The following is a 72,089-nucleotide window of genomic DNA, read 5'->3' as shown; positions in this document are numbered from 1 at the left end:
TTAAAACTGAATTGTGCTTAAAACCCAAACATTCTCTGTATGATTTTGATATCCACAAACACTTAGAGACAAGCATCTGATACCTGTTGTTATGTAAACAAATAACTTCACAGTTTGATAGCTTAAAGCAGAACCCGTTCTATGTGCCGCGCTGTGTGGGGGTCAGACATACTGGCATGTCTTGCCTAGTGCTCAGCTTTCAAATCATTCAAAAGGCTGCAACCAAGCTGTTAGCTAGGATGGTGGTCTACTTTTAAGTCTAGACTGGAGAAAGGTCTGTTTCCAAGCTCCCGGGCACAGTTGCGGGTAGGGGAGGGATCATCCTTCATAGGCTGTTGAACCAAGGGTCTCGGTTTCTTTCTTTCTTTTTTTTGTTTTTTTTGTTTTTTGAGACAGGGTTTCTCTGTGTAGCTTTGTGCCTTTCCTGGGACTCACTTGGTAGCCCAGGCTGGCCTCGAACTCACAGAGATCTGCCTGCCTCTGCCTCCCGAGTGCTGGGATTAAAGGCATGTGCCACCACCGCCTGGCTGGGTCTCAGTTTCTTAATAGCTTCTTACTGGAGGCCATCCTCAGTTCCTCACTCTGTGAACCTTTCTACTGTGGCACTGGATTCAATGAAGCTTGCTTCCCAGAAAACAATAGCAAGAGAATACCCACAAGATAGAAGCCCCAGTGCACGGTAGCCTCACCATGGACGTGACTTCCCATAGCTTTGCCAAATTCTATTCAATAGAAACAAAACACTAAGTCTAGCTGATACCCAAGAGGAAGGTCATGACTGGTGTGACTGACAGGAGAGGGCATCATTAGGAGCCACATCAGGTTGCTTGCTATAGAAACCAGAGGTTTAATTGAATAAAAAATTCACCTTCAATCTTTCTTACATTAGAATTGCTTGTGGTACTTTTCCTCACGTATGAGTTTGCTTGGCTTCATAAATCAATTCAAAATTTAATGATGTTAAAAAATAATTAATTGTGCAATTATTGTTCACGAGTGAGTAGTTGACTGGGAGTTGTGCAGGCAGCTGGGTAGCTTGACTGGTCTATGGTCACAGATCTGGTACTTGGCAAGCTGGTTGTTTTATGGGGCACCTATGGTGATATTTTGTTGTACTCTAATAAAATTTGCCTGAAGACCAGAGGACAGAACAAGCCTCCAGATTAAACATAGAGGCCAGGCAGTGGTGTCACACACCTTTAATCCTAGCACTCAGGAGGCAGAGATCTGTCTGGATGTCTGTGAGTTTAAGGCCACACTGGGGCTACATGAGATTGATCCAGTCTAGGAGAAAAACAGAGCCAGGCAGTGCTGGCACATGCCTTTAACCCCAGTATTTGGGAAGCACACATACATTAATCCCAGCACTAGGAAGGTTGAGATAGGAAGTGAAATGGCTGGGCGGAGAAAGGCATATAAGGTGTGAGGAGACAGGAACTAGGGAGCCTTTTGGCTGAGGACTCAGGGGCACTCAGTCAGAGGATTTATGGAGTTGGTGAGGTAAGAGGTGGCCGTGGCTTGTTCCTTTGTCTCCCTGATCTTTCAGCATTTATCCCAATATCTGGCGCTCGGTTTTCATTATAAGACTATTTAGGATTCATGCAGCAGGCACCAACTAGGACAACTGTTTACTTAATGTGGTCTTCCATCTCCCAGTCAGCTAGCCTCAGCTCCTGCACATGGCATCTGGGTACAACAAGAAGGGGAATTTCATTGGTCAAAGTACACCATGTGACTACAGTCTATATTGTCTTGATTTTAATTCGTGATCAATGTGGGAAATAACCATGGAAAGAAACCTGTTTTCTTTTAGTAAAATCAAATGGAGGATGCTACTGAGGATATTTTTTAATGTCTTCCACATAAGCTGTTAAGTGATAAATTCCTTCTAGAAATGACTATCAGGAAAATTCTTGTCTTACTTGATAAAAGGTAACCTGTCTTCCTATTTGAGGGGTGGAGAGGAGTTGGATGCCAGAAACAACAAAGTAAAATTTAATTTGTTGTTACAGTAATTCTTCTTTTTTTCTTTGAGGCAGGTTTTCTCTATGTCAGCGGTTCTTAACCTTCCCAATGCTGCGACCCTTTGACACAGTTCCTCATGCTGTGGTGACCCCAACCATAAAATTATTTTCATGGCTACTTCATAACTGTAATGTTGCTACTGTTATAAATCATAATGTAAATACTGGATATTTCCGATTGGTCTTAGGCAATCCCTGTGAAAAAGTCTCAAAGGGGTCACGACCTACAGGTTGAGAGTCATTTCTCTACATAGTCCTGTCTCTCCTGGAGTTCAATATGTAGATCAGGCTGGTCTTGAAATTTACAGAGATCCTCCTGCCTCTACCTCCCAAGTGCCAGGATTAAAGGCATGTGCCCCTGCCACCACCACCCACCACCACCCCAGCAATTGTTACAGGAATTCTTAAACATGTTCTAGCTCACGTTCTCTCCCCATCTCCCTCTCCTGAATGATTTTATTTCTTTTTTCTGTTTATGTGATCTTAAAGTTTGGCAAGTGTTAGGGGGTTGAAATGATAAGAATACAGACACACACTGCTTGCAATTCTGCTGTGTGTGAGCAGTTTGCTCCCACATTCCCTGCATGGCTGATTGGCGGAGGTAGTCTTCTCTGTGATTGTTGTTTTGATTCAGGTCTCGGCTGGCTGGCTTTGAACTCATCATGCAGCTTATAGGTCGATCTTGAACTTGGGCTGGTAATCTGCTTTTGTCTCCTGAGGGCTTGGATTCCAGGCACACCCCTGGCTTTGTCCAGCAATCTTTAAATCCCTTGCTTGGTGCCTCTCACCTCTTCCTCTCTCACTAGCCCATTTTCTACTTTCTGAGTTGTTCCAGCTAATTTGATGTCTGAATGGTTTAGTATAGAAAGAGCTAAGTTCAGATTTGATTCAATGTGGATGAAGATTTTTTTTCAATTGTGCTTGGCAAGAGTTTGTGTCATGTTTCTGAAGCCCAGGTATCTAGTGCTTCCAGAACCCAAAACATGTGCTTTTGATTCCTAGTGGTACTCCCTCGTGATGAGCATCTGATCACCCATGTGACACTCATGTGAAAGACAGACAGCCTTTGTGGGCTGATGTCTCAGAAGCTTTGGCTTGAGTTATTCTAAAGTGACTTAGATACTTAGAGTTACCATGGACTCTCAAGCATTCTTAACTTCAGCCAGACTCAGTGCTGATTGTGACCACAGCTTTTGGCTTTAGACATTGTGGCGGTCTGAATGAAAATAGTGCCCATAGGCTCATAGGGAGTGGCACTATTAGTAGGTGTGGCATTGTTGGAGGAAGTGTGCCACAGAGGAGGTGGGATTTGAGGTTTCAGAAGCTCAAGCCAGGCCCAGTGTGGCACTCTCTTCCTGCTGCCTTCAGATCTGGATGTAGGACTCTCAGCTACCTCTCAAGCACCATGTCGAGTCTGCCTGCATGCTGCCACACTTCCCGCCATGAGGATAATGGGCTAAACCTCTGCACTGTAAGCCAGTCCCAATTAAATATTTTCCTTTATAAGAGTTGCCATGGTCATGGTGTCTCTTCACCGCAATAAAACCCTAACTAAGATAGACACTATTTTGTTATCCTGTTGTTTAGATTGGCTGATTCATTGTAAAGAAAACTTTAAAAAGAGGACTTTGGGTGAGAATTGCATACGAAAACCTGATATAAAATGTAGACACCCTGAGGACTGATTGATTTCCATACATTTACTAATTGCTGCTGAAGAGAAGAAAGGTATCATTGCTGCTGTGTAAAGGGGTTGGGGTGGGTATCAAGCCCATCCCTGTCTCTGTCTCCTCCCGACCCCTTACTCCTCTAAGGCTTTGATCCTGTCAACATTTTAATAGATTGTTAATTAATTAATTAATTAATTAATTAATTAATTTTATTATTTAGTGCATGTGTGGAGGCCAGAGGGTGATTTGTAGGAGTCAGTTCTCTCCTGCTGTGTGGGTTACAGGAATTGAATTCAGATCATCAGGTTTGGTGATAGGTGCCTTTACTCACTGGTCTATCTTGCTGGGCACTTTGTTTTCTAATTATAATATATATTAATATATTCATATATAATAATGTATACAATATGTACCAACACATGCCTATTAATATATGTTAATAAGTAGAGCTACCTTGTAAAAGTGTAGTCAGGAAATGGGGAAAGCTGGTGTGTAGAGAACCTGGCCCTTGTTACACACTTAATAGCCACTAGCTATTGTGTGCTGCTGTTCATGCTAAACATAGGTCTCAGTCCCTCCATGCCTAGGTGTGTTGTCTTGACAGGTTTCCTTATGATTTTGAAACATTTTTTTAAAAATACATGTTGCTGGGGCTGCAGAGATGGCTCAATGGCTAAGAGCATTTGCTGCTTTTGCAGAGGACCCAGGTTCTGTTCCCAGCGGCCACAAGGTGGCTCACAACCACCTGTAACTCCAATTCCTAGGGATCCAATGCCCTCTTCTGGCCTCCAAGAACACAAGGGACACATATATGGTGCACAGACATACACGTAAGCAAAAATACTTTACACATAAAACAAAACATATAAATCTTAAAAATACAGTGTGAACTTTCCTGCCCACACAGCTGCCATAAAATTCCCAAGATTCCTGTGCAATGGAGAGGCAAGTGCTTAATAGCAAAGTGCATCCAAATGGCAGGTCCTGATGTGGAGCTTCCCGCAAAGGGATGCTGGGGATAAGCAGGATCTGTTCTGACTGTCATAATAACAGAGGGTCAATTTCAATCAACAGATGGAGGTGAGTGAGACAGGGATTCCCTTTATCTCATAGCACACACCCACAGTCTTACACATGGAAAGTTGTCTTGTACAGAATCTGACAGAATCCACACCTGGGAGTACAGAATTGGAAGGATGGGGAAGGGTCTCTGGTTTGGAGCCATGAGATTTAATTAAGGTGCAGGTGCTGATTCTACTTCCAAGAAACCGAGACTGCTGAGCTGTCTGATGATGAGACATCTTGTGGGTACCACCTTCTCCAAGACCATGGCATTTGTGTGGTTTTCTGCTTATACTGTCTGACAACAGTTGCTAGCCATCCCGCAAGCATATCCTCTTGTTCCTCCTTAATCATGCTGGCCATTCTCCCTCCTCAGGCCCTGTGCCCTGGCTATGACCTCTGCTAACTTTTCCTGGATAGCTCTTCTTCATTCCTTCACAACCTTTTGCATAGACATCTCTGTGATCACCTTTTGGAAAATTTCAACCATTCTTCAATGTTCCTGATTTCTACCAGACTCTCTTCTCTAGCTATACTACTTAATATTTTGTGAAATACTGTATTGGTGTTGTGTTTGAAGAATTAGTTTTCTCTTCCCCCACTAGGATGTGAGATCCACAAAGTATTTGTGAGAAAGGAAGAAAAGAGTGGAAAACAGAGAGGGGGAGGGGTAAGGAGGGAGATATATTAATTTATGGACATTAGATGTTTTATCAACTAGAGTTGTTGAGTGAGAGAATAAATAAATGGGTGATAAATGAACAAACACAAAAATAACTAGAAAATTAGTGGGAACCAGAGCTTCTAAGTATAACAGAAATAGAAAAAGATTTATGGGGCTGGAGAAATAGCTCAGTGTTTAAAGCACTGGGTGCTTTTGCAGAAGACCCAGGTTTGGTTCCTACAACCCACATGGCAGCTCCAGTTCCAGGGAATCCATTGCCTTCTTCTTGTCTCTGTGGGTACCAGGCAACCATGTTGTACACAGACACACATACAGATAAAACACCCAGACATGTAAAAACAATCTTTAAAAAGTTGTTTATTGTAGGAGGTCTTTCTCTGTACTGCTAGCTCCCAAATAACAACATGGATACTTATTATTAATTATGAAAGCTCAGTCTTGGCTTAGGCTTGTTTATAACTAGCTCTTACAACTTAAGTTAACCCATTTATGTTAATTTATGTACTGCCATGTGGCCCGTGGCTTTTACCTCTCCTCCTGTATGTCCTGCTTCCTCTCAATCTCCTCTGTCATCTCTCCTATGCCTAGATTCATCTCTTCCAATCTCTCTTTCTGCCCAGAAGTCCCACCTAACCACTTCCTGCCTAGCTATTGGCCATTCATCTCTTTATTAAATCAATCAGAAGGCACCTTGGCAAAGACACATCTTCACAGTGTACAAAAAGATCGTTTCACAACATTTTATTACATTAATTTGTGTAAACATGTTGTGGTGCATGTGTGGGGGTCAGAGGACAACATGTTCTTCCACCGTGTGGGATCCAGAGTTCAAACTCCGGGCATCAGCTTTGGTGGCAAGCATTCTCTCCCACTGAGCCATCTTGCTGGCTTCAACAAAGATTTTTTTTTAAAGGATGAACTTGAGAAATATATACAAGTGTTATAGACAGAGGGGTATGATAGAAGACCAGAGCAATTGAAGAAATATTTGGTGGTTCCTTAATTGGATACTGAATTAAAAAAAAAATCCACGGGTTGAGGGTGTAGTTTAGTGGTAGAGCACTTACCTAGCATGTGTGTAGTCTGGATTTGATTCGAAGCATTGAAAAAAGGTATTGACTTTCATAACATTTATATAAAAACTTTGTGTGTGTGTGTGTGTGTGTGTGTGTGTGTTTTGTATGCATGAATATACATGGGCATGTGCATGCAGAGGCCAGAGAACTTTGTGTTCCTTACTTTATCACTCTCTACTTTAACTTTTTGAGACAGGATCTCTCATGTGGGTGATGGGGATCTGAACTCAGGTCCTCTTGCTTTCAGCAAGCATTATTACTCACTGAGCCATCTTCCCAGCCACATATGACCTTTCTGGAACTTGGAAAAAGTGGCTCTCAAATTCTTTGAAGGAACAAGTGTGAGAAAATCCAAGGGATTGTAAGAAAGGAACAATGAGGAGGCTCATTCCAGTTTTAGTGAAACTAATTCTGAGGCTAAACTAATGAAAACAGTGTCCTTCTAGTGCCAGGGGAGCTGACAGAGCACTGGGATTTGGTACAAACTTCAGGTGAAGACACAGATATATAAAGGTCCGGAATGATGTAAAGCTAGTTGCTGGAGCTAGAGGAGAGATACAAAGAACTAACTGACTGAGCATCACCTGCTGGTCTGTGTGAAGGGTTTCCCACACATTGTTTTATTGTTTCTTGCAGTGTTACTGGGAATGCTGGAGCATCATGATGTTAGGACTGGTCTATTAGGACTGGTCTATTATAGACAAAGGAATGAGGCTGTGATGTGGACTCTAACCAGCCCAAAGCTACCCAGACAGTACAATGTAGCACCAGAATCTGAACCCAAACCAAGCACCAAAGCTCAGACTCACATCTTCCACACCATTTGAACAAAAGATGAACAGCTCCTGGGTGAATATTTTGAAACTATATTACATACTGATTTGAATGTGAAAGGCGAGGATGCAGCAAACGCTTTGATTCCCTCCAAGTCTTTTATAATAAAAAACAAAATGAAGGTCATTTTACATTTTTGAATGGCTATATGTCTATGTTTTAAAGTTAGACAAATCTACAAATTAGAGATCTAGGCATTGCTAAAATATAAGCTAGGTGAAACAGGATGTAGCGGTACATTTCTGTAATCCAAGTACCTGAGACATTGAGGCAGAAGGATTGAGAATTCGAGGCCAGCATGGCTACATAATGAGTTCCAGGCCAGTTTTGACTAAATAGTGAGACCTTGACCACACAAACAAACCCAGACAAGCTGAACTGGGTTGGGGATGTGGCTCAGTTGCAAGAGTGCATGCCCAGGATTTGTAAAGCCCTGAGTTTGCCCCCTAACCTCACGTAAACTAGGTGTGATGGTGAACATCATTAATCTCAACACCATGGAGGGAAAGGAAGAAGGATCAGAAATTCAAGGTCGTCTTCAGCTACATAGTGAATTCCAGGCCAGCCCGTGATGCATGAAACTGTCTCATAAAGCAAAACCAAACCAAACTAAACCAACCGCCCCCCGAATAAAACAAAAACACCTCCAAATAACAAACCACAATGCCTCAAATCTCACAAAATATGAAGTAGAATATTTAAATAATAAGCATTTATAGTGTGAGTGAAAAGAGTAGTTTGCAAAGCTTCACGTATAAGATGATATTGTTTCTATAAAATGTTTTTATATGCATCTAGAAGAGAAAAAGCCTGCCTTGTCTTAGATGCATACAAGAGCAGGTTCCCAATGATGCAGTCAGCTAGTGATGTTCACTCCTGTGGTGGTTCTTTGTATAGTTAGATGCCAAGGTCCCCTGGCCACAGTTACTGTTTAACCTGCCACTCCTCTCAGCCAGCCCAAATGACAGCCTGATTTGGTCCATGCCAAATTCCCACAGGACTCTGGATCTTCCTTGATGTGACTGGTCAAACCCTGAAAAAGAGACCAATCAAACTCTTTTTTGACTGCCTTGACTGAGAGTATGGGGGTGGGGTGGGGTGGAGGCTGGTTAATGATGTCTGTTTTTACAGCTATGCAAATGAGGACCTTATTTCTTATTTAGTTGTGGGGCTGGAGGGAAGCTATTCTCTCAGCTGTCTTCACTAGAGATAGAAGCAGTGGTCCACGAATGAGCTGTTTCCTGGGGCCTGGGGTCTCGGAAGACTAGGGGATGCTGGAGGGGAGGGATGCATCAGGGGGATGCTGCAGCAGGAGGGATGCTGAGGCTGAGCGGTTGCCAGAGTGTGGGGGATGCTGGCTGGCAGGCAATTCTGAAGGGTTAAGGGATGCTAGAAGGCCAGGGGTGCTGGAGAGTGAGGGCACCCAGATCCCAGCACATTAACCTTTCCTACCCCTGGACGAGCAGTACTTGGGCTTTGTGTTCTGATTATTTAATAGGAGTCAGCCTGCCCAGTTAAAATACATGAAGGGCACATCAAGGTTCCATCTCCGCATCCACAGCACTTTGTACTCAGCGTGGCTTTGGCGAAGGAGTCTTGAACTGGGGATTCCCCAGGTCTTCTTGGAATCTTCTGGGTAACTCTGGGCAAGGCCTTTAAGCTTTTTAAACTTACTTTCATCATCTATAAAAGGCGTCTAGTGAGGCTCAGCCAATGCGATAATTAATAAGACTAAGGACGTGACAGTGCTAGCCCAGAGCCTGGCCCACAGGAGCCTCTCACCTGCTGGGGACTGAGGATTTGACCTGGTGACTCCCTGGGTGGAGCTGAAGCCTCTTGATGGGTGGAGAGAATACTCCTGGCAGTAATCAAGATCTACCACTAGGGGGAGCGCAAGCTCCATGGTTAATTGTTTCCAAGTCCATTTTCCAAGCTTAATTCCACCCTTGAAGCATCTAATTTATTACTTGAAGAGTCAGTGCCTGGCCTGCCCCAGTGTTCTTTTCCCATCGAAAGGCATCGTCATTAATGTAAACACAGTGTAGCTGGCTTGTGAAAAGTCCACGCAGTTTTGTTTTCTGCATAGTTCCTTTCAGGGCATCTAAGTCCTGTTAGTTGGGCGCCTAAAACTTGGCTTTATGTCTGCACATGGCATACCCTTGACTGACAGCCAGTGTGCATCTTGGTCTGAAGGCTTCTGTCATTAGCTGAGAGGAAAGTGAAACAGACCTGGGTTCAGTAACTTTATGCAACCAAGGAGGACATTTGTGGCCCCAAGTGTGCGGGCACATTTTTCTTGTCTCGGAAGACACATTCTTGGTTCTTATCTTCTTTCCCGCTCCCTGCTGTTTCTGACATGTTCCATGAGCTGTGTTGATGTATTTCCAGTTCACAGGGCTGGCTTTGAACATCTTTGGTGCATCAGCCTCAGGGATGGTTAGGTTAAATCAGAAAGAGCTGCAAGGGAAGAGAGCGTCCCGTTTGCCACGAGGGAGAGGCTGCAGGTCTAAGCGGCGCTAAACTCTTGGGTCTCAGTATTTCCTCAGGGAAAACAAGAAAACCGGGCTGGGCATTTTCTAATACCTTTCTAAGTGCTGCCATTTTCCCGCTTTCGAACGGAAGGCCACCCCCACGAGCCTCGTTTTCTGGCTCACATATGTTGCACGAATTCCAGTTACGAAGAGGTGCGGTGGAAGAAGTGTCTCTGTGATTTATGAGTGTATGGCAATGTAGCCCTGGAAGCACACAGAGGCTTTCTCAGAGATGCTAAGCCTTGGAACAAACTGTTCTGCTGAGCAAGGCAGGGACTCATCAAAGGCTCTGGCACTCCTTGGCTCTGGGGTCTGTGGGTCTCCTGTGCGGTCCTGTGATGTGGGCATTTACTTCCATTTGCTAGGAGACGAGAGCACACTGTGAAAAAGGCAATGGCTGGGAGCATAGTCGTGGAAATCGGTGGCTCAGTCATGTTCCTAGTGTAAGGTCACGGGCTTCAGACATTTGACAGGCATTTGGTATTGACTGCAGCGAGAGGGCTCAGGAACGAGCCGGTGATGGGGACACAAACGTCCATAATAGTGCAGTGCATTTTAGACACTAATGGAAGCATCTGAAGGAAGAATTGGAACCCATGGGGCACATGTCTTCAAACACATTGCCTGTCTTTGGGAAGGATTGAGAACTGATGGATGAGAGCTTGAAAACACAGTTAACACTCAACGTGGATGAGTAATTCTAGTGGATGTTTTCATGGGGCCATCTCTGCTAATAAAAAAATGGCCCAATGCCAAAGAGCAATTTCAGTAGCATGGTAGCCCACCATGAGTTGGTAGGCTTGGCCCTGGCTTTTGGTTCCATTTATAAGCCCCTCCTCCGCAGTGGAACAAAAGGAATCTGTTCTAAAGATGCCAGCCCTCAGGTGAGCCACCCGGGCTCGGGCTGCCAACCTTGTAGACAGGGCATGATGATGCTCCAGGGAGTTGTACCCAGATGTACTTATGAAAAGCAGGGTTTCTCAGGTTTAGAGTTATACTTGGCATACAGTAGGAGCTCAATAATTGCTTCTTGGCACATTGTGACATGCTTAAGTGCTGTGGGATGGTCTGTATGTCAAGTGTGTTGCTCTGATTGGTTAAAAAATAAAACACTGATTGGCCAGTAGCCAGGCAGGAGGAAGTATAGGCGGGACAAGGAGGAGAAGAATTCTGGGAAGTGGAAGGCTGAGTCAGAGAGACACTGCCAGATGCCGCCATGACAAACAACATGTGAAGATGCCAGTAAGCCACGAGCCACGTGGCAAGGTATAGATTTATAGAAATGGGTTAATTTAAGATATAAGAACAGTTAGCAAGAAGCCTGCCACGGCCATACAGTTTGTAAGCAATATAAGTCTCTGTGTTTACTTGGTTGGGTCTGAGCAGCTGTGGGACTGGCGGGTGACAGAGATTTGTCCTGACTGTGGGCCAGGAAGGAAAACTCTAGCTACACTTAAGCTTAACTGGAATACTGGAGCTTGTGTGCTCAGCACCGCAAACAACCAGGAGTAGAGACAGGGTGAGCTACGCAGGAGGTTTGGGAAGACAGGGGTTAACACCCCCCAAACTTCTTGTGGTGTTTGTGGTGAGAGGGAACCAAGGCCGCCAATCATCCTGAGCTCAGTCTTGTCCCTCAGGTCAGGTGGTCAGCCACGTTCGTGAGACTTGTGATGTCTTTGCCTCTTTCCTCACCACCCCTTGCTCTTGCCTTCATGGGACACCTGAGCTAAGACACTTCTTAAACTGAATCTAGTGAGTGTCTGTCGGAGTCACCTTGTTCTTTTCCAGGGCTGGAGAATTAACTCAGAACAAAAAGCCACCAACAGTGTGTACACACCAAGCCATCCAAGTGCAAATTCCTGCCTACAACCTGGAGTTAAGTGTCTCTGTCCGTCTGTCTGCTATCATGGATGAGATGCCAGCTCGTATGTTCACAGCCCAGATATTTCAAAGGATCCTTATGAAAATAACACACAAATTCACTTAAGCTCAGTTTTTTTTTTTGTTTTTTGTTTTTTGTTTTTTTTTTTTTTGAAGCTCAAGGACAATTTTATTAGAGTTTCAGAGAAAAACATCAGGGCAGGCAAACCATAAGTCTGAGCAGCTGCCAGGAGAGAGACAGGGGAAGAAGGGAGAAAAGTGGACTTCTTAGTTAGGCATGAAAGTTACTTAGCAAAATGGAGGTGAGAAAAGTGTCTGTACAGGAAAGGAAAGAGTTGGGCACTTCGGAGGAAGAGACGCCCCAAGTGCTAGAGAAAACACACCAGGCTTTGGTCAGTACCTAAAGAGAGAAAAAAGAAGCTGGGTACTTCTTAATCCCGGCACTCAGGAGGCAGAGGCAGGTGGATCTTGGGGTGTTTGAGCCCGACCTGGTCTACAAAGTGAGTTCCAGGACGGCCAGGGCCACACAGAGAAACCCTGTCTCAAAGAAAAGAAAAAGAAAGGTTATGCTTTTCTGCCTTAGGACCCAGGGCAGTGGACAGATACATAGCTCAACGAGGCATTGCCAGGCCCAGCTTTTCACCAGGGAAAAAAAGCAAGGCTTAACTGTTACTTCTGCTGTGTGAAAACCAGCCACACAAACCTGTACATGAATATAAAGCAAGACCCGAGTGGGCCGAGATGGAATCAGGCCTGGTAGGAGGCAGCACAGGGAGACCGTGGGCTTGCCCCTGCAGCGAGGGGATGTCCCCCAAGTCAAGCTGGTTTTGACCACACAGCCAAGCAAAACAACACAAGGTGAAGTCATGGTAGAACTGAGTCTTTTTCTTTAATGATCCTGGGGACTGAACCCGGGGCTTTGTGCATTTGAATCATTTGCTCTACCATGGAGCTACATCCCCAGCCTCACAACTGTATTTTAGTAAGCACTTCATTTCATACTGTGTCTCCTCCCTCAGAGTTAATAAATAATCTGCTATGCCCAACACAGCCTGGTCTTGAAACATGACTGGATCGTCCAGGGAATGAAGAAAGGACAGACACAAAGATGCATGCTGAAAAGCTAGACCAGGGGGCTGTGTGAGCCCGAACGGAACTGCACCAACCACACAAAAACAATCTGGAACCTCAGGGCTTTTACTATGCATGGCACAGGGGGCGGGCTAGCTAGTCTACTAGGAGTTCTCTGTAGGCGAGCAGTCTCAGACTGTGAACACCCAGGAGGAGGAACCTGCTGTTGTTGGCTTTTGCAATACTGCCAACATTTGCGCTTGGACCAGAGGAAGGCCTTACCATTCTTCCCAGCCTCCCCCGGGGGAGTGTAAGGCTTTGCCATTCTCACAGGTCTGAGGTACTCACAGTCAACAATACACATTCACTCAAGGCTTCCTTGGCTCCCCACAAATACCCTTTGTTCGTGAGTAATCCATACTCCACTGCATTGGTCTCAAAAGCAATCCATACGCTCACCTGGAGCAAGACAGTTCAGGTGGGAGCCAAGGGACCTTTGTTGGTTGTCAGTGTCTTCTGTAGGGATGTGCACAGTGAACCACAGGGACTAAAGGTGGGCATATGCAGACTCGTGCTTGCTAGCAAAGATTTTTGATTCTGTGGTTGTCTTTTCACTTGACTGCTCCCTTTACTGTGTATTTTGATCTTATGAGTTCCTGTTTATCAGTGGTAAGCATTCTTTTCTGAGAGACTGAAGTCCCATCAAGAAAGCCCCTGCCTATGTCTGTATTTTGAAGTGCTTTCCCTACATTTTTTTTCTAAGAGAATTTCAGCTCTCACACTAGGTCTTTAATCTATCTGGAGCTGACTTTATACAGGGGAGAGACAGTGATCTAGTTCACCCTTGTATGTGCAGACATTCAGTTTTGTCAGTGTTGTTTGTTAAAGAGGCTGTCTTTTCTCCAATGTATATTTTTGGCATTTTTTTTGGTCAAAAAACTCAAGTGGCTCCAGTTCTGTGGACTCAGACATGTGTCCTCTGTTCTATTCTATTGGCTGATTTATCATCGTTTGTGCCAATACCATGCTGTTTTTGCCATTGTTGCTTTGAAGTGTAGTTTGAGATCAGGTGTGGTAACTGCTCCAGCATCATTCTTGGTGATCAGTATTGCTCCTCTGTGTTTCTTTTGAAAGATTTTATTTTTTAATTTTTATTTCATATGTGTTTTGCCTGCATATATTTAAGTATACCACATGTGTGTAGTGTTGGTGGAGGCCAGGAGAGGACATCAAATTCCTGGAACTAGAGTTACAGGTGGTTGTGAGCTACTGTGTAGGTGCTGGGAACCAAACATAGGTCCTCTGGAAGAGCAACAAGGGCTCTTAACTGCTGGAACCATCTCTCCAGGCCCTCGGTATTAATTTTAACATAATTTTTTCTGTGTCTGTAAACAATACCATTGGCATTTTGGTGAGGATTGTATGGACTCTGTAGATTACTTTTGACATTATAGCCTTCTCTGCAGCATTATGTATTCCAGTCTCTGAACATGGAAGGTCTTTGGATCTTTCAGTGTCTTCTTGAGTTTCTTACTTGAGTGTTTCCAAGTTTGTTTTTTTTTTCTTCAGAGCTGAGGACCGAACCCAGGGCCTTTCACTTGCTAGGCAAGCGCTCTACCACTGAGCTAAATCCCCAACCCCCAAGTTTTCTTTGTAAAGATCTTCTCCCTTCTTGGCTAGGTTTATTTCAAGGTATGAGTGGGATTGTTTTCCTGATTTATTTATCAACATGTTTGTCACTGGTATATAGCAAGACCACTGATTTTTGTATGTTAGTTTTGTATTCTGTCACTTTGCTAAAAGTGTCAATCAGACGTAAGAGTTTGCTGATATAATCTTTAGGGTCTCTTTTACATAGAATCATGTCATTTTCAAATAGGGACATTTTGATGCCTTCATTTTCTTTTTGTATCCATTTTATTTTCTTCTCTTGTCTTATTGCTTTAGCTGTGGTTTCAAGACTATATTGAATAAAAGTAGATGCCTTTGTCTGGGTGATGATTTTAGTTTTTGCCAATTTCATATGTGTTGGCTATAGGTTTGTTGTATGTAGCTTTAATTATGTTGAGATATGTACCTCCCATTAGTCTTTTGAGGAGATCCCTCTCCCAGTATTTTTTTTTTGTCTTTAGTGAGTTACACTTTTATACTTGTGTTGACTTCCTTATTTTATTCAAATATTGTGTTCCTTTCAATCCATTTAAGAGTTTATCTGTACCCTCTTTGATTTCTTTGAATATATTTATAATCATTCATTTGAATTCTTTGTTTGGGATTTTATTTAATTTCTTCTCATTGCAGGGTATTACTGTGGGGCTACTAATTTTTTGGGAGAGTCACATTGCCTTGGATTTACATGTTTCTTGTGTTTTTGCATTGGGATTTTGCATTTGAGATTAGATAAGTGGTTGAATTAAAATGTAATCCTTATTCTTTTAGTGGAAATGCTTACAATATTCAAGAAGGACTAGACTGTAGTAGAGTTAAGTTGTCATTTCTGTCTATTGCACTGGGAATCTAGCTAGGCAGTTAGACTCACAGTCTAGCACTTTGGGCATTAGGCATTAGTCCCTAATATTACCCTGAAAGTAGAATACTGTCTGTAGAAACATCACTATTAATGATGTTACCCAACATGATAATCACTATGATAATACAGTAAAAATCAGTTAAATATCAACCATCCATTTGATTCCAATCATTTTAAGAAGTAAATCAGTCTGGTATGGTGGCTCAGTCGTTAAATTGTTTATTGCTAAGCCTGACAGCTTGAGATAAGTCCTTAGTGGTGGAGAGAAGTGACTTCCACAAGCTGTCCTATGACAGCTAATCTGTACTCTGGCTACTCACCCTCCCAATAAAAATTATGTGCAAAACTTTTTGAAAAGAAATAAAGAAAATTTACCACTATGTGCATTAGGATACTAGTTACTGAGAGTATGAACGGGATAGAAAAAAAACCAGAGTAAGAGTTGTGATTAGTTTTGTGTAAAAGAGAAAAATGGAGGAGAGAAAAGTAAATAGGTGGAAAAATAGGGGACAGCATAGATGGGAAGGCAAGGCAACTTTGGCTGGTGATGGAAAGGAAACAGAAGGGAGAAGATATAGTCTTGTGGTCTAAAGAAAACTCACCAGATACTCTAGAAGGAAGTAGGTATATAGAAGTAGAATTAGAGAAGGAGAATCTCATGAGAGTCATAGTTTACAATTTCCCTGTTGGTTCAATTTTTGTGCTATGTGGGAGGGAATACTTTCTGTTCTGCCCCATTGTTAATTAAATGTAAAGTTTCCAAGTTGCCATATATTACACAAAATGTTTTCTTTTTTTATGATGGAAAAGAAGCAGCCTGGAAAATGCAAAAGACTTAGATTTTGAATTAGGGTGAGTAAAAATTTGAACTCTTCCATTTCTCATTTGTGTGAATTCTAAGCTAGCTAATACAGCTCTCTGAGTCTTAGAATCCTTGTTTGCAGAGTAGGGGGAAGAATCCAAGAAACACAGTGAGGGAGGTGATTGCCTTCCTTGACTCAGTGGGGGTATCTGACAGAGACTGTGATATAGGAACATTGAGATATGTGGGTTGACATTTGATTGATGGATAGAAATGACCATGGACAGACAGAGGCTAGCGCATGGATGAAGAATGTAATGAGTGGATGGATACTGTGATGAATGAATGGAGGCTATGATGGACAGAAGGAGATGGTTAGGTGGAGACTATGATAAATGGAGATTGTGAAGGATAGGTAGAGGCCATGATGGGGATTTAGAAACATGATGGATAAACAGAAACTGTAATGTAGAGATAGAGACTTTGATGATGATTGTGATTATGATGTATGGAAGGATAGACAGATGGACACTGTTGTCAATAGTGATTGTGATGGGAACTGTGATTATGAAAGATTAAAGGAGATTTTGGTGGGGGGGTGAAGATTGTGATGGATGATAACTATGATGGATGGATACTGTTACAGCAGGATGGAGGTTGTAAAGGATGGATGAAGATGATGAAGGAGACTGTGGTGGATGGAAGCAGTAGTGGGTAAAATTTTTGATGGGGATTTACATGTTCCTAGATAGATGGGGTTATAGCAGATATGAGACTGTTATAATTTTCTGTGATGAGAAGCTAAACAGATATCAAATTTACTTTGAATAGAACTGTGGTCCCTCTGTGACAGATATTGTAGGGGTCTCTCAGTTCTTGTCTTCTTGTAGGAATGAATTCAGTCAAGAGACACAAACAGTTTGTACACACACACACACACACACACACACACACACTTATTTAGCAAAGCAGCAGTTAAATTAATGAAACTGAGCAGAACACATCAAAGAGACTCTGGAGTAGGCTGCCCTGAGCAGAGTTAGAAATTCCAAGCCTGGAGCCAGGCACCCAAGAGCTGGTGACTGTGAGCTCTGAGCCCAGCGGCAGCAGAAGGAAGTGCCAATGCCTAGGGAGGCAGCTAGGCCACGGAAAGCCAGGTCCCTCTACTCTTCTCCTAACACCTTCAGGGTGGTTATACTGGCACCTACCTAGAAAGGCTCAGAGGTTTAACACAATTGCCCCTTAAAGCAGTAAACTCAGGGCCTGCTTTCCAAGAATGCTCGATAAATGTAGCATTCTAGAGGATTCTCTCTGGTAAATTTCTATTTGTTTTGTTGAGACAGGTTCCCTCCATGTAGCCCTGGATGGCCTGGAGCTCACTGTGTAGACCATGCTGGCTTTGTACTTACAGAGATTCACCTGCCTCTGCCTTCTGATTGCTGGGATTAAAGGTATACAGTACCATGCCCAGCTGTCTTGTAGATTTTAGATATCTTTATGAATATTTATGAATTAAGTACATATTCATGGGGTAGGAGTCTTTGTTCCAAGTCATAGTGGATTGGATTTCCCTTTTAGGGAATTTCCTCCCATGATCTCCACAAAAGTGGAGGAGTATCAAAACAGCAGCGCAGGTGATATTTGGATGACATCATTTCTTTGGAGACCAAGGATCCTTTGTTAGCATACGTGTGTAGGCAAATGCCCAGGTGGCCTAGTTTCTGGTACAGGGGAAAGATCCTAACTGCAGCTTCAAGAGTGTCTAACAACAAAGGGGCATTTGACCATCAGGAAACACAGCTACGTGATGCAACTGCAGTTTTCCTTGGTTACCTCACAGCTACCTCCTTGTCTGTGGGGCAGTTTGCTCTCAGGAACCGGCAGAGGACTGTTAGAGGCCCCTTTCCTTCCCTCCACTACTTTAATCCAAGCATTCCTTTTGACCATAAAATTTGTTCTCATCATAATACATCTACAGGGATCTTGTCTCCTGAGGGAGGAGTATGGAATGCAAGACCTTATCTGTCAGGGAGAACTGGGCATCTGATATTTCTTTGGAATGATAGTGAGAAGGTAGGCAAATTATGGTGCCTATAATCACCCCAGCCCTACTTGCGAAGTAGTATTGGCAGGACAGTGAGGTCACTCAATGCAGTGTAGACAGTGGGCAGAGGCTGAAGAAGTGATTCCTTACCATCTGTTATCCACTGAGGTTCTCACAGTCTACATTCTCGGAAAGCAGGCCCTGAGTTTACTGCTTTAAGGGGCAATTGTGTTAAACCTCTGAGCCTTTCTAGGTGGGTGCCAGTATAACCACCCTGAAGGTGTTAGGAGAAGAGTAGAGGGACCTGGCTTTCCGTGGCCTAGCTGCCTCCCTAGGCATTGGCACTTCCTTCTGCTGCCGCTGGGCTCAGAGCTCAGGGTCACCAGCTCTTGGGTGCCTGGCTCCAGGCTCGGAATTTTCATTTCTTTGAGCCCTTTAAGTTTCTCTCTTTGCCTGGATCCTTCTTATCCCCCTCGGCTCAGCCCCGAACCCTCTTTCCGAAGTCTTTCTTGCCATTTGCTCTTGTGACAGCTCCCTATCCTCAGGCCTCCTCAGGTCACCATGATTGTGTCCACCTCAGTGCCCATCATGGTCCATCCTGATGTTCTTTACTTTCTCTTCATTGTTTCTCCCCCCCACTATTGGGCCATAAGCTCTGTGCAGTCAGGGGAAATGGGGCTCCTTTTAACCGCCCGTTCTCAACTGCTTTGTCAGTTGCCTGGTCAGTGTTGGCTGAGATGGATGGAAAGACAGAAGAACCAATGAAATGCAACCGTGGACACTGTTGTCATCAAGTTGCTGGGGTTACTCAAACTTATCCACCAAAACTGGTTCCATGGCTGGACATGGTAACATACACCTTTGATTTGAGAAGCAGAGGCAGGCAGATCTTAGTGAGTTCAAGGACAACCTAGTTTACATAGTGAGTTCCAGGGCAGCCAGGGCTGCATACTGAGACTTTGTCTCAAACTCGAACCCAAACCATTTCCACCTCACAGATATGTGAAGACGAACTGAACAACCATAGAAATGCACTTTGTGGCTGGGCATGGTGTACATTATAATCCCAGCATCTACAGGCCAAGGTAAGAGTTCAAGGACAGCGTGGGCTCCATCTCAAAAGGAGACATTTCTTTGGGATGAGCTGTATTTGCCACACATGTGAGGAACAGGGAACTTTGATAAACTTCCAGGTCTGCAGATCCCCACCTGCTCACATCTTTCTCTTTGCTTTGATGATACATCCCTTGGCAATGCAGGAAAACCTCCAGGCCACCTTAATTATGGAATCTAGTGACTCAGTGCCAAAGAAAAAGTCATTGTGCCTGAAACCTAACAAACTGTTCCCTTTCTCTTTGGAGGCACCTGATGCTGTGTTTTGTGGCTTCTTGTTGATGCGACAGTCTTCAGTGGGAATGGCTCCTGACCTCGGAATACAGACACCTGCTTTCAGATCCTTGTCTGTCAAATGACAGACTCTGGCTGAGTCTCATTTCCAACAGGAAGTGATGTCAGGGATGGAAGCAGAGATCCTCTAACAAGGAAAGGTAAACTACAAAACCTGGTGCAGGATCTGCTTTTGTAAATAAAGTTTTATTGGGGTACAGGCATGCTCATTCACTTTCATAGTGTACTTTCTGTGGCTGCTGACATACTACATTGAGTTGTGTTAGATTATATTTACTATCTGGAAACAGAAAAATTCCCCACTTCTATTCTAGTCCAGCTTTTGTTTTGTTTGTTTGCTTGTTTTTTTTTTTTTTTTTTTTTCTTTTCAAGACAGGGTTTCTCTGTGTAGTTTTAGTGCCTGTCCCGGATCTTGCTCTGTAGACTAGGCTGGCCTTGAACTCACAGAGATCCACCTGGCTCTGCCTCCTGAGTCCTGGGATTAAAGCCGTGCGCCACCACTGCCCAGCTTTTTTTTGTGAGTCAAAATCTTGCAGTGTAGCCCAGGCTGGCTCAGAACTCAGAGCTAAGAGTATAGAGATGTACCATAGTGCCTGCTGTTCTCCTTTGTATATGTAATTAATTAACTCCAAAGAGAGAAAGGGACTTTTAGACTTCACAAAAGGAATTAAAAACAAAAAGGAAAAAAGGCAAAACCTTAGGAAAGAAAAGATGAAAGTTGATAAATATTCTTCAACAGTCCCGATGCTTGGACTTAGCCGTTGTTGAAAGAACCTTCCGCTCTCTGAGAGAGGCCCAAATGTGGCCAATGTTATCATATTTAACTGGTTCTTAGGATGTGAATTTCTTGGAGAATCTGCACTGTAGGAGGCTTTGCACTGGGAACCCAACAGAGTCATCAAAATGAGCACCCACAGCACCCACGGCACCCACGGCACCCACCTGTGCTTCGGTTTTGAAGTAATCTCCCTGAAGTCATGATTTATCTCCACCTCACCAATTTGGATTTGGCGATAAGAACTTCTATTACGTGCATCTTTGCACGTTGGCAAAATGTGCCATTCAGCAAGGACGCTTTAGGAGAGGGGCCTTTAAAACAATGCCTGTTTTAGACACGGCTAAGTTAGATATGTTTATCTGAAACTCAGCAACAACCACACACATCTTACATTGCTTATGTCTGCTTATTAAGATGTGCCCAAGGTCCTTTGGGTATGAAAATGTCCTGACATCGTCTTTCTTTTCTTTTTAATTACATGTATGCATGCATGTATGCATGTGTATGTACGTGTGAGAGCCGTGGTTCAGTGTGAAGATAAGGGGATAACTTGAGGCAGTTGATTCTTTCCTTCTCCCATGAAGGTCCCTGAGAATGAAGTCAGGTCACCTGGCACCTTTACCAGCTGAGCCCTCTCTGGCCCCTGACACTATTTCTATTTGGATTTGGATATATTTTCAAAAGTATTTTTTAACTTCTGAAATTAAAATATAATTATAACATTCTCCCTTTTCTCTTTCCTCCATCCAACCCTTCCCATGCATAATTCATGGTCTCTACTTCTTTAATTGTGTGTGTGTATATATATATATATATATATATATATATATATATATATATATATATATATATATTATATTCATATAAAACTTCCTCAGCTAATATTACTCAGGGCTGAAATATATGATTTCAGGGCTGGTCACTTAGTAATGGATACCCAGGTCTGTTTTTTTTTCTATGAAATACTGTTTATGCTCTCAGCATTCCTTAGTTACCTATAGTTCTTTGTCTAGGGTTAAGGCCCCACAAGATTTCCCTTTTCCATGTTGGCACATCTATTAGGATCATCCTTGTTAAGGTCATGTTTAGGCAGCCATGTTGATGAGACTTCATGGGTGTAGCTACTGGCATTTCTAGGAGATGGAATCTCACAGAAAACTTCCTGTTCCTCTGGCTCCTGCAATCTTTTTGCCCCCTCTTCCTCTATGACCTTTTAGCCTAAGGTGTAGGAGTTGTGTGTGCTGTAGATGTATCAGCTGGGGCTGGGCACCACATGGTCATGTGTTCTGTGCATTCTGATGGGCTGTGGTTTTCTGTAATAGTAATGGTCTCTGTCTTTTCCAAGGAGACATTTCTCCAACCAGGGGCGAGACCTATACTTATCTGTGGGCAGAAGGATATTGTGCCATGTTGGTCCTTGTGACAGTTCCCAGGCACCATATCTGGGTAGAATGATTGGTTGCTTCCCTCCTTTGGAAGCTTACATGGCATCTTCTGGTCCCATGAAACCTAGTCCTCAGGGAGGAGGCTTCCAATTCACAACCAGCTTGGGTCTTCTGGGTCCTGTTTCCAAAGTACCCAGCACATCCAGCAGTAGAGACCTCCCTTCAACCTCTGGGAGGCAACCAAGGCAACAGCAATAGCCTAGGCTTGGGGAGTGTCATGGACAGCCTGACCAACAATTCAAAGGGACTTCTCATGCCCGATATTGTTTTTGTTGATAGTCTATGGCTCTTGAGGGGGCGTGGTCAGTCCAGTCTTTTTGGATATTAAAAGCCATTTTCCCTCAGTGTAGTCTGTATCTCAGATTTTTTCATTCACTGAGGTCATTCTTCTACTGTAGTTGGACCCTAGTAGAATATCAATGTCAGAGAAGAATCTTACCAATTATTTCCCAAGCAATGGGAGTCCCGGAATGGTCTGGGTGGTGAAGTCAGGACACTGATATTTAGGGTCACAATGAGAAGTTATTCTGTTATGTCTTTCAGTCTTTCTGATTAGTCAAGGGAAGGTCTGTGGTGATATTTTGTTTGTGCTTTAACAAATCTTGCCTGGAGATCAGAGTGAAGAACTGCCACTAGATAACCATAGAGGCCAGGCAGTGGTGGCACACACCTTTAGTCTCAGCACTTGGGGGGAGGGAGCAAGAAGATCAGGAGTTCAAGGCCACCCTGGGCTACACAAGATCGATCCAGTCTAAAAGAGAAACAGAGCCAGGCAGTGCTGGCACACATTTTTGATCCCAGCACTTGGAATCTCATGCCTTTAATACAGCACTAGGGAGGTGGAGACAGGAAGTGATATGGCTGGGTGGAGAGAGAAATATAAGGTGGGAGGAGACAGGAGCTCAGTCCCCTTTCAGGCTGAGGATTCCTAGAGGTAAGAAGCCTTTCTAAGTGGCTGCTTCTTTACTTCTCTGATCTTTCAGCTCTCACCCTGATATCTGACTCTGGGTCTTTATTCTTAAGACCAATTAGGATTCATGCTATAGAGGTCTCAAACAGATTCTAACCAGTTCTTAGCATCTTTATACTGTGTACTCTTCTTTTTGCTTCACAGGAAGAGAGGAGGAGAGGGGAAAGAAGAGAGGAGAAGAAGGGAGAAGGGGAGAGGAATGGCTAGGAGGAGCAGGAGATACAAAGAGGCATTCCAGGCACCTCGGCCTGCAGGCAGCACTTTCCACGTTCTCAGAAATAATGAGAAGCACCCTTGAGTTTTCACTGTGTTTACTTTATGACTGACTTCTGACCTGGCCAGGGACAGCAGTTTCCATTCATGCTAATTCTGTTGACTTGCCTCTTAAGATCACCTGCAAGGAACAAAAGTGAGGAAGTGAGGCAACTTTTTACCAAAACTACTGTACAGAGGGCATGTGGGTAGAAGTCACAGTATGGTAGTTGTGGGCAATAGTGAAGACAGGGACTAAGTTTGGAGGAAGCGGTTTAGCTCACTGGCCTTATTTTATGGTACTGAAACCAATGTCCAGACAGTGCTTAAGATCACACAGCTCTGGTGTAGGAGCCAAGGTTAGAACCCTCAGCTCAGGTTCTTTCCATCACATGATCTAACTTGGCATTTTGGTCTTTCCTACCCATGCACAAGCGAACATTTGACATTTGGGTTTCTTTTCCTTGTTTTTAAAAAATGATTTATTTTTATCTTATGTGCATTGTTTCGCCTGCATGTGTGTCTGTGTGAGGGTGTCGGAGTCCTTGGAGCTGGAGTTACAGACAACTGTGAGCTGCCATGTGGGTGCTGGAAATTGAACCTGGGTCCTCTGGAAGAACAGCCAGTGCTCTTAACCACTGAATTGTCACTCTAGCCCCCATCTCCTTTAGACCAGGTTGTTCTTGAACTCACAGAGATCCGCCTGCCTCTGCCTCCCGAGTGCTGGGACTAAAGGCGTGCGCCACCACCTGTGAGTTTGTTTTCTAAGAACTATTTTTACCAACCTCCCCTGCCTCAAGCTAGTCACTGTGGTTCTGAAAGATCTTCCTGGTGTGACAGCAGGCCCTCTTTCTGTTGTGGTTCCAGATTCTGTAGCTTTTCCCCCACAGTATCACAAGGCCATAAAACACCAACTCTGAGGTGAACAAGATTCTTCCTAGAGAGGGGTCTTCTTCTCAGCAGCATCCTAGGAGATCTTCCTCCCCTCCCACAGTGGGAAACACATCGCTTTATGATGTAGCCTGTACTGTTCACGGCAGCGAATGAAATCCAAGAGCCCGACAAAGTCCTTTGGAAGTGTCTGACTCAAGTCCTTGATGCCTGTTTTGGGTCTGGAAGACGGGAAGAGCACCCCATTGTGACAGGTGCTGCCACTTCCCTGTCGTCTTGAGCTAGGAGACCAGGCAAAGGACAAGAACCGCCTTTCTTCATTTCTTTCTTCCTTTTCATCCCTCCCTCCCTCCCTTCCTCCCTCCCTCCCTCCCTCCTTCCTTCCCTCCTTCCCTCCCTCTCTCTCTCCCTCCCTCCCTCCCTTCTTTTTTCAGTCCTGGGAATGGAATCTAGGGCCTTGCATATGCTAGGTAAATTTTCTACCACAGGCCGACATCATAAGCCATATATTTAAATACATTTTCATTGAGAACTTCATATATGCTTTCAATGTTTCTTGATCATATCCACCTTCTCTCCCCACTCCAACTCCTCCCAGACACCCCATGTTCCTCTTCCAATTTCACATCTTCTTCTTTTAAAAAAATAAGCCACTGAGTCTAATAAGTGTTATCCAAAAGTGCATGGGTATGGGGCCATCCATTGGAGCACTGGAGCCAAACCTCTGAAGAATACTGACTCTCACCCTCCCAGGCATAATCAACTGCCAATAGCTCACAACTGAGAAAGACTGTTGATGACTTTGTCCCCAGGTAGCCTTCATAACAACAAAAGGTGAAACAGTGGGGCCTTGTGAGTCCCTCCACCGTCCATACTGGGATGTTAACTGGCTTGGTCATTTTGGGCAACCACAGCTGCTGAGAGAGTTCATGAGTATAGTGGACCTGCCATGCCCAGAAGACACTGCCCCATCTTCCATGAGGTTTTCTGAACTTTAGGAGAGACGAAGAAGGGTGATATTGGTGTCCCATTTATGGCTGAGCACTCTGCAGACAGTCTCTGAACGTTGGCTAGTGTGAGTCTCTGTATTAAGGGATGCTTACTACAAAAAGATGCTTCTCTGATGGACTGAGAAATGTACTAATCTATGGGTATAGAGATAAGTATTTAGAAGACAGTTTATACCATGTCCATTTAGTAAAATAACAGTAGTAAGTTCTCTCTTAGGACCTATGAGTTCCCCAGTCATGGGTTCGTGGCCAAATATACCAGGTATGAGTTTCCTCTAGTGTAATGGGCCTTAAATCCAATCAGAAAGCAGGTGGTCACTCTGATAAAATTTGTGGAGATATTGTACCCAGGCTGCTTGTTATTGTAGTTCACAGGGTTCACAACCAAGACTGTTGACAACTTTTCTCTCCTGGTAGCCTTTACAGTACTAGAAGGTGGAAGCTACTGTCAGGGAGGATGCTTGCTGGTCAGTACCAACTTGATTTCCTGGTGTCCTGTGACCAAAGTGTCTGATGTCTTCATCAATGAGGTCTTATCATCAAGTTCTGGTGGGCAGTTAAGGACAATGGCCCTAGTCTGTGTCGTTCCTGGTCTCTGGGACACCTCCAGACCATCAGTTCGAAGGGAGGTACTCAGCTCTTGTCACTGGGACAAGCCCTTCACCTTCGAGAAAGAATCTTCCTCAAGTGTCCAGGCTGGGCTTGAACTCACTAATGTAGCTCAGGGAGGCCTCAAACATACAAATCTACAAGTCAAGTACAAGGTAAAGCTTGTGGTTATTATTATTTTTTATTTGAACACTACTCTAGCTTTTATCCTTGAATGTTTTTATTTGCCTTACAAGTATACACATAGACTCCCAGATGGTATTGAAAAGTTTTTTGGTTGTGGAGGAATACCATATGTATGGTAAAGTATGTAAAGGGTGCTTGCCTTTCATGTGTGACAGGTACTGACTCATGTACATGCCCGTCACCTTTGTCACCAATATCCATGTGAAGACACAACTCCCTAGGAGTCCTGTATTTTAAACTTCATTATTAGTATGTGAATGTGTGTGTGATATGTGTGTGTGAGTGCAGGTGCACACTTTTTGTCTCTGTGAGAGATACCTGAGAGAAACAGTTGACAAGGAAGAAGGTTTTACTCTGACTTCCTGTTGCAGATGGTTTGAAGTCCAGCTTAGCTGGATCCATTGCTTTGAGTCAGGGGGGAGGCAGAATATCATGGTGGATGGAGAGTGCATCAAGGCTGGTCACCTCGTGGTAGACAGGGAGCAGAGAGGGAGAAAGGGACTGGGGAATAGATACAACCTTCAGAGGCACGTCCTAGTGAGCCACTTCCTCTAGGTGGGCCCTGCCTCCTAGAGTTTGTGACACCTCCCTAAATAGCACCACCAGCTAGGAGCCAAGCTTTCAACACACGAGCATGTGGGGAACAGTTAGATTCAAACTGCACTGGACTATGCAGATGGGGTAGGGTGCAGTTTGCAGGTCTCAGATCTGAGTCTTAGGGAGACCTCAGAAAGCTGCTGCCCTGGCCCAGGGAAAGATAAAAGGAAGTGTGGCTTCTGGAGACGTAAGAAAGCCGTGGGCAGGACTTTGGGGAGTAGGCAGGGAGTTGAGGGGATGGCTGATGACCTGAGACTTTAGATGCCAGCTTACTTAGGGCCTATGTGGCAGAGATGTGGATACCTCAGACCTTCGAGTCCTGATGAAAGCAGGGAGCGGAGGTTTCAGTAACCTTTGATATCAGTCTCCTTGTGGCAAGTCCACAGGACCCTTTCAGTGTGATTGGGTAATGACTATCGCATTTCCCCAAGATCCTGGCCTGTGAGTGCCCTTCCAACCCTGGGCTCTGCCTGTTAACACATCTTTATGGCATCCCAGGCATGTGAAACGTGGACAGATGTCAACTTGCTCTGAAAGCCAAGCTGTGGAGAGAACACAGGCTCTCGTCTCAGAGGATGAGATGCTAGGCTACATATTTCCTATGCATTTTTCAGATGCCACCAGCTCCACCTGGGCCAGCACTTGTCTCCAAACCACGTATCTGCTTGCATGGCACCTGATGATATCTGTTTTCAACAGTTTCCCTTCCAAGGATACAGATGACTGTCAAATGAGAGGATGAATGGTGCAACAGGGCAGTCAGTGGGCGGCCAGTGGGAGATCAGTGGAAGATGATCAGTGAAAGATCAGTGGGAGATCAGTGGGAGATCAGTGGAAGGCCAGTGGGAGATCAGTGGGAGATCAGTGGGCGGCCAGTGGGAGATCAGTGGAAGGCCAGTGGGAGATCAGTGGGAGATGACCAGTGGGAGATCAGTGGGAGATCAGTGGGCGGCCAGTGGGAGATCAGTGGGAGATCAGTAGGAAGCTAGGAGGAGGCCAGTGGGAGGCCAGTGGGAGATCAGTGGGAGATCAGTGGGAGATCAGTGGGAGGCCATTAAGAGATCCATGTTGCATTGCTACACCCATACTCAGGCTTTAACAGCTGAGCTCTTCACTCATATCCACAGTGGATCCTTTCTTTCTCCTCCAGGAGAAGCTGCCACTTTCTGGAGTTCAGTTGGTGTAGGTTCCTTTGTCATCATGGCTCTGATGGGTTTCTAGAAAGCTCTGGTCTTGTAGCTTACCTGGCTTGGTCTCCTTGTTACCATGGGAACTGGAGTCTCTTCTAAACTTCTACAGCCTACCTGTCACTTTTCCCTAAATACCCAGAATCATGTGTAGTATTTCAGTTCTGTTCTTGCTGCAAAGCCCTGTTAAGCTTTCAACACGAGTAGGTCTTCACTTCCCATCCTCCTTCCTCCTTTCCCACCCCATCAGTCACCCGCTGCTGATAAAACATGCTGGACTCAGCTTGTGTGTTGGAATCAAAGCATTCTCTACTTGGGAAAAGTAGCTTGATGATTAAAGAAAATACTCCAGGGAAGTGGATGCTGACGTTATGGGGACTGAGTACTCTCTAATTTGGAGGCTAAATGTTTTGAGAACGAATGAAAACTCGTAGCCTGTGACACATCCTACCCAAAACTTGTTCTAGCTGACAATGTGTATTGGCCAGAATAGTTTTCATGTTCTGTTTCAGGCTGCCTGAATTCTTGTCCCCAATAGGCAGGTGGGTCATAGTAGAAGAGGTTAAGTCAGCAATAATGGAACCTTTTCTCCAGGGCTGGTAATGACCAATGAGGTAATGTTTCTGACATAGGTGACCGGTAATAGGTGCTTAGTGAATATGATGTCTTGTTACCTTTGAGAAGAAAGGGGCTCAGAATTGGGGTGAATTTCCTGTGTTCATTTAAAGACCACACAGGCTGTCCCAACTATGTGTAGCAAGTCACTCACTTTGAACCTGGTCTTATAGGGTTCTGGCCTGGTCAGGGAAGCTGGTGGGCTGTGCCAACATGCATTTTTTTTCTGTCACCCACAATGGAGCATCCTGTAAAATTCATCCTAGGAGAAGAAGGCATTAGGGATGTATATTTGGTCCCAAATAACAGAGTCCTCGGCTGCTTTGATTTCTCACTCTTTTAGACTTCTCCTTAGCTTTTTCTCTAATGAACCCGAGAAGAGAATGTACTGTGTGAGAAGCAGCTCCACTTTTCATTGCTCTAAAATTCTGTTGATGTCTCAGGGTGTGGCCTGAGGCATGGGGGAGGGGTTCTCTTGCCTGGCAACAGGGACAGTAGGTAGGAACAGAGCCTGGAGTATCACGGTGACTTCTCAGGGTCCACTCTGTGTGTAGAGTCTTCTTCCTTCCGCCCTGACCACTGTGCTTTTTCTATTGTTAGTGGGATAATTCTGGGTCATAAAAGCTAGGTGTTGGTAGAGAATTTTATTCACCACTAAATGCCATCCCGTGCAGGACTTTGGTCCAAGCTTCTTGATAGTGGAGTCATCTTTAATGGTCTGGAGGGTCTTGGGCCTCCAGAGCTGACGGGGAGAGCTCGAGGTAGAGGATTGTCCTCACAGCTGACCCAGGAAAGAGAGGGACCTCTGGGGACCCTGTCATTGTTTGCTTTGGTGCTGAAATTTCAGACTCGAGGTAAACTCAATGAGATTTCTTTGGGACTCAATGGTAAGTTTCTCTTTAGAGAGACGGACCTGTCAGAAGAGCAAGTGAGCCACCTCTGAGAGCAGAGGGGGTGGAGGAGGGGCTTAAGGAGTGACATCTCCCTTCTTCAATGCTGATATGTAGGAAAGGGCACCAGGACTTATCAGTTCCCCCTGGGCCCTGGAAGAAGAAGAATCTTGGCTAGGCTGGCTCCAGGTAGGCGGGGGCTTTCACGAAGTTGCCCCATAGCCGACAGTGCAAGCACCTTTACTAGGAGGCCTCTTCTAGAACTCTGTCGGGGGAGGACAGTTCTGGCGTCATTAGCAGGAGGGAAAGGTAGTCCTGGCAATTTGGGGAGCACCAAAGGACAGGGTCTCCATTGTGTTTCACTGTGCCCTGATGGCTGGGTACTAGCAGCTGAGTGACAGGAGGCTGGGTCACATGACCTACTACCCAGTAGAGGCCCAAGAGCTAACAAAGGATAATGCAACAGGGAGAAAGGAAAGCAGAGGCATTGTGGGGGTTCGGGGTAACATATGCTTCTGTGACCATGTGTGAGCTCCCTTCCCTCACGAGACGTGGTGGGAACTTTGAAAAGGCACTAATCCATTAACCCCCTAGGCTGATGGACCAAGTTGCTATGAACTGCGGCTTAAGAAAACAGAGGTTGATCCTCTTTCAGATTTCTAGGCCAGAAGCCCAAAGTGAACATGCTGGCGAGGCGCCACTCCCTCTAAAGGCTCTAGGGGACGATTTGTTCCTCGTCTCTTCCGGCCTCTGGTAGCTGCTGGCCTCCCTGTTGCCGCCTCACTCCGATCATCGATTCAGTCTTCATCCTGTGCTTTTCTAATTTCTGTCTCTTTCTTCAGATTCTTCCCTCCCTACCTCCCTCCTTGCCTCCTTGCCTCCCCCTTCTCTCCTTGCCTCTTTCCCTCCTCATTTCTGAGCAGTTCCATGAGACCTAAGTTCTTGGCAAAATTTTAAGCACATACTCCGGTATCATCAGCCACAACCACTGTAGAACAGATCTTAAACCATGTTAACCTTGTAGGACTGAAACTTTATATGCCCATCCTCGAGTTCCTGGTACCACCATTCTATTTCTATGTCTTCATGGAAGACTTCGGACTTTGAGCTTATCATGTTATTCTGGGGGAGAAGTCTTATCTCAACAGTCTTAGTTTAACTAAATCTACAAAGTCCCCTCCCCCCAATAAGGCAAAACACAATTTCTGAGAGCTCAATATGGGCATATCTTTGTGTATGCCACCTTCCAGTCACCAGTAGAGGGTCAAGGCCCAATGACTGGGTGAATGGGGTGAGCCAGAGAGGGCAATCATGGAGACTATGACCCTTCTTCCACCGTGCTGCGGAGTATGCTTGCATGCTGGGGTCCTATGTGGCCTTGCCCCTTCACACAAATTTCTCCTTGTGATGCTTTCCTCTGATCTAAGAGCTCCTGGCTGATTTTTTTGTGCAGCCCAAGGCTCCTTTTCCACTGCTAATGGATGTCTAATTTATATGTGTATGTATGTATGTATGTATGTATGTATGTAGTCAGTGTTCTCCAGCCTTTTCCCCCACATACACGAGCTTGTTGGCTTTCTTCTTCCTCATGTCTGGCTCACTTTATTTTATTTTTTTTTAAAGTTATAACCAGTGAGCTGGTGGTAGAAGGAACAGAGAAAATCTCTAGTATCAAATCTGGACTAAATGTTGACCTGACTACTTTGCTCTGGGACTCTGGGCAAACCACCGGCTGCTATGGTTTAAATGTGGATGTGTGGGAACTTAATCCCTGGAGCAGCAGTATTGAGAAGGAAGTCAGAGAGGGTGATTAGGTCTTGAGGGCTCTGTCACCAGTGGGTTAATGTGGGCACTGGATAAAAGGACGAGTGTGGCTTCAGCTGCTCTCTCCCCTGTATTCTCTCTCTCTCTTCCTCCCTCCCTTAAAGTGTGTGTGTGTGTGCGCGCGCGCGCACGTGCATGTGTGCATGCATGTATGTGTGTATGTGCATGTGTGTGTGTGTGCGCGCCTGTACAATTTGTCTCGTATTCTACCACGTGGAGCCCAGGAGTTGAACTCAAATCATTAGACTTGTCAGGAAGAGGCTTCACTTGCTGAGTCATCTCTTTGGTCCTCTCAAACACTTTTGCTTGCCATGGGATGCTGCGGCAAGGAGACCCTTGCTCAGTGCAGATTCCTGGGCCATAGACTTCCCAGCCTCTGCAACTAGAAAAACTGTGTTAATCACCCTGGGTATTTTGTGGTAGCATCAGGAAACAGATAGACACAAGCCTTCTCTCTGCGTCTGGAGAAGGGGGATAATAATTCCTACTTAGAGGAAAAACTGCAGGTGTGACACCTGACCCTGGGGAGGTATGTAGCAAGTTAGTTCCCATCATCCTTTGCTTTTCCATTTAGGTGTCTTAAGGAATCACCTTCCTTCCCCCACAAAGACATAACTCTCTTCCACTACTTTGGATCTGAAGACAAACACACAAATTGTTCAGCAGCAACCAATTTTGTGCCATGGCAACATGCTGTTTTTAATTACCCGCCCTTACCCTGTAACAGCTGTGGCACGCATGGCCTGGCCAACTGTAATTGCAGTCTTGTGACGTGCTCCAGATGTGGAGGTATTCTGCCAGGTGTTTATTTTGAGTGCATAATGGGGGCATTTTTAGCACACTCAGCCTTTCTTTCCTCTGCTTTCCTGCCCTACTTTGAATGGTCTTTCAGAAAAGGTCTAGGCCTCGGTTCAAACTCTATGTCTAGGTGTTTGAGCTTTAGGGCTGAAAGTGTTTGAAGACTTTTATCTGGACTTCCTACCTTTCCCCAGAAGCCTATATTCAACAAATGCTTAAATTAAGAAAGTTACTTTATTTGTGTGTGTGTGTGTGTGTGTGTGTGTGTGTGTGTGTGTATGTCTCTGTGTGTCTGTGTGTATGGGCTCATGGAAGCCAGAAGAGGTTATGGGAGTGGAGTGGAGGTTATGGGTAGTTGGAAGTTGCTAGATGTGAGTGCTGTTGTGGAAGTTGTGGGTGCTGAGAGGTAAACCCTGGTCCTCTGGAAGAGCCCTCTTTACCACCAAGTCATCTCTCTAGCCCAACAAATACTTCCCCAACATCTCCCACGCTCAAGGTTGTCTTCCAGATACTAAGGAAACGTCTAGGAGCCAGAGTTCTTGCCTTCATGAAGCTTATAATCCAACAGGGACCCAAATAACAAGACAAACACATCAATGTATTGTTATACTGCAACGGCCAGGTGCTCAGGGCTGGGTCCCCAGTTTATGGTACCACAGGGAAGGGATGGGGCCTAGTGGAAGGAAGCGAGGCCACAGAGGGCGTACCCTGAAGGAGACACAGTCCCTGTTGCTTCCTCTCCTTTCTCTTCTTCTTGACTGCTGTGGGGTGAGATGTTTCCTTCCTGCATCCCCGGCCATGATATCTTGCCTTTCCACAAACGACAGGAGACCATGGCCTCTGAGTGTGTGGCCTGGTGCAGACCCTTCCTTGGTTTGACTCATTCATCTTGAGTATTTTGTAACAGTGATGGGAGCCTGGCTAACATGCTACAATGGGAAGTATAGTGAGTGTTAAATAAAAACAAACCAGATTGAGATGATAAAGTATGAGAAGCCAGTCCTTTAGAATGTCCCCCACAGAATAGAGGGGACAAAATAGAAGTGTGTCTCTTTCCTCAGTAAAAAGATGTCCGTTAAAACGGCTCCCAAATCATCAGAGATCAGCCTTTTTATCCTCAATAAATGCTTAACGTTCCACATGAGCCTACATGGCTGCTCCAGCTCCTACCATCATGTCTGTATTCCAGCGAGGAGGAAAGAGGGAGGAAAATGGTATAGCTTTCTCTTAGAAGTTCTCTTTTAAAAGTTGTTACTTCTATGTTTATCCCCTTGACCGGAGGACTTAGTCACATAGCAACACCTGGCTGCACGGGGAGCTGGGAAATACTTGGCATATTTTGGGCGGCCACATGTCTTGTTAAAGACCCAAGTTGTTTATTTTCCCCCCACAGGGGGAGATCTATGAGAATGGATCTTAGGGGGAACCACAGGCACTGAGAGCTTTCTCAGGTGGTCTCATTGGCATAAAGATAGAACACGATTTTTACCCAGTTCTGATCACCAATCACTTCTTTTGTGCTTGGAACAGGAGATGTAAAGACAGGTGATACATAGACCTGACCTGCATGTTTGAGATTCAGAGCAGAGGCGGCAAGCTGGTGACATGAGGTGGTCAACAGGTGTCGTGTGTTTGGCTGACTGATGTTTGAGCCATCAGGTACTGTCACACAAGAAGCCAGGTTTTAAGCTTTTCACTCAGAGTATTCCCACGTGACCAGGGCTGAAGAGCAACAGGCCTTTGAAGATGGTTGATACGATTTGACTAAGAAATGTTTATGCACACTGATGGGGAGATGGTTGGGCTGGTAAAGCTGTTGCTACAAATCCATGAGAACCTGAGTTTGGATCCCTGGCGCACATGTAAAACAAAATAAAACGAAACAAAGTGAACAAACAAAATCTGGCAATGCAACAAGTGCCTGGAATTCTAGTACTGGAGAGGAGGAGACAGGAGGGTCCCTGGAACTCAACGGCCAGCCAGTCTAGCCATTCAGAGAAGCACCAACGTCAGTGAGAGACCTGCCTCAGAAAATGAGGTGTTGAATGGGTGGAAGGCTTTTTCTGAAGATGTAAGCCCTTTGAGAAAGCTTGGCAAGAGGAACAATCATTTCCAGTCGTTCACCGAGGTCCTCCGAGGGATTGTACCACCTCGGTGCTCTGTAACCCAGTGTGGCTCTCGGATCCCACAGAAAGAGCAGTGTGCAGACAGGTTGAGAAATGAAAGGAAGGTTTCATGGGTCCTGCCTTGGGGGTGCCTACAACAAAAGGTTCTGAAGGGCAAAGCATCGTTTTGTCTGAAAGATTTTCCTTCTTCTATTTTGCTTGTTTACTTGGTAAGCAGACACATGAGGAGGGAATGTTCTGGTACAAATACATAGCCTGAGGGAGTCAGAACTTATCCTGCTGCCAGGAACATCCCAAACAGAGCCTTGAGTGTTTAAGCAGCCCTGAGGCCACTCGGAGCCAACTTGGGTAAACGTGGAGAGAGGGATGTTTGGGTCTAGTCCCTGCTAGTGTACACCAGGGAGATGGGGATCAGCAGCTTCCCCTCTGAGCGAATGGCTCCCTTCTGTGGAAGACAGAACCTGCATCTGAACTTCAGTGAGCATGAATGCTGGCACGTTACAGCAGCTACACCAAGCCTGGCTGCAGGCGACAGAACTCCAGAGTGGCTTTAACAAGTAAGCCTGCCATCTTTCGAGTCAAAGGTAGTAATGATGTCACAGAATCGCCAGGGACTCAGCCTCCGTTTGCTCTTGTCTGGTCCTTCACCCCCTTCATTTATCGAACACGAGGCATTGCATCCCTGTTCCAGGCAGGAGGATGGAGGTTGGTGGTAAGCCTCTCTCCTTCAGTGTAGGCTGAATCTAGAGACCTACTTATAAAGAAAAGGATGCTGTAGTCCAGGGAGAGAGGAGAGAGGGGAAGAAAGAAAGAGGGAGAGAGAAGAGTCAGGGGAACGGGAGGAAGGGAACAGAGAAAAATGGAGAGAGGGAGGGAGAGAGAGACACAGAGAGAGACACAGAAAGTGAGAGAGGGAGAGAGAGAGGGAGGGAGGGAGGAAGGGGAGAGAAATGAAAGGGGAAAGGGTTGAAATGAAGAGTTATTGCACCCTGGGTGGTGACTAGACCCAGGGAAAGCCAACACATCAGGCAAGACTTTTGCTCTTGAGACACACAGGGACCCTCTCCCTGCCCTTCTGCCTCCCCGTCTCTTCATAAACTAGAGGCAACCCTGTTAAGCTGCACCTGGTCTCTTCACCCGTTGGAACCTTCAACAGAAGCCTTGCTTGTCATTTTTACCAGCTCAGTTTTGTGGATATTTGTGCTACAGCAGTGGGAACACAGCCTCTGTCCCTGCCATGGACAGTTGGCAAGTATGAAGTAAATAAAAGTGGCCAGTCACAGCCTCCCTGAGCCTGGACCTGGGCGTCTCTCCTCCCAGGTGTCGTGAGAGCAGCAGCTGGACCGAGGCCTAGCCTCACTTCCTGCCCCCTGGCTCTTGCCCTCCAATCTCTTAGAGTAGGGCTGAATGCTGTCCACACTGTGGTTCTGTGCAGGCAGTGGCACGGGACTGGCCCACAGTGCAGGACGCAGGGCGGGCTCAGAAGAGGCTGTGTCGTAAGCTGAGCCCAGGGACTGGAGAGGCTGGACTTTTCTGCCATGGGGCTCTCTGGCTTCTGTGGAGCACAGGCTGTTCCCAAGTAGGTGACTAGTTTCTCTGGGACTAGCTTCATGAACGAAACGAGGGCAATCAATTTAACACACCAAGCTGTTTCAGAGGGCTGAGCTAAACTCAAAATAGAATCCTTCAAATGTGTCTTTTCATTTTGTTAAACCATGGATAAACTTGAAAAACAAAACAAAACAAAAGAAAAAGTCAGACAGCATGTGATGTACGATGCCATGCAATGATCACACACATGCTTGCATACATGGGGAGTGTTCTCCTCGTGTGTATGTCTGCATTGTCTGTCCATGGCAGAACTTTGGATCATTCTCATTTTTTTCCTTTATATATTCCCTCATATTTAATCATTTATTGACATTTTATTTGCTTTCTCCAGCCCCCATGGTGTGTGGTGTGTGCATGTGAGGATGGAATCCAGAGGTCAGCTTGTAGGAATTGTTTTTTTTCTATCACTGTGGGTCTGAGGGACTGAACTCAGGTTACCTGGCTTGGCAGCAGGTGTCTTTACCTGAGCGGTACCACCAATCATAACAGAGTGTGTAATTTTCTTTTCCTTTTTTTCCTAAAGGAAAGATGATCCCCAAGAAATCTGCTTTTCATTTTCAAGAGAGAAACTCTATTTTCTTCTCTGACTGTGTATTACTTTGTGTTTTACCAAGTAATTTTCCATGTGTCATTTCTTTTGAAGTCTTGGTGATTCTAATTTGTATTCTCAGTGTATAGACATAGCGGCCTGAGGCTGGCAGAGGTGTAATGAAGGCTTTTACTGTATCTTCTCTTTTCTCCTAACCCTACGTTTCACTGCATAGAATTTCATCTGACACTTTGAAGCCTATGTGACTTGTACTAGTCATTTCTCCCCTTAGTTTACCCATTTGTGAAATGGGCTAATGCTACCTCTACCCATGGGGTGATTGACAGACTTAAACATGGCAGCAGACATGAAGTACAAGCATAGTTCCTCCTCCATGGCTATCACATGATGTCAGTTCTCGCTAATTCTTGGCCAACTTTGGAGTAGGTGTCTCCCCACCCTGGGTCTTCTTCTTCAAGTGGAGAAGTGAATGGACTGGACTTGATGGTGATTGGAATGTCTGCATTTTAATCCCCCAGATCTTCAGGTATATAAAGCAGAGTTGACTTTGAGAAACTGGATTGCAAGGAGTAGCTGCCACTCACTCACTCACTCTTCCCGGTCCAGCAAATTAACAACAAACAAAACTGACATGATCTGGGCCACAAAGATGCCCCAGTCATTAGTGTCCGCCCTGCAATCATGAAGAATCCGAGTCCCATCCTGAGCCTGAAGTAAAAAGTGGGGAGCCACAGTGCATGTCTGAGGGGCAGAGACAGGACTCCTGGGGGCCTGCTGGCCAGCCAGTCTAGCTGAGCTGACAAACTGTAGGTTAAGTGGGAGACCGTCTTATAGATGAATAAATGAATAAGGTGCAGGACTGATGAATGCCTTGGCAGGAAAGTGCTTGCTGTGCAAGCTTGGGGACCAGAGTTTGATCCCCGGGATCCACTGGAAGGTAGAAAGAGAAATGACTCACCAAAATTGTCTTCTGGTCTACATGTGTGCACTGTGGCTCATGTGCCCACACGCAGACATCATGTGCACACACACATACACAATAGTCAAAGAAGTCAGATGTAGAACAACAAAGGAAGACAACTGATGTCACCTAGCTTTCATATGTGCACACAAACATACGTGTACACACATCACACTCATACACACACACACACACACACACTAAATGGGAGAGAGAATATATAAGGGAAAGAGCATTGGAAGCCACATTCATCCTTTTAAGAAATGCCCACTCTTTGTGGGCGACATTAATCCACTGGGGACAGAGCCCTTAAGACCTAATTACCCTTTGTTAGGGAGCTTCGACTTTGATCAGGTGACCTGAAAGTAGATGCGAGAGACAACTAGGAAGCGGGGGGGGGGGGGGAGTGGGTGGAAAGGGTAAAGAGAAGGTAGATGTGATCAAAACACGATATATGGAGCTGTCACAGTGAAACCCATAAACATGTGTGATTAATACGCATCAGGGATTATAACAAATAACATACAGAACAATGAACCAAGTATCTGAACACTGCTTGTGTGGGCAGGATGTTCCTGCCATAGGACAGTCAGATGCACTTGCTTATGGAGATGGTGTACTGGCTGGTTTTGTGTGTCAATCTGACACAAGCTAGAGTCATCAGAGAGGATGGAGCCTCAGTTGAGGAAATGCCTCCATGAGATCCAGCTGTAAGGCATTTTCTTAATTAGTGATCAATGGGGGACCCAGCCTATGGTGGGTGGTGCCATCCCTGGACTAGTGGTCCTGGGTTTTGTAAGAAAGCAGGCTGAGCAAGCCAGGGGAAGCAAGCCAGTAAGCAGCACCCCTCCATGGCCTCTGCATCAGCTCCTGCCTCCAGGATCCTGCCCTCTTTGAATTCCTGTCCTGACTTTCTTCAGTGGTGAATAGCAATATGGATGTATAAGCCAAGTAAACCCTTTCCTCCCCAATTTGCTTTGTGGTCATGGTGTTTTGTTGCAGCAATAGAAACCCTAAGACAGCTGGGTCACCTGGAAGGCTTGGGCAGGAAAAAGGTGCCAGGGTATGGCCAGCACCTCAGTGTCCTGCTCTTTGTCAAGCCCCACCCTGGCTGCAGGGGTGCTGAAGACTGTCCTAAGTAAGGTGTTCTCTCGGTTCCAATTGTACATATCTACTTTGGCTCATGTGTGTTGGACTAAAGAGTGTGAGACAAGTGTGGAGTTCATGCCATATCATAAGTCGGAGGCTTGGATGTGGCATTTCTATCTTCAAAGGTCTTCTGGGAACCTTGTGGGAGTTTCCTGACTTGACTGAGCTGATGCTGAGGACAGGGATGGTTGGATGGTGGCTGATTACAGAGGAGTGGGAGCGTGATGCTGGAACTCAGGAAAAGTCATAGGGCCAGGGGAACTCTGTCTAGACTAGGCAGTCTTCGACCAGTGACATGATCTGGCTGAGGACTGTGGCATGCTCTTTATGAATTAGTTGAAGTTGACACACCCTTTGTCATGTTTTCTTGGGCTTCTCTGGTGTGAAGTGACCAGTCACCAACATTAGTTGACAGTGAAAGAGTCGTTTTGTCTCTGCTTTTTGAAGATAGGAATGAGTTTAGAAGACAATGACAGGCAAAAGGAGACAGCAAGAGAGGGGTCTGAGTAGTGAAGGACACCTCATCACACATTCCCACCCATTTTTCTACCTTCTACTTGGCAACTGAGAAAACAAGGTGCCTGGGCTCCCCTCCCCCATTCTCCCACAAACCTTTTCCTCTTCCATCCTTCAGACACTCTGTTGGCCCACTGACCGGCTCAGGGCTCCCCGCTGACCAAAGTTCATATGCCTCAGGATGTCAGGCAGGGTCCTTTGTGACCACGGGGAATGGTATCGTCTTCCCAGCCTCTTCTCGACGTTCCCCCTTCCCTCCATGCTTGGCTCAGGCTACCAGGGCTGGAATCCATTTGGATATCATCTTGTTTTTCTTCTCTAGAAAAAAGTGAAATGGCTTTCATTTTCAATGTCTCATGTAACACAAGCTGGTCTCAACTTTGTTATATAACCAAGGGTGACCTTGACCTTCTGATCTTCCTGCCTCTACCTCCTGAGGATGCCATGATTACAAGCTTTGTGCCCGAATGCCTGGTTTCCACAGTGCTGAGGACCGAATCCAGGTTCTACAAATGCTGGGCAAGTGCTCCACCTGCTGAGCCACATCCCCAGCCTTGAGATTTTTCTTAACACAAACCTCATCAGGATCAGCTAGCAGAAGGTGGTGGCGGCGGGGACACAGAGACAAGACTGTCAAATCTTGCCTCCTAAAGTTGCAGTAGCCTTTGGGTGTGTATGAGGGATGACAGGACCTGGTGGACAGGCTTGAAAACTACTGATTTTCTTATAATTTCCCCTGTTGCATAGATGTGGGGTTACTAGTTTAGAGTCTCTGGTCCATTGCCAAGCCTGGACTCAAAATTAGCCTCCAAGGCTGGGGTAGTGACTTTGCTCCCACAATTTATTATTATTATTTGAAATTAAAATATAATTATGTCATTTCTCCCTTCCCTGTCCCTCCTCTATTCCCTACCATGCTTTCCCCAGCTCCCTTTCAAATTCATGGCCTCTTTTTTTAAAATTGATATTGTCACACACACACACACATATACACACATACATGCACACACACACACACACACACAGAGAGAGAGAGAGAGAGAGAGAGAGAGAGAGAGAGAGAGAGAGAGAGAGAGAGAGAACCTGCTTGGTCTGCTTAATGTTATTTGTGTGTATATTATTTCAGGGCTGACAAACTGGTATTGGATAACTAATTAGGGGGCTCACCCCTGTAAGGACTCTTCCCCGTCTCAGCACCCCTTAGTTACCTGTAGTTCTTTGTTTACAGGTGGAACTCTGTGAGATTTCCCAGTGTGCACGTTCCCATCTCTGTCAGTGTCATCCTTGTTCAGGTCTTGTTTAGGCAGCCATGTTGGTGACACGTCATGCGTGAAGATTCCTTGTCATTTCTAGGAGACACAAATGGGGTCTACCCTTGACCAGAACTGGCTAGTCTGAAGGTATATACCTGACTACAATGTGGCGTCTACGCAGTAACTTACTACATTTTCCATGCAAATCTGGAGTGAGATGTAGGAACTGGGGTCAGTCAGTTTTGGTCACCTGATCTATTAATGAATCAGAGTAGAAGAGAGAATTGAAGCAGGCTTCCTTGTGTTCTGATCTTTCTTGCATTAGGACTTATCTCTCTGAGACTTATATAGGAAAAGAGAAGGGGTAGGCTTTGAAAAGAAGAATTGAGTTTATACTGTATCCCAGGGTCTCTATGATTTTAGACTGTGACTTTGGAGAGAGGGAACCCAAGGCCAGAGCAGCTGTGACTTGGCAGTCGTGGGCCTGGATCCAGGGATCTTGGCTTTACTCAGCCAGAGGGGGAAGCTTGTGTTTCACGCTTGCATCAGGCGTTTGGGAAGGAACACTATCCTTCAACGAGATGAAGATGGATCCTGTGTTGCCTTGGTGACACAAATGAAAACGATCAGATCTACTCCGAATGTGAATATTTCACAGCCATCGTTAAGTTTTCGTCTGATTTTGCCAGAAGGGCTAGAGATGTGCGTAGCTGGGGTTTTAAGCACACTTATCGTATTTCTTAAGCATTCATAACAGCTTCCCTCCCTAAAAACTGTGGTGAAGAGGGGGAAAAAGGAGTCTTGGAGGCGGCAATGACTTCAAGCTGAGCAAAAAAGATTCCCTCCCTGAGTTCTTGGCTTGAATGCACATCCACCCCGAGAAACGTACTTCGTCCGCTCACAGGCTCTTTTTCTCCATCATCTGCAGGGTTGGAACCGGCAGCTCTGTTTACTGTGCGCTGAGGGATTAAGTTGCTCTTCTGTGTAGCACAATCGTCATTCAACACCAGCCCAGGAAAGCAGGAATTGCTGTTTTGATTGTTGTTACCATGGTGACCAGTGGCCCGTTGGTTTGATGACCAGCAATGCCTTAAGTAACTATGCCCAGGACTCCGGTCTGACGGCAGTGTTTCTTCTTCCTCGTGTTACATCACTTCTTGCGTGTTGCAGGTTACTCTGGCAGTAGCTCACGTCATGGTTCTAACATGCCCGAACACACTCAGGGAAGGGCAGGAACGAGCAGAAAGCGTCATTCTCAGAAGTTGGATACTGCTGTTGCCTGGCTAGGATGTCCTGTGAGGCCAAACAAACCCTGTTCCTGCCCTGACAGCATCTCCTGGGCCAAACTCACTGACCTTTTCTAACTGTCCTCTGCACAAGGTCTACCCCTTTTACCTTAGAATGCAGCCATAGGTCCTTGGAGATCTTCATTTGGTGTCATACTCCTGTTCCAGTTAAATATTTGGTCCCCTAGACCTTTTCCAAGGTTCGAGCCTCGGTCCCCTCTAGGATCTGGTAGACTCCTCAGGATGTCTCTTGTTTTTACCTGTGTCACATGGTATTAGGTGCTCTGTCCCACCTTCAAATGTCTCTTATCCCATCCCTCTGTCCTTTATGGCACAGGGAATGTGTGCTGCCCCTGGGGTCTTGCCCTGAGCTGAGTGTGTGCCTCTAGTCCCTGTGCTTTGCTTATTCCTAGCCCAACCCACCGGAACATCTCTATGATCCACAGTCCCTCTCTTTCCAGCCCAGAATATTCCCTCCTTCCTACAGGCCTGGTTGGAAACTAGCTCTGGCCTTTCTGGGCCTTCTAGCAGCATGAGATACAATTTGTTAATGTTTTCTGCCCCATATCTGAAGGGGACAGATGTCAGGTCACTTTCTTGAGAAAAAATGACCTGGGCACAGCTGTATAAACATGTGCTTCATGGGCATTTCTGGAGGTGTTTATAGAAAAATGCATGACAATGCAGGTCCCCCATGGGTGAGAACCCTCAGGGCATGAGAATCCTGCCCTCTGTCTCCAGCTCCCAGGAGCTGGCCTCTGATTTTGGAGAATTAAGTGACTTTATTGTGTGCTCAGAAGCATTACATAAGGCTCTTGTGTTTCCAAGTGAAGTTTGGTGCCTTCCAAGTCTGGCCTTAAGTTTTTTCTCTAGTCTCTAGACTGGGTGATAGAACAACCGAGCAGCTGGGACCCCAGGAGATGGTTTTGTTCTTCCCCAAGGCCTCTCCAGACACGCATCAGCACTCTGTCCCTTGGTCCCAGCAACAGTCAGGGATGGTCTCATTATTCGCTAGTGACTTTTATTTTAATTTTTTTTTATTTAAAGTTTTTTTTTTATTTTACATAAATGCTTACTGTTCCCCTTCCCTCCCCTTCTCCAGCTCTCCCCATTGTAGCTAGAGTTTTCCTGCCTGGCCCAGAGTCAGGACAAATCTCTATCACCTGCCAGTCCCACAGCCTCAGACCCGACCAAGTAAACACAGAGACTTACATTGGTTACAAACTGTATGGCCATGGCAGGCTTCTTTCTAACTGTTCTTACAGCTTAAATTAATCCATTTCCATTAATCTATACCTTGCCACATGGCTCGTGGCTTACCGGCATCTTCACAAGCTGTTTCTCATCGTGGCGGCTGGCAGTGTCTCTCTGACTCAGCCTTCCACTTCCCAAGGAGGAGAATAAAGCTGGGAAGTGGAAGGCTGAGTCAGAGAGACACTGCCAGCCGCCACTATGAGAAACAGCATGTGAAGATCCTGGTAAGCCACGAGCCATGTGGCAAGGTATAGATTAATGGAAATGGATTAATTTAAGCTATAAGAACAGTTAGCAAGAAGCCTGCCACGGCCATACAGTTTGAAAGCAACGTAAGTCTCTGTGTTTACTTGGTTGGGTCTGAGGCTGTGAGACTGGCAGGTGAGAGAGATTTATCCTGACTGTGGGCCAGGCAGGAAAACTCAAGCAACACCCCATCTTTCCCCATCTCACCCCACCCACTCCTCATAATGGGTAAGGCCTCCCTTGGGTATTCAACACAAGCTGGTTACCAAGTTGGAGCAGGCCCAAGCCCCTCCTCTTGCTGCATCAAGGCTGAGTAAGGCATGGCACCACAGGGAATGGGCTCCAAAAAAGCCAGTTCTTGTACCAGGGATAAGTCCTGGTCCCATTGCCAGGGGACCCACAAACACATCAAGTCACTCAACTTTCGGTGAAAGGTCGATCCCATGCAGGCTCCCCAGCTGTCAGTCCGGAGTCCATGAGCTCCCACTAGCTTGGGTCACCTATCTCTGAGGTTTTTCTCATCATGATCCTGACCCCCCTCCCCCTTGCTCCTATAATCCTTCCTCCCTCTCTTCAACTGAACTCCAGGAGCCAAGTGCTTGAATGTGGGTCTCTGCATCAGCTTCCATCAGTCACTGGATGTAGGTTCTATGATGACAATTAGGGTAGTCACCACTCTGAGTGCAGGGGAAGGCGAGCTCAGGCACCCTCTCCACCATTGCTGTAAGTCTTTCGCTAGTGACTTTTGATCATGACCCCTGTCATCTTCTCAAGTATTCAAAGCCCAGTGCAAACCAAACTCTTAATCCACATCCAATTCAAAGTGAGGTTCTTTCTCTACCTAGCTTCCACCTCAGATTTAGCCTGTGGCTTAGGGATTCTGTTCATAGTGTTCTGACTACATACCTTCCTGGCAGCCCCAAGAGCTCAGCAGCTGAGTTTCCTATTGGAGTGTATCTAGCTCATCACATAGCAGATTTTCACATTGCCTCCAGTCTTATCCTTGATGTCTCTCCTCAGAAGGAGTGAGCCCGACCACTCTGAAGGGTGTCTTTGTCCCAGTTTCTAGCATGTGGAAACCCTTGAAATTATTTTAACATTTATTGTTTAAAAATTTTACACATGCATATGTGTTTTGATCAAATCTACTCTGAGTCCCTCCCCTCCAATTCCTCTTCTGTCTTCCACCTCCCCTTGCACCCCAATTTCTTGTGCTTTTTTTTTATACCACTTAGCCTGCTTAGCACAGCCAGTATGTGTGTGGTGTAGGGCCGCTTCCTGGGGTGTGATGAACTCACTGCAGCTGGGACTGCAGGAACAAGATCTGCATAAGATCAAGCTAGTCCAGATCCCAGCAGGGATCAGGGAAGGACTCGGGAAGTCTCACTCACCCTTAGCTGAGGAATTATTGGTAATTTAAAGATGCTTAAGGAGGAAGAGTCAGTTTTCTTCTGGGAGGCATCCACTAAGAGGCTACCTGGTTGGTCTTTGTTATTATTATTATTGCTGTTGTTAGCTAAGCTATGGTTTTTCTCTTCTCCTATCAGAGGGGAGATACTCAGTGATTTTTTTCCCATAATGTTTTGTTATGTAGCCCAAGAAGGCCTCAAAACTCATGATTCTCCTGCCTCAGTTCCCAAGTGCTGATACTGCAAGTGGGCACTGTTATCTTGCTGTATTTGTTTTACTTAAAAAATTTTTATGTTTATGGGGTGAATCTGTTTCTGTTATACTTCAGATGCTCAGAAATATTTGGCTTAATTGATGGTGAAATCTTAACGAAATTAAGTTATAATATTTATCCAATAGCCAAACAATCATTTGGAGCCTATGGGTAAAAACCTGTGAAATTGGCATTTGACTTGCTTTGGTCTGGCCAAGTGGTAGTTTCCTATCATTCAGACACATTTGGAGCCTCCCTCCAAGTCAGTAGCAGGGCCAAGGTAGCTAGCTTCTCTTGCTGTTATATGATTCTAGGAATGCAGTTCTGGTTAATGCAACAAGGTGAGACAGTGGATGGAAAACTGCAAAAACTAAGCGTGGAAGGTAAAATAACCTACTTGTAGAACCAACAAAAGTTCTCTTGATTTTCACTAAAACTTAATGAAACTTAAGAGCCTTAATAAATAAGCTGCTTAGGATGTCTAAACAAAATATAGTCAGCTAGAGGCTCATAGGAAGCATGCCACTCATAATAGCAATAATTATGACAATAATAACATGTAAGACCCAAACTCTGGAAACTAAGGGTTGTGTGTATCTTCTATATGAAGAAAACTGTAAAGGTAATTAGAGGATCCTCGGAGTACATGCTAAAAATATTGGAATGATAGATTTTTTTTTAATACAGAAGTGTCAGTTCTTGCTATGGCACATGTCAGTATTTTCTTCCCAATCTAAATTTGAATGGAATTTTGCGGGCATCTTGACAAAACAGACTCATAAATGACCTAATGGAAGGAACATCAGATCAGCTAACAGCACAGAAAAAAGAGGAAAGTGTAAGGAGTTTCCATATCTGGAAGTGAAAGAAACTGCCATGCTGCAATAACTAAGAGTGTGGCAGAGGCACATGAGTGACTGGACGTGAATGACGTACAACAGGAACTCAAGAAAAATCAGTGTCATGGGAACTTGCTTTATACCTCAGGGAGCTTTCAAATCCAGAGGGGAGGGGATGGGTTAGAAACGGATTTTAGCGTAGTTAAGTATCATTTAGAAAAAAATTCTACTCCAACTTCCACCCAAGAGTATTTCAGATAAAATAGTTTATTTTTATATCCGTCATTAAGCAATATCTTCTAGAAGAACATAGAATATACAGTCAATCAATTATAGGTAGAAGAAACCTTTTTATGCAAATTAACACTAAGCTGTTAAAAGATTGATATTTTACAATTTATAAACAAAAGTATAAATTTCTTTTTTCTTCTTTTCGAGGCAGGTTTTCTCTGTGTAGTTTTGGTGCTGTCCTGGATCTTGCTCTGTAGACCAGGCTGGCCTCAAATTCACAGAGATCTGCCTGGCTCTGCCTCCCTAGTGCTGGGATTAAAGGCATGTGCCACCACTACCCAGCAAAAGTATAAATTTCTACACAGTGAAACATCAATGGAACTATAAACCTAGCTCAATCAATAAAGAGCTTGGTATGCAAACATGAAGTCCTGAATTTGATACCCAGAACCTGTGTAATAAAAGCTTGTTATATGAGTGTTGATGAGGTGTAGACAGCCAGTGTCCTGGAGCCGCTCACCAGTCAGCCTAGCTTACTTAGCAAGCTCCAGGCCAGTGAGACACTGCTTTAAACAAAAGATAGACAGTGCCTGAGGAATGAAAACCAAGGTTGTCCTCTGGCTTTCAAATATTCCCTAGATGTGCCCATGTGCACACATGAATACATACACATACATCCGTACATGCACAACACAAGCACAAAAAAAAATCACAGAATTGAAAAGTGGTTATCTAAGCTAGCCATGGTGGCTTGCACCTGTAATCTAAGCACTCTGCAAGCAGAGGCAGGGGGACCACAAATCTGAGGCCATCCTGGCTACACTGGTGAGCCTTTGTCTCAAAAATTCATTCTAATACCCAACAAAAAAGGGCTGGGGAGGCTCTTGTCCTGGGAAATTATTCCTAATAGACATGACTGAAAATAATTGAGATTCTTACTATATAAAGAATTTCCATGAATCAAAAGAAAAAAGACAAATATCACAATTGAACTGGAACACAAGGCACCAGCAAGCAAGCCACACAACTACAAATAGATAACAATCCTGCGTGCAGTGATTGCATCATCTAATACAGGAATCGCCTCACCTTAGCTACTCCTGCTAGATTTTTCTGTTGCTGATGTGGCTGTCATTTGTAAACCAAAGTTAATTGCAATCCTTACTGATGCATAATTTTGTGATAGGAGTGGAGTATTCCTAGCAGTGGCTCTCAAGACATGGAAGTGACTAACTACCAGACGGGGTCCTCTGGGTTGAGATGTTCTAATTATTTTATACTGAGAAGTAGGTGATGCTTATGTTGCCATGGCGCCTTTTGTTAACCTCTCACTTCTAATACCTTAGGATCTTGACTATGTTCCTCTGAAGGGACTAAACTAGGGGAACAGTAGGGGCAACTTGGGATGCTGGCTTAGGAGGATGCATTCTGTGTCTTCAGTAAGATGCTGTAAGGAGAGATAAAACCATCCTCCAGGGGACCTCCCTCCATCCATGTGCCTCAGGTAGCTCTAATGGGACTCAGTGGATTACAGAAAGAAAATAAAAGAGACCATGAATTTGGGAGGAGCACTTGGTGGGGGGATCTGGGAGGTTGGTGGTGGGTGGTGGGATCTGGCAGTGGGTGGTGGTTCTCATCAAAATACATTGCACACAGATATGAAATTCTCAAAGAATCAGTAAGAAATATTAAAAAAGGACAATGTTCCTGACATGCAAAGTGAACAAATAAGACTACAAATTGTCATCTGAACAGGGTTGGGAAAGGGAGAGGGACCTTTTGACATTGTCGATGCCATGATTGTTACCATTCAATGAAGATTTGTGATGTACCGGTTAGTCTACTGAGGACTTAATTGCGTCATTTCATTCAGGGTGCCCAACTGCCTAGTAAGGAGGGCACTGGTATTAATCTTTTTTTTCCCTGTTTCTCTTCCTCTTCTTCTCTCACTCCCTCCTTCCCTTCTTGCCTCTCCTCTCCTTTTTCTGCTGACCCCCCACCTGGTAATGTATGAGAACTTCTCTGTTTTGTTAAGGATTGTGGCTCTGAACTCTTTGTTTGAATTATCTTCTACTGCCCTGTACACTTTAAAATTGCATCATTAGCATACAATGGCTGTCTCTCTTAGGGTCAGAGTTCTCATTCTGTTTAGTGCCTTTCAGGCTGTGGAGGCCTTCCTCAATCCTTTCCCCACCATACTTACTGTACAGCAGGCCTGTGAGGGTAGACAGTGAGAGGCCAGCAAGTGCTGCCTTTGGAAGAAGCTTAGTTGTCCTGAGGTTTTGTGGCTTGCCAGTTGCCACACCACTGGAAGAAAGAACAGCAGGACTGGTCTTTGGAGTCCAAGTTCAGATCTGATCATGTTTGCCTGGCAGCAGGATCAGGCAACTAGGGTGTCTATGTTTTTTAACATGCAAGTATAGAAAGACATTGGGGCACCACAATCCGTGGCTCTCAGGGTCTGGGGACCAGCAACAGCAGTAGCCCCTGGGAATGTGTAGGAATGCGGGTTCTCAGGCCCCACCTCAGACCCTCTGAATCAGCCGCTCCAGGGTGGGGCCCAGCCACCTGTGTTTTAACAAGTCCTCAGTTAGCTCCAACATACATTCAAGCTTGAGAATTCCTGGCCTTGGTCATCATGAGGCATACTTCCTGCTGTTCTTTATTCACTGTGACCTTGGCATCACGTGGCAGGAAGTTAGGGACACACCTGACACCCTTTTATGATGATCTTTCCTGCAGCTAAAGGATCACCCTGATGCGGGAGTTCAGTGCCCTGAAATGTCGCAACTTTGTACACGGTGCCTGACATTAGTCAACAGAGCCAGCTAATTTCACCAGAGGATCTGAGTCCAGGAATACCTTCTTACGTTACCTTGGGTTTCCCCTAATTAAGAATCTTTTCCTTTCCCATAGGAGAATGGGAGAGATTATCTTGGACTTAAGTAAAGGTAGAACTCATAGTGTGCTTTTCTCACAGATAAAAGTCACAAATGGACGAAGGGGTTTATCCTTCTAAGTGGCGTCTGTGTGGTATCTAGTACTGTTTAGACAGGGAATAGTGTTAAAATAGAGGATACAAACAATAAGATACAGACAATGACAGAATTATGCAAAAGAGGTAGTGCTGTATGTGTGTGTGTGTGTGTGTGCGCGCGCGCGCGCGCATTGAGTGTGTGACCAACAGCGTGAGTTATTGACTAGGATTTCACAAAGAAAGCCATTTATTCTTGGCTGATTTTAAGATCAAGGAGTTCAGCAGGGAGACAAGAAAGTGAAGCACATTCCAGGCACACCATAGAAATGTAAATACGAGGAGGCATGGAATAGCATGGTGTGTTTGGGGAGCCACAGGTGGCTTGGTGTTGTGAAGCCCTGAGTGTTTGAGGACAAGTGACAGGAGGTCAGACAAGGCATTGAGAGGCAGGTCATGACTGTGAAATTACCCTAAGGAGTTTGCATTTGGCCAATATGCTACCATTTCTGCAGTGTTCCCACTGCCGATGACTGGGCTCTGGGGGCTGTGGTAGGTTTTCTTGGAAAAATAGTAAAGCATGAAAATAAATAAAAAAAAATATATAAAAAGTGTGAAAGCTTACTAATATGATTTCTTTAAAGACCCAAGGAGAACCAAAAAGAAACTTCTTGATGAACTTCCTTAGGATCTTCAGGCTGCATGGGAATGGATTTTGGACTGTGCCTCCCTGCACAGGGAGGTTATGTAGTCATGTCCCTCTTAGGGTGAAATCCATATTCTTACCATGGCTTCCGAAGCCCACAAGTTAAGTCCTGCCTGCCTTCCTGCCTGGGAGACAGCCTCAGAGGCCATGTTCCTGCTGTCCATGCTGTCCTCTGGCCCTCCCTACACAGTCATCATCACCTAGTCCTCATCTTGAATTGTTCCCACTGCATCTCCACGTGTCTGTCCCCCAGATTTAGTGCATTTAGGTGGCAGGGCTTTTTTTTTTGTCTTGTCATTTTTGGCTCATTCATCTTTGTGCCACTATTTTAGGGTTTGGCCTGTGAAAAATCACAAGACATATAAGAAGGAATGAATGAAACCATGATAATCATAATGGCTGTTATTTATACTACAGAGATTTGAGTTTCACATCTCATTACATCTTCATTTCAACCCTGTAATGGATGATCGATATCCCTGACGTATATGCAAGAGGGCAGAGGGCCAGAGAAGCGATGTGACTGTCCTGAAGTCGCACAGCTAAGTCAGGATGAGAGAGTGATTTCTTGCTCTAACCATGTCCTTCCCTTTGCCCTCGGCAGTCTTATTCTCTTGTCCTTGCCTCTAGGTTCTTGAGAACAGTTTCACTGTGACTCATTTATTTCTTGTATGGCTCCTTTTGGTGGAGGAGCCTGTGGCTCATGTTCTTCGGTCCCAACTATTCCCAGTGTCCTTCTTTTTCTTTCCCCAGTCCCTTCTCAGCCTCGGCTCTTTCCTGCCCTCTGGGATTCATCGCTCAGCTTTAGGAAACCCATGCACAATGAGTGTGTTTGAGTCTATCGATGTCCACACAGCTCCTGCTACAATTAGAAGATAGCAAAGGTCCAGGAGAAGGCAGTGAAGAGGTTCCTCTGATGGACAAGGAGACTAGAGGCATTGCTCTGCTGAAGAACGATGCTGTAGGCCTGCAGAGGCATGCATCTGGCCTCTCTCCTCGGCTCTCATGAGCTGCCCAAGGGTATGGTTTGTAGAGGAAATTTTAAGCTGAGCACCCCAAGAGAAAATGAAGTCATTGCTTGCCCAAGAGTGATTTATTCCTTCATTAACAACATATTTGCTATCTTTTCCAGTGATAAATTAGGTCCTCACTGCAGATGCTTTTGCTCCTAACCTGACTCCAAGGATGGGCTGGCTATGCATCTCCAGCAGGCTGTCAATCTTTCTCCTGGTCCTGCTTCCCTCAAACTCATCACTCACCAACGTACCTTTGAACTCGATTCTCAGGCTGTCTAATTGTCATAAGATATGAGGCAGAACTCTAGACAGGGTTGCTTTATGACTAACAACTTGGCTTTTGAAGGAGGTACAATATACAAAAGAAATTATGTGAGAAAAAAAAATCTAACACCTTCTTTACTGAAGTCAGACCCAAGGTCCAGATCTGAGTCTTGTAAAATGAAATCCGAGGCCATAAACATGCTTCACACATCTGGAATCTTGCCTGTGGCAGATGCTCTAAAAGCTGAGATGCAATATGAAAACAAGGGAAAGAGCATTTATCGAAAGCCTACTAAGTGTCCGGCTTTTCCACACTTCACCCTGTGACAGCTGCCTCGTGCCTTAGGTCACTCTCACCACTGGTGTGGGCAGTAAATATTTGCATGAAGTGAAGCTTCTAACTCCAGCTTGCTGAACTTGAACAGAATCATCTGCGTGTATCTCGAAGCCACTCCCAGCCAGGAGCCTCAAAGGATTTACCAAGAACACCACTTTCACCTGGGACACAGAGTTTGTTTGCTCAGTATTCATGAGAAAGGCTATTTGTTCTGAGTGGACTGCTGGAGTTCTCTGAGCATAGAGCTCGAGCTGGGTTTGGGATAAAGTATACCATGAATGCTTTAACACATTGGCAGTGGCTAAGAGCATTTGCTCAGTTTCTAACATCCACACTGGGTGGCTCAAACCATCTGTAACTCTAGCTCTAGAGGATCTGATGCCCTCTTCTGGTCTCCATGAGCACCCACACCTATGTGTGTATACACACGTGCAAACGAATATAACTAAAATAATAATACACATTTTTAAAATTAGTATTGACTTGAGTTGACACCTTAAAAATGAATATAGACTGGCTATTGGCAATTTAGTTAATGACTTCATTGCAACTTTTGATCCTCTTTGGATTTCTTTTCTGACTTCTACACTAGAAGACTAGAAGCCAGGATTCATTTTGAAAACTGTTCTACTGTTCAGCTAAGAGAAGAAATCTTCTCTTGAAATATACATTATATTGCCACTAGAAATCAGGGACCTGAACTATTATTTTCTTCTTCTTCTTCTTCTTCTTCTTCTTCTTCTTCTTCTTCTTCTTCTTCTTCTTCTTCTTCTTCTTCTTCTTCTTCTGAGTTTTCTTTATTCCTTTTTTTAAGAATTCATTTTATTTAATTAACATTTTTCATTTATTTTACATACGGACCACAGTTCCCTTCCCTCCTCTCCTCTCCTCTCGTCTCCCTCCCCCTCCACTCACATCTACCCTGTCCCCATCCACTCCTCCTCTGGCTCCATTCAGAAAGGGTCAGGCCTCCCATGGGTTTGAACAAAGCTTGGCACATCAAGTTGAGATAGGACCTAGTTCCTCCCCCTGCATAAAGGCTGTATGAGGTAATCTAGCATGGGGAACAGGTTCCCAAAAGCCAGCTAAGTGCCAAGGACAGGTCCTGATCTCACCACTAGGAGCCTTATAAACAGACCAAGCTACACAACTGTCACACACATGCAGAGGGACTAGGTCGGTCTCATGCAGGCTCCCTAATTGTTGGTCCAGACTCCAAGAGCTCCCATGAACTCAGATCAGCTATCTCTGTGGGTTCCTCCATCATGATCTTGACCTCCTGGCTTGCATAGTCCCTCCTCCCTTTCTTTAGGAGACTTCTGGAGCTCCGCCCCATCCTTGGCTATGGATCTCTGCATCTGCTTCCATCAGTTACTAGATGAAGACTCTCTGTTGATAATTAGGGTAGTCACCAATCTGATTACAGTAGATGGCCAGATCAGGCACCCTCTCCACTATTGCTAGGAGTCTTAACTAGGGCCACCCTTAGGTATTCCTGAGAATTCCCCTGACACCAGGTTTCTCCCTAACACCCAAATGGCCCCTCCTATCAAGACGTCTCTCCCACTCACTCTTGCCCCCAAGCTGCACCCAGCCCACCCAACCCTCTTCCTTGAGTTCCTATCCCCCCACCTCAAACGCTTATTTTCTGAAGTGATTCTTTCTCTCTCTGCGTGTATCTTCCCAACAGCTTCCTCACAGGACCACCACTCTTCCTGACTGCCCTGGGCCATGGCTCTCCCCACGGCTAAGCACAGAGGTTTGGCACTGCCATAGGCACAATGGCTGCTCATCACAGCTTGTGATTTTTTTTCAGTTTTCAGGTTCCTTGTGGCTGGGTAGGGCATGGGGCTGGCTCTGGCCAGTGGCTGGGGCAGAGGTGACACATATCAGTTCCATCGGAAGGCTTTTCTCTGTTGTTCACTCAGGCTCTCCTCCCCTCCCCTCCCCTCCCCTCCCCTCTCCTCTCCTCTCCTCTCCTCTCCTCTCCTCTCCTCTCCTCTCCTCTCCTCTCTCCTCTCCTCCCCTCCCTCCTCCCCTCTTCCCTCCCCTCCCCTCTCCTCTCCTCCCTCCCCCTCTCTCTCTTCCCCTCTCCTGCCCTCTACTCCCCTCCCCTCTCTTCCTCTCTCCTCTCCTCCCCTCCCCTCTCCTTCTCTCCTCTTCTTTTCTTTCCTCTCTTTTCCTCCTCTCTCTTCCTCTTGCCTCTCCTCTCTTTGGATCTCTTTTCAATTCCTTCTAACTTAGAAATTAAAAAAAAAATTAAATCAGCACACAAGGTATTAGCTATCATTATGCTGTTCTCAAAGTGTATTTTATCAGATTTGCCCCCGGCCCCAGTCCTCTGGGACCCTTTGCTAGCTCCCCTTATAACCCTCCCTGTCTCTTTCCTCTTTCATGTTCTGTGTGGCCTTTTTTCTTCTCTGTCCTTCCTCAGTGTCTATTTTTACCTTTCTTGATGTCCTCTAGGGTTTTAGGCTTTATCTGCATATACATCCACATAAATGTGTGTGTGTGTATGTGTGTGTGTGTGTGTGTGTGTGTGTGTGTGTGTATATTGTAAGCTAGGATCTGTATACGAGAAAGAGCATACATACTTTTTTTGTCTTACTGAGTTTGGGTCTCCTCATTTCGTGTTTCCCTTTCTAGATACATCCATTTTCCTGTAAACTTTATTTTTCTTTGCATCTGAGTAAAATCCCATTGTTCACATGTACCACATTTTCAGTCTCCATTCGTCTGTTGATGGACAGCTAGGCCGTTCCATTTCTTTGCTGTTGTGAATTAAGCAGCAATAAATACAGATGTACAAATATATCTGTAGTAGAACGTGGAGGGAGTCTTTTGGGAACAATGACTGATAACGTTAAGGAAGATTCTGACCTCTTGCTCAGCAGAGGGGCTTTGATGAAGAGAGAGATTTCCTGTGACCATGCTGTAGTATGATCCAGAAAGAAATAGAAACACTGTTTTAAGACACCTCGATGCTGGGGTTGCTGTTGTTACCATGATACAATCTGGATTCTCCTGGCAGTGACAGTGACCAGCTACTGGACAGGTCCAGGCATTTCCGGTTTCTACTCTCCCAGCTCTCTCCACCATAGATGTCATTCCATCTTCCCAGTGTTCTGTCACTTGTCACAGGGTACTTGATCTGCTCATTTTAAGAGCTCTGTTCTACACTTCTCTCGTTCCTTCAAGATTCTTTTAGCTTTATTTTATATTGTGGTGCTTAATCCTAAGGTGTATGCCTGGCAAGTACTCTACCACTGAGCTAGGTAGGGTACCCCCCTCTCCCGCAAATGCAAACTAATCTGCGTGTTTGAAGTCAGCTACCACCCATTCTTAGAGTGAAACAGCAATACAGGCAATAGAAATTTGGGTTTGGAGACAGACAGTCCTAGGACCCCTGTTCTGATTTTGTCAATTTTTAGAGACTTGGGCAGAGGACGGAAGTCACCCCAGTTATCATGTATGTACAGTGGCTGGATGAGGGCTGTCACAACTGTCTCTGTGGGTGTCAGGGGAAGTCAATGAAGACAGCAGCTTTTGCAAAATGCAGAGAGTCATCTTTACAGAGGGAGTAATGCACGTTAGAGGAACTCCTCCTGTCTGAAAGAAGCTTCTGCCTCAACCATGTGTTTGTCTTGGGCTCCACCTTAGGTGGCTGCTCCCTCTTGTCGACAGCCTGCCTCAAAATCTGGGCCCTTTCACTTTGATGTGGTAGCATTTGTATTACCCTTTGTCCACAAGGCTCACCCCACCCTCACTCCCCACACTGGCCACATCTTTATGTCCCTGTCATTTCTTCCTGGTGACTCACCTGCAGTGGGTTCCCCTCATCTTGCCTGCTTCAACCTGATCCCTAAAGTAGTCCTGAAGATCCTGCTCCATGAGACAGCAGAGCTCACACCTCCTCTCTTTCGGGTTTTAACTCTTTTGAAAACAGTTTTCCCTAAGCCTTGTTTAGCTGATGCCACTCTAGTCCTTGGAATTCAACACAGGCTCCTCCCAGTCGTCTCATTAAAGTAAGACACAAGTGCACCCTCGTCTCAAATGCAATTCATGCTTGATGTGCCAAAATGTCGTGGGACAGAGCAAGAAGTGGAAAAAAGCCCCTGCCAGATCACATTCTATAGAATGCTTCGTTTTTCTGTATGTTATATTTTATCAGAATGTTATCAAACATTGTATACTCTTTCATGCCTGAAAAAATTTTCATTTCATGAAAAAAATAGATTGATTCAGGGAATCAGTGGATTCATTGATGTCTGTGAAATAGATTGACCAATTTTCTATTCTAAAACATTGCTTTCCATTATAAATAATGTTATAAAGTATATTTTTATGTATATGTCTCGTACATGTTTGTATTTTATGGTATTTGTGAAGGCAGTAAATCTGTAAAGATGGAATTTCTTGGCTGAAATTGGTCCCTGCATTTTAAGACTTTTTTAGATGAATTGTTAATTGCCTTTAAAAAAGTATGTACCATACAGATTTACGTGCCGAGCAGTGTGTACGAATGTTAGCTCCACAGCCCAGAGTGCTCACTTTGATTAATAACAAAGTTGGCCATGTCTTCCTGTGTTTGCTAACTATATTTCTTGGCTTGGAAATGAACTCCATTTATAGCCTCTCCATCTTATAATATAAGGCGATTCGTGTTCTCACTGCCTTATAAATCTTGTCAACACATTAATGATATTCTTTACTTATCTTACATGTTTTATTTAGCATGTCATTTGCCTTTTCTCTCCTCAGTATAAAAGCTTGTATTTATTTCCAGGTAGTTCCAAATACCAGCCTTTCTCTCTGAGTTTTCCGACTTTGTTTTATGTGAATGAGAACATGGATATATGTGTGTGTGTATGTATATATTTATGCACACACATATATGTTTCTTTTATGATTTCTGTAAACTATTAACTCTTTATATAACTTAACTTATTTTGGTTTATGATGCAAGGCCGGAGTATGACTTAATTTGCTGTCACATAGTTAATTCATTAGTTCAACATAATTTCTCATGGCCTCTAGCTGCTATTCTTGCCACTTAATAAATTCTTAGTTATATTTGGGGACCTTTCTCAGGCTCTTTTTCTGTGTCTTTGATCTCACCTTCTCTCTTGGCACTTTTATAGTAATATTTTATTTATTGTGGGTTTATAGCACTTAAAAAGATCTAGCAGAGCAAGCTTATCCACATTCTTCTTTTTTGATATTTTCTTGACAATTCTCATACACTTATTCTCCTAGCTGAACTTTACAATTGTTTTCTCAAGTTCCCAGAATGCCACTGTAATTAGGACTAAAAAAAGTAGGAAGCCTATAAATTAATATGTAGACTTCCTACTGAGGAACACAGGGTTTCTTTCCATTCATTCAACCCTTCCTTTATTCCCCAAGTATAAAATTATAAAGTTTCATGAGCATTACTTCTTACATTTGTTGGTTGGTATCTTAATTTTTTGGGTTTCTCTTTTTGAATTGGGTCTTTTGTAAATTCTATTTTCTAACTTGTCAATTCCGTGCCCTCTTTCTGTGTGTGTGTTTTATGTGTATGTGTTTCTGTGTGGGGACATGGTATAAGTATACCACGATGCACATGTGGAGGTCAGAGGATGATCTTGAATGGGGGGTTCCTGCCTTCCATTTTGTCAGACACAGGATCTCTTTGTTGTTCACTGGTTCATAGACCAGGCTTGCTGGCCTGAGGGCTTCTGGGAATTCTCTTGTGCCCCATCCCCCATCTCACTGTAGGAACACAGGGATTACGGACACATGCTACTGTGTTCGCTTTATGTGGGCATTGGGGAATTGAACTCGGGTCCTCAGGCATTCCTGTTAAGGGTTTTGCTCATGGAGCCATTTCTCTAACCCTCTAACTGGTCAATTCTTTTTAGTAGATCTAAAATAAATTCTTTTTTTTTTTTCAGGAGAAAAATAGGCATCTGCACATGATTATAATCTTATTTCCTCCTATAAACTATTTCTACCTCTTATTTATTTTTCCTGTTCTATTGCATTGATTAAAACTTCTTAAACAAGGATAAAAAATAAGAATAAGGACTGGCAGGCCTTTTTTATTTCTCGTGTTTCTCAGTTAATTGGATTACTGACAGTTGCTCTCAGAAAGTTACCCTTTCTTAAGCTGAAGTAGGTTGTGGATTTCAATTTGCAGATAGTTTTTTTTTCTTTAATCTTGAATGACTATTGAATTTTATCAAATGTCTTTTGGCATCTTTTGCGATGTGCATATGGTTTTTCTCCTTTGACCTGTTGATGTGATGAATTATGTTAATAGATTTCCTTATATTAAACTGTCCTACATTCCTGGGATACACTCCACTTCGTCATTCTGTATTATTCTTCAATGTGCGGCTGGATTTGATTTGATAATATTTTATTTAGGATTTTTGCTTCAATGTTTTGAGATTGTCCTATAGAGATTCCCCTCCACCCCCTTTTCATAGTATCTGTGCCAGGTTTTGATTTCAGAGTTTTCTGGCTTTCAAAAATAAAATGAGATGGTTTTCATCTTGAATCAATTAAGTGACATTCCAAATGTGGACACAAGAGTTCACAGCATGGCATGTCAGGAGGGATGAAGGGCTGGGAATTAGAAGACCAAGGTTAAGTTCCTGCCCCTGCCCCATCAGCTTCAGAAACGTGACCATAATATTTCATCTTCTCAAAATTCCATTTCCTTACTTTAAAAATGAGATTTATGCCTGCTCTCTGTCCCAACTCTCTGAAAAGTTTGTGGCAGTCCAGCGAGCTAACGAGGATGCAAATGCTCTGCAAAAGTAAAGGTCGTGTTTATCAAGCACTTACACTTGACACACATTGTTGAGAACCCTTGCTATAGTCCTCACATGCCCCAGTTGCAGAGAAGATTCTTCCATGTCCTTCAGCTCCTTGGACCCTGGACCTGCATCATGAGCACCACCCAAGGGCATGTGACAGTGTAGGCTGGACGTCCAGCCTCACCTACTGACTCAGGATCTGCATTTTCATAAGACCTGCAGGGCAATTCTCACCCACAATAGCAGTTTGAGAAACAGAGGGCTCTAACATCATAAGGGTGCAGATTCATCAGCACCAGACAAGAAATCACAGCTGTAACATTTAGGAACGATTCTTGTGTTGACTGCCTTATTCAGACATCTGATATTTTGGAGGAGAGAGCTACAAATGAGTATGGAAATGTTAGTCACTGAGAAAAAGGGTCATGGGTGTGCATGGTATTTTCTAGTCCAGAGGTGACTGCCTTTGGAAACGGAGCACACTGGATCCCTCCACTGTGAGTTATTCCTCTACTGAGTCCAAAATGTAAAAGGAGTTTTAGTGCGTGCAGATGTACTCTTCTCTGGGGAAAGTCAGCCCTATCATCATTCCCTTCAGTCAACCTGAAGGAATTTCTCAGCTGATCTTGTGAGCAACCACAGACTTTTTTTCTTCTTTCTTTCTGGGCTAAGGATGACTGTATCATTTTCATCATGGAGTTTACACTCGTCACTCCTCAAGCATGTTTTGGTTCCCACCGAGAGCAAGGGGCAGCATGAGCTGAGCTTCAGTGCACACATCAGTATATGCACATATGTGTGTGGACCCACCCAGGCAATATCCAGGATGATGGGAGAAACAGAAACCACGGCAACCAAGAGATCATCAACAAGGATTCCCTTCTCGGGAGCCTATGGAGATATCTAAGGCAGTCGTCATAACTGTTTGCAGGTCTTGGCTGGCAGTTGCCATAGAGACTGGCAGTTGGGAGGGAACCCCTCCTTAGTGATGTTGCCAACAGCTGTTTTATTCCCCTGTGTCTTGCACACAAGCAATTATTTCACACCCTACGGAAGAGAGAGGAACAGGTGCGCCTTTTGCTAAGCTGGCAAAGCAGAGGAAAAAGTGCAATGTAAAAATATTCATAAACACAGTGTTCTTTTTCAACGAAGAAACGGTTTCTCTTAGTTAGAATTTAAATATTCATTGAAAAACTGCACATGAAGTCAAGTTCAGTGGCACACCCCTGTAATTCCAGAACTTGGGAGGTAGAGGCAGGAGGATTGTAGTTGAGGACCAGCCTGGGCTACATGGTGAGTTCAAAGCCAGCCTGAGCTATGCAGAGAGACTCTGAGCCAAAACTCAAGGGGCAGGGACATAGCTCACTAGCAGAGTACTTGTCTATCATGTGCAAGGCCCTGGGATTGATTTTTAGCACCACAAGAGGAAAAAAATGATAAAAAGTAACCCCTGTAAAGATGTTATCATTTAGATTAAAAGTCTAGAACGTTCTGTAGATGTGAAATGATTGTATTAAGATATTCAGGTTCAGACATTGTGTCTATAATTCTGTAATGCTTTCCTCCATGCTCTAGTGTAAAATATGAAGCTGTATATGCTTAGGGATGTGTTTTTATACAACTCACAGTACTTTGTTAATTATATTGTAGTTTATGTATAACTATTGTTTCTGATTAACTAGTTTACCTCCCACTTCTTCTTTGGAGGACTGGTCCAAGGCCTAACCATGCTAGTGTGCCCACTGTGCCCAGAGCAGTGCTCAGCACAGAGCATATTCATGACTGTATTAATTATGCATTTCTGTGAAACAGATGAAGAGAAGCATGCTTTCAAAACCACACCTTTGTTATCTTACAATTTATGTGGGTCATCTGTTAGGTTCTGTGTTCATGATGATGCAGAGCTTCCATTGAGATAGCACTTGGAACATTCTCCTGAGGAGTGGATTTGCTTCTGAGCTCATTGAGCTGCTGGCAGAATTCCTGCTCTTGGACCTGTGGTGTGATTGGATGCTGTTTTTTCCTGGGATAGCTCTCCACGTGTCTCTCTTCAACAGGAGTTTACAAGGCCCATAAAAGGCAAGAAGGACTTTTTTTTTTTGGTGGTGGTGGGGAGTCTTGTATACTGCCATGCAATCCTGGGAGTGACATCCTGTGACTTTCCCCAGGTTCAGCTGGTGAGAAGTAAGTTACTTTTATGGTTCACACTTAGGAAGGTGATTATATGGGAATGTGATCACTAAGAGTTGGGGGATGACTTTAAGGTCTGTCGGTTACAACCCTTTACAACTGATTGTCCATTGACTTGGCCATTCAGGTGCACTAGGAACACGAATACCCTATTTGGGCTTGTTAGAATGAGAAGGGACACACCCACCCACTACAGAATTCCGATGTCATCTATATTTTGTACACTTATGTGAAATGAGTTTCACACCCATGTATTTTCTGGGGAAACTTACTTTACTACACTGACCAGTTTTATGTTTAGAAAAATGTAGCAAAGAGCTCAGTTAAGTTTATAAATCAACCCACAAGTATTTTAGAAGAGTTCAGAATGTTTTCCATGATACAATATACAGTTACCGTGGCAGTCATGAGAACGAGCCTCTTAGATCTTAGAGGCCATGAGGGACTAGAGCCCCAGCTGCTCAAAAGTCCATCCACAAAAACCCTACTTCCCATGACCCGTTCCCAGCCAGTGGCTGCGTCTGGCAGAAATACCAACCCAGACTGTTTCTGGACACACAGAATTCTGGTGGGCCCCTTGGCTACTTTGGCTCGAGCATTTCCTCCAACGATTTTAGGTCAGAATGTCCTCCGAGGCATCATTCAAGCCTCCCTTTTCCTGCCTTCTTTTCTCTTTTATTTAATAAGGTCAGACCTGCATCGTGGTCTGATGGCTCACTCAACTTTCCGGAAGTCACATGCTGTCTTCCCAAATACGTTTCTAGCACATCCAATCCTGTGTTGATATCTTTCATCATTATGTTAGCTGATCCAGACACACAGAATCAGCAGCATTTGTACATGTCTGCAGAGTTAGCCAGTGCTGTGCATGTGAGGATGTTCTCTCTATCCGATTGACTCTAGAAATGGCAGAGGAGAGCATTACCAGAGCTGGACACTTGAGGTAGAATCTTGTGCCCGAGTTAGTATTTTTAACTGCTCTGACAGACTATCTGACATAAACAAGGAGGGAAGAGATGGGGCTGTGGAGACCACTCAGTGGGGGAGGGCACTTGGGACGCAACATCAGGACCTGAATCTGGGCCCCTAGCACCAATGAAAAAGATAGGTGTGGCCACACATGTCTGTAACTCCAGCATGTGGAGGTGGGAGGCAGTGAGATAAGGTCTGTTGGGGCTTAGTGCCAGCCAGCCAGATGGAAAAAAGTGAGTTCTAGGTTTGGTGACAGGTGCTGTCTCAAGGGAATATGGCAGAGAGTATTAGAAGAGGACACTCGGTGTACTTCCTCTGGCTTCCATACACTTGCACACAGGTGTGCAGATCCACACTTGCACACACAGGCATAGACCACATACACGCACATTCCCACATGTACAAGTGTATTTATGTGTGTGCTCACGTGTGCATGCATGCACACACACAAATGAAGGAAAGACTTATTTAAGCTCATGCTTTCAAAGGTGTGAGTCCATTACGGTGAGGGGGACATGGTGTAGGAGCAGGGTGCTGTGAACAATGCAGCTCCTTGGAGGTGGACCCCATCACCTGTGCTGCATTTAAACCAAGGAGAAGTGCAGTGGCCTGCAGGAAGTCATGCAGCAGAGGAACCATAGAGGTGTGGAAGCTTGACTCTATTTTCTGCATATAGCCTCATCTACGTTGCTTGTTGCTATTAGAGTTCTTCATAACTCTGTTTTCTACCCTCTTTGCTTTGAAAACAATTAATAATAGCAGCCAACCAATGGCTAACGGTCTCAGGAGAGGTTAGGACACATACTGGTAAGGCAACCACAAGGCTGCTTGCAGAGAAGCATATGAGCCTGGTAAAAAAAAGAAAAGGAATACAGGAATCAACTTCTTTGACTGCTCTTCGTCCTAATGAGCCCCGATGCTGCTAAACTGTTCCTGACATCCTCTGATTCTTCCTCCGTTAAAGGCTCAAACAAAGCATAATAAAATAAGCTGCAAGCATTTGGGGCTTATTCAAACCTCTGAAGTGTTCAAGGATGCAATTTGTAGGCAAGATGTTGAGGAATTAAAAAAAAAAAAGACGTTGGTGCCAAGCTGTGTTGTGTCAATTTCTCCCTGGCCCTGCTGCACATTAGGTATGCATCTGGTCCACACATTTTTCAAAAATGTACCCCCAGGTGTCAGGGCCTGCTCTTTAGAGCGTATCAACTAAATACAGGGAGACGGGTGTGCTGAGGAAATGAAAAATAACCCCCCAACTGCTCCTTAGAGTACTGCTGTAACTGGGAGTCTTGGCATGGGCTGTGGTGTTCTTGTCTAGAGCCCCACAAGACAGCACCTGGAGGGTGAGACTCGAGAACAGAGGCCACCAACGCTGTCCCCTCACATTGTAGAGACTGGGAGCTCAGAGGGCCACAGGTAAGTACATGTGAGCCAGCCGGGTGAGCATTAAATTAATATAAGGACAGACAAGGCCCTTGGGAGATTCTAGAGGAAGTAACCCATAGACATGACCCCACCGCCTTCTGACTTCTGCCTAAATTGGCTGTGTGCTGTGGAGAAAGAAGGGTCAAGGACTGAACTTGGAAGATTTGGCTTGTGTCCAGTAGAGTTGGATTTGGATCCTTTTGTTTTCTAATGAGGTAGTTGTAGACCATCCAGAGCAATGCTAGGCTCACTATAAGTATGTATACTCCTGCAAGCTGCAGGAAAACATAGTGGAATTCAGCTACTATCACAAAAGCTACTACTTGGAAAAGTCAAGGACTTCTCCAAAGGTCAAGCCATGGCTTAAGAAATCTTAAATTAAATTAAATTTAGCAAGCTAAATATAATCACCAAGATTTCATATATATATATATATATATATATATATATATATATATATATATATATATATATATATATATATATATAAAGCTGGTTCCTAAAATGATTTTCTTGTGTGTTTCCAGTGTATTTATCTAAAATGCCTATCAAGCATCCAAGGCCAAACGAAACAACACCTGTCTCCTAGGTCAGGTGGATAGCTTTATTTCTTGTGCAATTTAGGGTGAGACCCTCCTTTCTTATACAACCTTACTAATAGACCCCTAACTTTTTACCTAACCACTTCTAGGAATGTAGACTGAGCATAGACCCCCTTTTTCATATACTAATCCGTCATTAGCACTCAGTTGGCCTCCTCTTTTACCACACCCATTTTGGATTATAAAAGAAAGCCTGGTGGTCATTGCTTGAGGAAAATTCTTACCTGCCTTTATGACCCCCTAGAATTCAAGCCTGGTGACCTTGCTCGACCAGGGGATTGCTATGGCTTGGGTTTATAACTGGATTCCTGGGAGACTTAGGAGGAATGAGGAGAAGTTAGAGATGGAGAACGGAGAACGGAGAGGGATAAGGAGGATTTTGACCAGAAAGTATGGGTGAACGAGATGGAAGATGAGGAAGAGTCAGATGGGGAAGTACTAGCTGGGTAAGAACAAGATGAAAAGAACCTAGATGGGGCAGAATTAAGATGGGAGAATTAAGATAGAACTTAGAGGGAGCAGTAGATGAATATAGAGATAAATCAGGCAAGAAAGGAGCTAGGCACGAGAACAGAACTGAAGCTGTGTAAATAGGATGTTATCCCAGAGGAATTAAAGCAAGTGGACTGTAGAGCTTGGTGTGCTGAGATTCTATTTCCTAAAAATAGTCCTCGCCGTTCCTAGTTCTCTCTCCTGAGCCCCTGGGAGGCTGGTCCCTCTAATACAATACAAGAGTATTCCATCTATCCATCCATCCATCCATCCATCCATCTATCCATCCATCCATCCGTCACCCACTTGACCATACAGGATGTCAAAAATCAGAGGTGGAAAGGTCATCACTCCCAAGGGCTCAACTTTGAGCGCATATCACTATTTAGCTTGGAGATAACACTGAACAAGAGAGAATTATTTCCCTTCTTTGAGTGACAAGGAAATCAGAGTATCAGAGAAGCTCCATGACTTGTCCCCGGCCACCAGCAGTGTGTGTGTGTGTGTGTGTGTGTGTGTGTGTGTGTGTGTGTGTGTGTCCAGTGGAACCTCATGACTCAGTTCTGCCCAACGCATATTTGGTTGGGGTTTTCTATTTTTTTGTGGAGAAAGAAGATCATGACAATCAGTATTGCCTGTGTCACCAAGAAGGGTTGCTGTGGCCCATCTACTCTCAAAGTTCAGCTCCTTTGGTCCTAATCATACTTTTTTGTTATTATCTTGGTACCTGTGCTGTAGGTCCATAATCTTAGTGCAGATTTGCTGTTTCCGTGCTCAGTGCTCGCTCCTTCTATCAGAAGGTAGATGCCACTTACCTCTGCTTTAGCTTCATTACTGGGGCTGGCAAGATGGCTCAGCTGCTACAGTACTTGGTGCATGAGCAAGAGAACCCGAGCTTGATCCCTGGAACCCGTGAAAAGGCCAGTATCATGGCACACACTTATAATCCACCCTGCCTCTAGACACAAGGTGTACAGAAGCTGAGGAATGGTGTCCAAGGTTGACATCTAGTCTCACTTGCATGTGCATAGGCATCCTCACACACATGTGCTTTCATGAACACACACACACACACACACACACACACACACACACACTCACACACACACACACAGAGCCTAACTACCTATCTGTAGACCTGAGGGCTACCGTTGTCCCTCCTAGTTTCTCCACAGCTGTGACTATCCATCAGTACTGGGTTGGACAGCTCATACCTCTGGGGGAAGCACAGACTGTGGTATGATCCCAGCTGGTGTGGAGCAGGAAGGATGGGGTGGTGGTTATAGCAATGAGGCTATTACATGGCATGTGTTAGTGTTCTCCAAATAAAAGAAAAAGATCATGAAGCTAGCAGCTTTCAATAGTGTCAATGGAAATGGCTTTCCTTTCTTTTTAATGGAGGGAACAGTCCTAGGACCCTATTCAGTTCACTTTCCTAGTTCCCTGATGGAAAGGGTGGGCGGCTAGTATCACATCCCCTGAAATCTTTCCACGCTGAAGCCATCTCTTCCAGTGAATGAAGTGTGTAGTACTTCCATCAATCATTGGGAACTGAGATAGAGAACATGTAAATCTTCCTCTAGACCATCACACTGGCTCTGGGTGTCCATGTCACTTTGGACTTGACTGCGAGAGTTACCGATCAGAGGACTTGGACCAGAGTGTCCTTAGAAGAGGCAAGGCCTCTTTGGGTGTGTGGAAATGAGAGTCTCCCTAACTGGGCTGGAACGGGCAGCATTGTCTGTCTGCCTTACATGTACCCGGTAGACTGAATGCGGAGCTGAGCCAGTATCAACACTGGCCAGAGCTCAGATCACACAGGGTCGCAATCCATAGTTGATTAAGTGGAGGAAGAAGTATTCACGTGAGAGTCATGATTTTACGGCAGACTGCCTGAGTTCACATTTGACTCCCTCATTTGTGAGGTGACTTTGGGTGTGTTAATTTCTCTGTACCTCAGTTTCTTTATCAATAAAATGGGGATGATAGAGCCTTCCATATAGGGTAACTCTGGTTATTTAATGCGCTGTTGTAGGAAAATGACTTAGGATGGTGGCTGGCATGTAATAAGCACTCACTGTGTGTATCTGTTATCAGCCTTTCAAGACTCCTACAATTCCATCCCTGAAACAACCAATTTTCACCTGGCTGGGTCAGCAGCAGTTTATACATGAACATTATCTCTCAAAAACAAAAGGCCATCCAAATATATAGGTTAAAGGAAACTTGCCCTTTGTTAGCATGGGGGTGTATCATTTTCATTTTTATATACTTATTTGTTTTTATTTTATGTATGTATGAACACCTGAATGTATGTACGTGCACCATGTGTGTGAACTGATTATTTGTTGGTACATAACAATATGACAGAAGAGGGTGTCTGATCTTCTGGAACTGGAGTTGCAGGCTATGAGACTCCTGATGTGGGATCTGAGAACCAAATCTAGGGCCTCTGTAAGACTGACAAGTTACTCTTAACTGCTGAGTCATCTCTTTAGCCCATGTATCTCGTTTTTAACAGTCACTGACCTACTAAGTGCCTAGGAGTCTATGCTGTGTCTGAATGGCTTAGGAGTTGAGTCGTCTACCTCTGATTGCTGGCGTTCTGTGTTAGTACAGTGTCTAGAACATAGCAGGGGCTCAGTAGATGATATGGGCTGAATAAAGTCTTTTCCTCAACATATAGGTGCGAATTCTCAGACCCTTCACTTGCTTGCACTACGTGTTTGCATCAGCTTCACTTGGTCTAGTTTTATAGTGTGTTGCTGATGTATTAATTTCTCTCACTAAATTATTAACCTCTTCAAGCAGAATTAGATCATTTCACCTCTTGAGTCTTCCAATGGGGATAAGCTAGAGTTCTAACAAGGGTTCAAGACAGATTTGCTGAACTGAATTGAATTAGGTAACAAATCCGTATGGCTTATGTAATTTATATGCATTTTTTGTATGGTGCTTGGGGTTAAACTTGGGACTTTTTGCTTGTTAACCAAACACTGTTTTACTGAGATACATTCCTAGTCCCTAGCAGTAAGAATTTGAAAACCACAAATAATGGGGTGCTGCCTGATGTCCTCCATAGATTTCTCTTGCACTGAAAGCTCACCCCTGTTCCCTGGGGTGAACCTTTTCAGTGGGGCCCAGTCAGTTCCTGCAGCCTGTCACATGGGTTGGTGAGCAGTAGCAGAAATTGGACTTTTCCTGTCTTGCTTTCTTTCTCCCACCAAAAGAAAAATTAGGAAATGGCCTGGGCCCCTCCTTTACAGAGTGCTTCAAGACTCCTGCTGCCTCAGCTGGTGGGACTAAACCAATTATCATTGAATGTGCATATGTTTAAATCCCTGGGAATCCAGCTGACCAGTCTGCATTCACATTACAGAATGAAAAGGAGAGGTGTAGGGAAGGGAAGTGCTCCATGAGCGTCAGACTCAAGGTGACTTGGCTCTCTATAGGTGTGTAACAACTACACTTCACCCAAATTCAGCCTTACCGTTCACAATTGGTTCTTATCTGGGGTGTCATGCAGCTGCTGTCGGAGGGTACGGGGTAGGTAGAGCCATTTGAATGCTCAGATGTGCTTCTGCTCTAACGTTTCGGGACCTTGGCTTCATGCATGGAATATTTAGAGGCGGGCCATGTCTCCTCTCCATACTATTTACTTGAACATCCTTTAATGGCAGTCTGAGTAGGCCTTCCCACGTGACAGGCAACTTCTGTTTGAACAGGATTTCTCAAACTTGCCACTGCTGCCGTTTGGGCTATCTTGTATTGGAAGGCTGTTCTGTGCATTTTAGGATGGTTAGTCACATGCATTCCCCCTTCCCCCCAAAAGATATCTTCAGATATTGTCATATATCAGATGGAGAGTGAAACGATCTCCATTGAGAAACACTGACCCCGAGGGAGTGTTGCTAGAAACTCCAGTAGAAGTTTCAAGGCTTCTTGTGGCTTGGCCTTGGACATTATGCATAGGCACTGTGTCTGCATATTGCTGGCCCCAAATGAGTTTTAAGGTCGAGGGGAAGAGGACTATGGGACAATCTACAGGGAGAGGTGGTTCATGAGGGGTGGAGTCTTGTTTTCAGACAATGACTTTTTTCCACAGGTAACTCATGGCAGACACTCCCAGGACTCTCTTCATGTTCGTAGCTGCTTCCCTTCAACACTCTCTATTAGCCTTACAGCCGTGAAGGGCCTAGGTCTTAATCCTGTTCTCGAGAATTGTGGAGGCCATTTGGGGCATAGACAAGAAACCAGAGAGCTCAGTGTAACACAATATATGACGGAATACATTCTGAGAGCCAGAAGTGTGCAAGGATCCTGGTGGGGATTATGCTGGCTGAGATGGGTGTTTTATTTCTGGTGCCTGGGCTGTAGAGAGGAGGGTATGGAGGCAGGCACCGCTGGGAAAGCATAGTGCAGTGAAACGGGAGGACACTTAGAGCAGGCATTTGGTGGGAACGTGCAAATGTGTGGGTGCGGGGTGCTGCTGCTGTGGTTTTTTCAGGCAGGGGAAATGTGGTATATGGGGCGGGGGAGCTGTGTTCAAGTCCAGGACTCTCTATTTCTCTGTGTCGATTTCTTGAATATTTTACCATTTCTAGTCACTAGGAAGTGACAGGTCACTGTTTGGTAAAGCAGATAATAAGGCCTTCCTTTCAGGGTAGCCACAGCCTGAGGCCATGGAGCAGCAACACTGAGCTCCTCAAACCAGGCTTGCCTGGATTCTCTACCAGCAACTGAAGGAGGCCAGGTGTGTTGAGGACCTACTAAGGTGTGTTGTGGACCTACTAAGTTCAAGACTCTTTGTCAGAGCTTTGACGATTTCTGATAGTTTTTTGTAACATCCATCTGAACACAATACCATTGGTAGATGATGTAACCAAGAGTCTCAACTTTAAATGACTTGACTGGTGTCTGGTGGAGTTGGAGAGCTAGAAGGGGGCACAGGTCTGTAACCCTGACCTACATTTGCACATACTGAGTGTCAACAAGGAGAAAAATAAACAAGGCAGACAAAGATAAAATGAAGCAATGAGCTGAACGACGGTGGTGCATGCCTTTAATCCCAGCACTCGGGAGGCAGAGGCAGGCGCATCTCTGTGGGTTTGAGGCTAGCCTGGTCTACAAAGTGAGTTACAGGATGGCCAGGGCTACACAGAGAAACCCTGTTTTGAAAAAAAAAAAAGGAAAGGAAAGAGAAAACGGAGCAACATGGTTCTATTTGTTTTATGGCTTCAGTACAGGATGACATTCACTTCTACATACCACCTTGTTCTACAGGACTCAGTGAGACACCTGGGAGTGTTGCTCATCCCTGTGACAGCCTCCCTGTGCTGGCTTACAGCCTCAGATACAGAGGAACTAGTCAACAGGACCATTTAGAATGTACTTGAAGGGAAATGGTGAAGGATAGAGTTCTCAGTTGTTTTGAAGGGGACTTTAAGTTAAGAAAGATCAAGATCAAGGTCAAGTGTCTGGTGGGACACCTGCCTGGACATTGAAATCCTTATACATTCACTGCACTGGGTCATTCTCACAAGCTGCCATGGCTCTATCGATGGAAAACCAGAAAACTCTCAGGATGCTGGAGTCTAGAAAGCACTGTTTTCAATTGAGAGAATACATCTGCAAGGCCACCCCTATGGCTCGTTCCCACTAGTGAATCTACTTTTTGTGCCCAGGGTCAAGTTCCAATATCTTAGCATGGTTTAGTGATCCCATTTCCTTCTCTAGCCCCATTGACTGTGTTTGCAAAGCCACACCCAGACAGAAACACACTGACGTCCCGCTTTGGTCATACACGGGGCTTTTCATTCTGATGCCTGTTTCCTATCAGGAACCCCCTTTCTCCACTGTCTGGTGACTCCTACCCATTCTCTGGAATCCTGGGTACTTGTTCAGCACGTGCTTATAACTACTACTTGTGAACCAAACCCCATGATGAGCAAGACATAGTTCCTGAACTCAAAGAGAGTCTCCGGTGTCCGTTTCTCCGTGAAAGTGTCTTCACTCTCTCTGGTAATTCCTCAAGCAGGCTCCCAGGGCTTTCGTCATGATACAACTGATTTCAAAGTGCTGCAGGTATCTGGGCATGTGTTGAACTTTCTCAGCTTTCTAGGAGAGAAGAGACCACATGTTCTTGTTCACAGCCGAAGCCCAGGTCTGTATCGCAGTTGATACACACTGTATGCTAAATGCATATGAGTTTATGCACAAGGGGGTAAAGGCAGCCCCTTGGTGCTCCAGTATTTGAGCCTTCACCAGCATGTGTTTCCCAGTATTGGAGAGGGACAGATGTTTCCTTATCCTCTGAGCAAGCTCCCTGCGAAGATCTCGGAGATGTACTTCGCCGAAATCTTAGTGGCAGAACAGGTTTTTGACACCCGGCCCGCAAATCTGGCAGAGTCAGGTTGCCCTCTTTAAGAAGATTAATTAGGGAGGACTTAAGAGAAGGGATGGGTGAACTGGTTGCTAACAAGTAGGAACCAGCCGTAAGCTCAGCCCTATTTCGGGAACACACCAAAGCAGCATCTTCAAGGTTGAGCTTGGCTTGGTTCAATTAATCCTTCTCTTCTTTGTGCATCCGCTGCTCCCACACCCACCACGGCCTCTCTCACTCATCCCTGCTGAACCATGAATCATGCACGGCAGGCTCCCTCACTTGTTCTCTGCTGGGTCCCACACTTTCCTCACTTTGCTCCTCCTATGAGGACAGGGAGACTGGGGGTGGAGGGAGAGTCTTGGGTAAATAAACCGTTTTGAGTCTTTCCGAGAGAAGGAGCCTCTGAGTGGGCCCCTGTGATTCATGGCAAGACAAAGATGTGGAGGAGGGAGAAGGGATGGGTTGGATGAGGATCAGAGAGGCAGGGAAGGAGGTTGGGCTGTCTCCTGGGGATGGGTGGGAAAGACCAGCCACCAGGTCTAGATAAGGTGTGGAAGGTTTGAGGCAGGTGGGCGAAGGACTTCAGGCACAATGGGAAGGCAGATGGGTACACTTTCAAAACCCGATTTCGCTTTATTAACGGAGCACATTTGCATATCAAATAGTCACAGATCAAAGATAATAAACTAGGGTGAAATGCTCCACAACATGATGAAGACACTGATAGCAATAAAGAAAGTTTTACAAATGAATAGGAAGAGACCAAAGTAGAGACTGGAAAAAGTGGGCAAATGGTTAGAAAAAGAAAGAAAGCAAAAGACATTGGAACAGAACAAACTTGGACTTGAATGCCCTCATTGGGAAACCTTGGCTTTCTGTCCTCCAAACTGTGCATCCTTCGGGTGGCTTTCTCTCTAAGTCCCCTCTCACATCCTTGTCCACCCTCCCTCCACTGCTTCTCTTTTAGAATGCAGCACCAAGCTGAGACTTTGTGGAGTGGAGTCTTGTTTCCCCACACAGGGCAGGGCACACCCTTACACTGAACTTGTCTTCTTGACCCCAGCCAGAATTGAGTCATGTGGCCCAACACATTGTCCATGTGATCTGTGTAGTCTGAGTGAGGCACAGAACACTTCAAATGAGGACCAGCTTGGAGACCTGAGGACATATGGTGATAACATGCCTGAGATGCTTTGCGCATCAGGAGTCAGTGGGATTTAATAGTACTGGTTTTATTGTCTTCCCCCCTAAATTCCTGGGTTTCTGCTTTCCCTTAGATGTGTTGTTCTCAACCTGTGGGTCGTGACCCATTTGGGGGTCGCATATCAGATATCCTGCATGTCAAATATTTCTGTTACAATTCATAAGAGTAGCAAAATTACAGTTAATAAAGTAGGAATGGAATAATGTTATGGTTGGGGGTCACCACCACGTGAGAAACTGTATTAAAGAGTTGCAGAAGTAGGAAGGCTGAGAACCACTGCCGTAGGCAAAGACACAGTTTTCTGAAATGCTTCATTTCACCAAATTCCGGAAGGCCAAGCAAACAGAGCTGTGTACTTAGGTTTCAGATGGAGCTGCATGGAGCGGAAGTCTGGGCTTTCTCTTTCAGGTGCTGTATGTTTTCAGCCGGTTGTTTGAAATTTCCCCAGGACCTTGGATGGAAGAGTGAAGTGTGTCAACAGATCTTCCACAGAAGGTTGAGCACCTACTGTGTATGCCAGAGCCCTTTGCCCTACTATTCCACTTGGAATCATGCTAGGAGACAGGCGGATATCTCCCTCATGGACTAGCTGAGGGAACCGATTGGCTCTTTGAGGGGCAGCCGTGAGCTGTGTGAGAATCATTCACAGGCTAACTTCCGGCATCCCAACTCAGACATCACTAAAATCTGAGACAGGTCTTTGCATATTGCTTTGGCGGCTGGGTAAGAGTCCTACCTTTGAGACACTGGAGGGCAGTATGGTATAGAAGACTGAACTAGAGATTTGGCACGAAGGGATTTATTTGGGTGTGGGTTTGAAAGCTGTGTGGCTTTGAGCAAGTTAAGTAACCTCTCTGAGTCTTTATTTCCTTGCCCCAGAATGAGGCTAATCAATACAAGACTCATCTTGTTGGGAACCTGTGAGACAGATTAAAAAAAAAGTATTAAAAATGCTTTTCAAACTGTGAAGAGCTAAACATATGATTCTAATATTACTGTGAATTATTTGGAGGAACCCAAAATCCTTCCTGAACAGAAGATATTTCTCCAAAATGTCCTGTTAAGCATTAAAACTTAATATTCTTACCTCTGGCAGTTGTTTGCCTCTTGGGGTTTAAATGCACTGTACAAGACACCACTCAGTAAATGCACATTCCTGGAGGTGGGGGTGGGATGAGTAGCTAAGGACAAAGAGGGTCTAATTGTCAGTTTTATCTTCCAACAGGAAAGCAGAGTGCCGAGGATCCATGACAGGTGCATTTGGCTGGGGAGGAGGGAAGGAAAGGCTCCCAGAGGGGTTGTCTAAGTGCCAGGCAGATACAAGTGCACCGGGGGCTCTGGCCCATAGTTTGCTGAAGTTAC

Source organism: Peromyscus eremicus, chromosome 2 (genome assembly GCF_949786415.1).
Source record: "Peromyscus eremicus chromosome 2, PerEre_H2_v1, whole genome shotgun sequence".
Lineage (NCBI taxonomy): Eukaryota > Metazoa > Chordata > Mammalia > Rodentia > Cricetidae > Peromyscus > Peromyscus eremicus.
This window is presented reverse-complemented; position numbering follows the sequence as displayed.